The following is a 72089-nucleotide window of genomic DNA, read 5'->3' as shown; positions in this document are numbered from 1 at the left end:
ACCAAGGCCATGTGTCTACAGGGGAAATGTGGGATAACAGGTTGTTCTGTTCCTAGTGGCCATTCAATGGGCTTAGATTTCATGTTTCCAATGGCCCAGAAGACTGAGGGAAGAAAGCATAAGGCTTGCAGGTATCACTGGTATAGTGGTCATGCTAATTTGGATTTCAAATTTCATCCTCTCTCCATACTGGTATTGGGGTGATCCTTATCGAGTACTATGTTCAAATCACCACCACCAGCAATTCACCTAAATTACCACAGCTCACTGTAATTGCCACATTGAGTGCTTCCCAGATTCCACAGCCCCCAACTTCAAGCTGTCTATTCCAATTACATTAAAACACAGAAAGTATTCATTGTAGGTCCACTGCTTCATGACTCTGTGCCCATTTATGCTGTCTCCTGTCTTACAGCATCCTCTACTTGCTACCTCCCTGCTTTTTCCTGTTACTCATTTGCCCAGAATTAACTCCCCAGGCATCATCTCTATCAAGCTGAGCTCCAAACACCCTGTTGAACTTCGTTTGTCTATCAAGAGAGTCCATTTGATTATCTTTATCCCCTGTCAAATAACACTCTACCTCCTTATGCAGGCCAGGCTCTAACCATCCTTATATTTCCAAAGCCTAGCAGAGTGATTGGTACGTGGGATATGTCTAATACAGCTTCACTGCACTCCTCATGTTTCAGCCAAAGGTCATGACCTCCAAGAAGTGATCTTATTCCTCAAGGCTTGGTGGCCACGCCTCCTATTTGCTCTTGTGGTACACTACTTAATCCCATTGATATTTTGTAAGATTTCCCCCACTTACTTGTCTATTTTCCCTCTGATTAGGAGCTTCTCAAGGGCAGGAAGCACATCTTCTCTGTCCACTAGTTCCTGCCCAGAGCCATGCACAGCATTGAAAACTGGTGCTTAGTAAAAACATGCCAAATAAATGAATAAGCAAAGCCTGCAGATAAAGAGTGCCATTTACTAAGAATCTAACAGGTCCTTTTTTTAAATTTAATTTTATTTTATTATGTTATGTAGTCACCATACAGTACATCATTAGTTTTTGATGTAATGTTCTATGATTCATTGTTTGCATATAATACCCCAGTGCTCCATGCAGTACGTGCCCTCCTTAATACCCATCACCGGGCTAACCCATCCCCCCACCCCCTCCCCTCTAAAACCCTCAGTTTGATTCCTGGAGTCCATAGTCTTTCATGGTTCATCCCCCCTTCCGATTCCCACCCCCCTTCATTTTTCCCTTCCTTCTCCTAGTGTCCTCCATGCTATTCCTTATGTTCTACAAATAAGTGAAACCATATGATAACTGATTTTCTCTGCTTGACTTATTTCACTTAGCATAATCTCCTCCAGTCCCATCCATGTGGATGTAAAAGTTGGGTATTCATCCTTTCTGATGGCTGAGTAATATTCCATTGTATATATGGACCACATCTTCTTTATCCATTCATCTGTTGAAGGGCATCTCGGCTCTTTCCACAGTTTGGCTATTGTGGACATTGCTGCTATGAACACTGGGGTGCATATTTTTACTACATCTGTGTCTTTGGGGTAAATACCCAGGTCTTTAGAGTGAGCTCTGGTGACTCCCACTAGATCTTTAAAAACAATGATCCCATAAGCACTGCTTCCAAGATAGGAACAGATGGGAGAGAAGTCCTTCCCAGTAGGAGTATCATACTCATGCCCTGAACCTTCTGAAAAGCCCAGAACACCATACTGTCATAACATGATGACAGATGAAAACTGCAAAATTAAATTCAAGCTCATCTTGCAATTCTGTGTTTCACCTTCTGTTGCCAACCTAGGAGGTGCTTATAAAACAGTTTGAGTATTTACCACTAATACCTTTCCTAAGACAACATTGTCTTTTGGCGGTCAGGGATCCACCAAATTGCTGTTTTGGTTTTGGGTGTGAGAGGGGGATAGGCAAAGGGTAGAGAAAAGCAATGGGATTAACCTTTCAGCTGTCAGTTCATTTCAGCTGGGTAGGTACAATGGGTTTTGAGTTTTGTGATGGCTCCAAATGAAATGGATGGAAACATCTCTAGCCCCAAACTGTATTACTATGGCCTTGGTTTGGGGTTTGTTTTCATATAGGCTTCATTCGCTCCTCTATACTCGACTATGTTCATTCCACTAGCTTGAAAAGAAAGCAGATTCCATTATCTTTCCCTCCATCCTCTGGAAATCCCAGTTTTACATTGGACTTCAGGGAATAAAACTATCTTACAGAAGTCAATGTTAGAGTGAATTGTAGATGACTTTGACAATTCTCAAATTTGCTGCAAGTTTCTATCTAAACCATTATCCTAAGGAACTATTTAATGGAGGGGTTGTCTGTGTCAATGGAGTAGAAATCAAGCTGAACTGTTTAAGGGTAGAAGCGAGCTTTGTTTTAATGTGGCTGGAGAAGAAATGAATGCTACATGATAACAGACAGACCTCTAGAATCAGTTTTATCTAAATCTATGATTTATACTTTTGCAAGATATCTTTTTCCAAGTAGACTTTATATTAAAAGCATAATACATGCAGAGCAATATGCAAAAGTATAATTGTTCAGATAGATGAATTTTCACAAACTGAACAGACTCATGTTACTAGCATCCAGATAAACGAACATTACAAGAAAAACAGAAGTTCCATGCATGCACTCTCTTCATGACTACCAAACTTCAAGGTCATCATTATCCTGACTCCTATCACCATAGATTAATTTTGCTTGCTTTTGAGTAATATGGCATGGAATCATATGTATGAATTCTTTTATATCTGACTTCTTTCATTCAATGTGATATTTGTGAGATTCATCCATGTTTTCATGTAGTTATCATTTACTGGTTCCCAGTCCTGTGTAATATTCCATTGTGTTTATGTACCACAACCAACGTATCCTACTGTTGGTGGATAGCAGGTTGTTTCCAACTTGGGGCTATCAGGAAGAGTGTTTGTGCAAACATTCTACGAACATGTCTTTTGGTGAAAATATGTGTGTTTTCTGGAAAAGTACTTAAAAGTAGAACTGCTGGGTCACAGAGTATTTTATGTTCAGCTTTAGCTTGACCTAAATTTAAATTCAACTTTCTAATTTGTGGTTGAGTGACCTTAAGTAAGTCACTTAATACTTCTGAGTCTGTTTCTCCATCAGAGAATGGGGAAAATTTACATCGCTAAGTTGTTTTAAAGATAAAAACAAGCAGTGTAAAGTATCTGGCATTGTTCTGACATTTAAGTGATGTTTTCCTCAAAATTGTTTAGTGCACAGTAAATATTCCATGTGCTCCCCCATCTTTCCAACTTTGTTGTGGGTTGGTTGGAACTACTTGATTTAAGTTCTGGCCAATAGGGTGTGAGTGGAAATGAGGTGTGCTGCTTCTGGGCCCCTGCACCACCGTCCAGCACTCTCTCTCCTGATTGCAGAACCCTGGAAAGAATGTATTTGAGTGGTGGCATCACAAGAGGAGATAGTTCCCTAGGGTCTCTGAGAGACAGCATGGTGCATAAACTCCACTGACTGATGATGGACACTTAGAATGAGCAAGAAAGAAAATTTTGCAGTGTTAAGTCATTGATATTTCTAGGGTACGTTGTCATTGCAGCATGTCATAAATAATCAGATAAATACAGAACTCAAATGATGGGATATGGTTCCACCCCAATGAAACCATCAGAATTACCCTTCGAAGAGTCATGACTCAGGCTCAACAGAGATATTACATATTTCTTCGCTTTTGAATGGCAAGGAAATCTTTTCTTGCTGTGACTAAAGAGAGAAAATTGAAAGTGATCTTTTCCTGGAATATGTTAATTGAAGAATCTCTCTTCTTTATTGAGAACCAGATTGTAATTCCAAAATTGTGTCTGATGTACCCCAAACACAGCATTGCCTTCACAAAGAGAAGGCCCTTGGTGATTATTAGTTTAAAAAAATAAAATCCTCTCCCACCAGGTTCAAAGCCAACCTCATTCTTTTGTTCCTATAAAGACTCTCTTTATTCGTGTTCCCTGGTGTCTACACGGCCTATGAGCTTTCTCCTAATGATTAAACTCCTAAAAATACTACAAAGAATGCTTAATAAGGCTTTTGTGTTTTACTGGTTGCTATAGAGACTGTTTAGTGTAGGATTTTAAGTACGTGTAAATATGTATTTTGGACAGTGTTTAAAAACACGTATAATTTATCCAGCCATAACAGCTACTTCAGAGCACTGCAGTTCAGTGCGATAAGGCATATGTAAAGCATTTTATAGTGTGTTATTTATAGTTATTTACTTAATACCCTATAACGGTTCCTTCTATTGTGTAAAGGAAATAGGCATTTACCCTGTTTTAACAATGAATATCATTTACTCCATTGTAGCAATTGATAGTCTTGAGGCCCGTGCAGGCTAGTGAATATGCAATTGGTATAATGTTGATGCCAGAGCGGAAACCATGTTGACAGAGAGTTAGTAGGAAAACAAAAGGTCCGGCTGATGGAGTCTTGAGCTCATTAGGGAAGTTGTTGACTGAGCTACTCTGGCACGATAGGAAACCCCTGGAAAGAGGCCACTATCTGCTTTGAAGTTACCCCCAGGGATGTACTCAAGGGCAAAATAACACGGATAATAATAGCAACAACAGCTAATAGTTATTGAGCAAACTTGACGTGGCCACAGGCGTGGTACTAAGTGTTTCACATTCATGATCTCACTTAATCTTCACAATGCAATGACCCTACAAGACGGGTATGGTTACTTGTTTGTCAGATAAGGACACTGAGGAAAAGGGGATATACAACTTGACCAAAATTATCACATAGCAGGTAGATGGCGGATCCAGGAGTTGAATCCCGGTCTGTCTCACTCCAAAGCTTGTGCTCTGAAGTGTCGTTCTATATCACTTGGGGTCTGCCAGGGAGTTGTAGAGCCATACAGAGGTTAGTTCTTTCTCAGCAATATATCCCTGCCCTGTAGTACATGGATGTGCATGTGCATGCACATACACACACACACACACACACACACACACACACACACACACACACACTTTCCAAGCACACAGAGTTTTTGGCAATGGTCAGTTCCATTAGCCAAAGAAAAAGATATGATAAGAGCCACTGAGTTTCTCCACTTTCAGGTCCTTTACACGTCCTCTTTCAAGCCTCACCTCAATGCCACGTGTTAAATTTCGTTCACCACTTTGTGCAGATGAAGAAGCTGCCTCTCAGGCCAGGCCTGTCCGATGGCACATAGATTGTATGCAGCAGAACCAATATTCAATACCAGATCAGGTATAACTCAAAAAGACCCTGTCATTATTTAAAAGCACAAATACATGTATACAGTGTTTCTTAACTGGGGGACAATTTTTCTCCTAAGGGACATTTGGTAATTGCTTTAAGACACTGGGATGTGCTACTGGCATCTAGTAGGTAGAAGCCAGGGATGCTGCTAAATAGCCTACGATGTACAGGACGGCCGCTCACAACAAAGAATCATCTGACCCCAAATGTCAATAGTGCCAAGGTTGAGAAAACCTGACTTAATGTAATTAAAGACAGACCAAGATGGACTGGGCAAAATTATGTCAGTTGAATTTAAACTGAAATAATGGTGGTTGCTCATTTATCAGCCTAGTTTAAAAAAATGGATTTCAAGATTTAGGATTTAATCTACTCAGTTGTTTTAGAAAGGCACCTAAAAAGTTCTCATACTCCAAAATATGTTCAAGGAAACATGTGATCAGGATGGACCTTCCAGCATCTGAGATAATATGATAAGAGGCTCTGAGTTCATTCAGACACAGGGAGAACCAGGAAAGAATGTTTAGTTGAATAGTGAGCTTGATGAAGGCAGGAATTAGTGTGTCTTGTTTACTGTAATATTTGTCTTTCCAATTTTAACAGCTAGCACATGGTCAAAGTTCAAAGCCGCTCTCATTCTTTTGTTGACTATGAAACATATGCTCTTGGTCATCCCATAATTTAGTGAGGGAGTTGCTCCCAGAAAGAAATGGAATGGGTCCTGGTAAATCCACCAGAATCCATCTCTTCTCTCCCATCTTCTTTTTTTTAGAACCTCATAATTATAGATTCATTGATTCAGCCAGGAGACAAGTCTCTCCGATGTATGCACATTCATTAATTCAGCCAGGAGACAAGTATCTCCTAGGTATGCACTCCTTCTGGGACCTCTACTAGAATCTGTGCCAGGCTGGGACTCATCCTAGTCACCATCTTGTTTCCTCACTAAGTAAAAAATCTATACCACTTTTGCAAAAGACATTTAACCTCCATAAGGACAGGACCTTTCTCTGGCTTGTTCAGCACTGTATACCTGGATATGCCCTATCCTAGGATAGTGTCCCATAGATAGAAGATGCTTGTTAAATATCTGCTGCCTAACTGAATAAACTAAATTACCATATTCTATGATGTTGAAAAATCTTAGAAGAAAAATAAAACTCAAGGTAATCCAGACTGCATAGAAACTATAAACATCAGAATGAAGGTGATTCTGGACAAGTATTGGGTGGCATGCCTAGGTACAAGCCATACTCACAGCAAGGAGACTGGAAAGGCAGTAGAGAAGAGGAAGGAGTCTAGGGGAGCGCTAGGAGTGGAGGCACCTGAGAGCTACTCCGCTGGCTAGATGATGCCCTACTTACTTTCACCACGAGGGCTCTGTGTGGGGTGCCAGCCTTGTGTTTTCACTAACTTAGCTATTTATACCTTGTCCCTGACTGGATCCAAACTTCTTTCTTCCACGATGAGCTCTTAAAAGGAAGGAGCAAAGATTCACTGGAACCTTCCTCTTAGGGAAGGTTCCTGGACTTTAGGATTCACCCTTTAGGAGTAAAGATAAAAAGAACTATCCTTTATAGAGCACTTGCCATGTGCAAGATCTTGAGCTAAGCAATTTATCATATCGCAACTTAATCTTAATTAAAACCCCACAGGAGGGTGCAGCTATTCCCATTTTGCAGTTGAGGAAGCTGAGGGTTAGCTAGTTTGCATAATGGTTAATTGCTTTTGGCTTTTTAAAAATGCACCCTGTGGAGAGGGTGCCAAGTTTCTGGGTGGGAACTCAAGCTAAGAGCCTGGTGATCATCTTTTATTTCAATGTTAGTCCTTCACGTCATCACTGGCTTAGCGCCAGCTCCAACCATGCAGCTTTGCTGGGATTTCCAAGTAAGGAAGCAGGAAGGTGCTAAAAGATTTGGGGAAAAATAACCAAGCCAGAAGAGCTGTAATAGGAAGAAGTGAACAGTGTCAATCGGCGAGTCTAAGAGGATGTAAGGAACTCTAGTGAAATATTTTGCTAGTATCAATATCTAACTGGTCTGGTCCGTGGGCATGATACAGGGAGGGAGCAGTAAGATAGTCAACGGAAGGAGTGCCTCAGATCAGACATGTGCTCAAGCAGCAGGAGGAGCTTTATCCAAATCTAGGAGAGAGCTGCAGGTCACATGGCCCAGCCTTGAGCCACCAGGCTGTCTTGAACTAAGTGAGGGATCAAGACAGCAGCCCACAGGTTGGACGCAGATCCAGTCTGCACTCACAGCATCAAATGAAAGCAGCAGGTAAACCTCCACACATACATACCCATGGAAAAGGGGGGGACCAGGAGGCATTCATTTGACAAGTATTTACTGAGATTTTTCTATGTGCCTGGCACTGGATACAGAGTTGCAGACAAGGAGAAGGTGCTATCTCCACTGAGTTTACAGTCTAGAAAGACAGACAGATAAAGTATAGGTAAGCCTCTGTTTAGCCCTGCTATAATATTCACTGGTGCAGAAAGTACTGCTGATCTTTTTACAGTCTTCCTACTCAAAATGTGGTCCGCAGACCAGAAGCAACAGCAGCAGCAGCAGCTGGGAACTTGTTAGAAAAACAAAATCTCCAGCCTCAACCCAGAACTCCTGATCAGAATCTGCATTTTGACAAGATTCCCAGGGGATACATATGTTCATTAAATTTTGAGAAGCAGTAGTCTGCAACCCTTCCTTGCAAATCAGGGTCTTTGGTGTATTCCACCAGGTACAAGGGGGCTGTCACTTCCTGCCACAGACATCGTCACAGATATGAAGGTTATACCCGAATCAGCAGAGATCAGGCAAAGGGTAAGCAAAGTGTATTCTCAGGAGCTCCTGGAAATAATTACCATTCTCTTAATAATAAATGAATAGGCTGCAGTCCCAGAACACACTGAGAACAAAGCAAAACATGTCAATATAAAATCCAGCAAATAAAACAATCAATTTAAAATAGATTTCTCTAAATGGTTTGCCTGCTTGGGCTAAGTGCCCTGCCTCTGGACTCCCATTGCATGCTGTGCTTATTCCTGCCTCAGTCCTTATTCTTTGATCTTGAAATTTTCTGTTTCTGTGTTTGCCTCTCATTCTAGACTATAAGTTCTTTGAGGACCCTCTTTTCTGAAAAGACAAAAAAAAAAAAGGGCCTTGGCATGAAAAGGATTAGAGGCAGTTGCAAAACACTGGGGGGGAAAAAAACAGTTCTCTGTGTGAAATACTTTTAACCAAAGAACAGCAGTACATACAGTTCTAAATTCTTTCCTGAGGATGGACTGAAAGTTCCCCTCCCCCCACCCACCCCTATGTAAAGTTCTGGATTCTCGGTGTCTCATGTCAGCAATTATCAGCTGCTAGGCCAGTGAGGAGAGGATTCTCTTCTAAGACTTTCTGGATATTCACTAAAGACAACAGAAGATACTCAAGTACCTATGCCCTTCAGTGACATCTACCCACACTGACTCTGGGCTTGGCCACCTAACTTATTACTTCAGCAGATGGGACAGAAGAAAACTCAATATAAGCAGAAGCCTCAAGAGTCCTTTCCATTTACTCTCTCTCATTTCTGTGTCTTCAGCATGGGAACGAGTCTGGACTTGCCTGCTGGGAGGTAAGAAAACACATGGAAGCAGAGTCCAGAACATGTAGGAAAACCCCGTCAAGTTCAGCAAAGCTGCCTAACCAACCCACACCTGACCTCGCAGAAATGGGTGAGCTCTACCAAGCCCAGCTCAAACCAGGAGAATCATATAACCAACTGCAAAGTCAGAGCTAAATAAACGTTCATCACATATAATCAGTCAGCTTGGGGTTGTCTGTTATGCAGCAATAGCTAACTGCTACAAACCACCAAGTAGAAGAACTTCCATTCAGAGAGTATCTAATTCCTTTCATACAGGAACCCTCTTTGCATTTCAATCCCTTGCTCATGCTGAGTGTACTTTAGGTTTGGTTCAGACAAAGAAAAAAAAAAATCTATAGAAACAGACCTTGCCTTCAAGAATGCTCACATTTTGGTGACAATGGGATAGTTACTTGGAAGCTGCTTTGAGTCAAGAAATGATCCCCAGAGGCTACTAACAGCAGGAACATTTTTAGGAGCAGTCTTGCTTCTCATTGTTAATGGAGAATAACTGTGTAAATTAAAGCTTGTGCAGGTAGGAGAAGTAGAAAACTAACGTACCTACAATTGAGAGGGAGAATTAATTAAAGACACATTTATCAGAACCCTCTAGTTGTCAAGGGCAGAAACCAAATTCAAATCAACATAAACCAAACACAAGGCTCATGTTGGCTCCCTTGACAGAGATGGCATTCACAGATGTTGAGACACATTGGAGCTGGGGCTCTAATGTTGTCTGTTATTCCCAGTTTCGCCATTAGCACGTGTCCCCTTCAAGCATCTGGGGGGGAGGTTCACAAGCAGCAATGCTTCATCTCTTCCCCATATAACCTGGAGGCCCTAAGAAAGAACAGTTTTCCCAGCAAGGCCAGGGGAGGCCTCTGATCAGCCCAATTTGGCCCCACCACTGGCTGAACCAATCATGATGGGCAGAAGGGTGCTGCAAACCTGGTCATGGGCCAAGGGGCAAGGTCAGGCCTTCCTGAATGACACGGAGTGGGAGAGGAGTGGTTTCCCAAGAAGGGGTTCTGGGTGAATTAAACAGCATGATGACTGAAGCAAGTGGCGGAATCTCATAGGATTCAAAGGGTAGGTAGACAAGCAGGCCGTAAGAATGGTGGACACCACAGCAGACCTGAGGCCAGCAGCCCCAGAGGGATGCTGTGGGCACACCTCAGCTCCCAGAGCCCAGGCTCTGGGTCTCTGGCTTCAAATTTTTAAATATTACTTGAGAGGAAACCTGGTGATCCTACTGCAGGTCAGGTATGCACCCCAGATCCCACCTTATGTCATATGGTGGGGATTGGGGAACATTGTGCAGATGCCCGAAAAGCTACTGCCAAAGGTCTCTGCCTTCTTTCTTCTCTTCCTTCCTGTCTCACTTCTGTCTCCTCCCCGACTGTTCCCAAGGGTCCATTCCCTCTACCCAGGAGGGAGGTGGAAATGTTTGCAAACTAAAGATTTATTGTTGTTGTTGTTGTTTTTTTTAAGTCATGGTACCTCTGAAATTTTGTTTTCCTCTTATGTCTGTTTCGCCTTCAAATAAATACACTTTTGGAATGAGCGGGAAGACGGGGTAGAATGGAAATACCCAGCGATGGATAGTGAGTAAACCCTGGACTTCTGTTCCCAACCAGCGAGGTGAGTTTCTAAAAGTGATGTGACTTCTCAAGAGCATTGGTTTTCTCAGCTATTAAACCATCAGCAGAGATTACAAAGTCTACCTCAGATAGTTGTGTGAGGAATCTGCACAGCTCTCTGTAAAAGCACATTCTAGTTCCACCACAACAATGATTACTACCCCTATTGTTACTACAAAAAATAGGAACAATAGACCACGGGCCTCGGCTCTCGAAGCTCACTGTGGTCGGCAATCAAACCAACTATGAAAGCCAAGTGTCTTTCAATGAATTTGAACCCGGGTCAGCGGTCTGAAGTCTGAGAAGCTGGCTGTGCCCTCCCACTTTCTGTCTTAGTGCCTCTTTGAGTGCATGGGCACACCTCTGATTTCTGACTTTCTCTCTGCCTCTTTCTCTGTGTGTCTATCTTTGTTGTGTTGTCTGTCTTTTATTGTCTCTTGGTTTCCCATTCTATCCCCTTTCCCTGGGTCTCCTGCTCTGCTCCCATTCCCCTCCCTCTGCCACTCCCTTTCCCTAGTGGCCGTGGCACTCCCCAAATAGGCCCCTCCTTGCTTCTACCACACAAGCTGGCCTGTCCTGTGCTTCCGTTGCCCTGTCACAAACAGCTGTTTCCTGTCTTGACAGCTTAAACAAACAAACACATTTTAAAAGGTGACTCGTGCCAACCTCTGGATACTCGAGCCAAGGTAGCTGGCTGATCCCCGGCAAGAGTGAGGGGTCACCCAGCTTGCCAAACCTGAGGCCCCTGTGTGGGCACAAAGGCACCAAGGGGCCACCTGGCTGCTGTCAGGCAGCCAAGGGTCTCATCCACCCCAACCCCCACCCCTCGGGAAACATGGGGAGCAGCAGGGCCAAAGTAGGCACCCCACTAGCTGTTCGCAGTGGGCCATCAGGGAGTTTCCAAGCTTGGCTTTGATGAAACTGAAAAGGTTGAATCATTAAATGTTTGGAGAATGTGAAGCTGGCACCCGGCCCTGTGTTTTCTGTAATATCAATTATTCCCGGAGACCGCTGCTGCTCACTGGGCTCAGAGGTGCTCGGAAGGAGGGCATTATCACCAGCTCACCTCTAAGCTGCGGGAGTAACACCCTGGGCAAGGGACTGTGTGGGGGGTCGGAAGACAGATTCAAGGGGCACTGAAGGGGTCACCCAGCTGGGAGGGGGCAAAGTGGGAAGAAGAGAGAGGGAGAGAGAGCAGGTAACCCCCATAATTGCTGCTGGCTGCTCCTCTGCAACTGGTTGCACAGACATCCAACAAGCACCCATTATGCGGACGGTGCTTGTAAATAAATGACGGGGCTTGGCTCAGTCTCTGGGAGGAGGGCATAATTACTACTTCTGTCCCAGGAAATCACGACCCTCAATTACTATCTGCATACACGGCTCCCAGCTACGGTCAGACTACTCCGAATTCCAGAATTCTGTCTGACCACGTTCTTGCTGTCTCCTCTGTGATGTATCAAAGAGACCCGGACTCAGTGTGTGTGAGGTTACACCCAAGTTCTCCCTGCCACGCACCTGGTCCCCGGCCTCTCTCAGGAACTGGCCCACCTGCCTGTTGCACAAACCAGTTCCTGGACAGAATCCTTACCCCCTCGGTTTCCCTCACCTCCACACTCAATCCCTCCTGGGATAGATCGCCTCTTAACAATGTCGCCAATATATCCTATGACTTCTCTGTCTCAGCCATCCTCTACTCTGATGCAACAGTCTCTGCCTGGGCTCTCATCTGGGCAAAGGCAGCAGCTCCTCCTGGATCTCTCTCCAGCCAGCCTGCCACGGGCCCAGAGTGATCCTTCTGAGACGCAGGTGTGGTCAAGAGACCCCCTGCCTACTCAGAACCCTTCTGAGGATAACGAGCCAGAAAAATTCAGAAAGCCCCAGAAGCCATGCTCCGGCCCCTCTCTCCCGTCTGCTCTGGCCACTCTCCCTCTCTCAGTTCCCCGAAAATGCCAGGCTCCTGTTGGCCTGTGTCACCCCTTCCATCTGGAATACCTTTCTCCACACTCCTGCCACAATTTTTGCATAGGTAATACATTTGATTTATAAAGCAAAGACTAAAAGTTTATACAGAATAACTTCTCCACCCCACTCTGTCCCTGTCTACTCAGTTCCTCCCCATACTCAATCCCCACCTCCATAGGCTTTAAGAGATTTCTAAAGGATATCCGAGCACACACACACATCCATTATCTTCTTTCCAGTTTTACACAGAGGGGAGCACAATTTATGCGCAGATCTGTTTGGCTTCCTCTTTTTACTAAATAATTTACCTTATAGATAATTCCATCTCAGTGCATAAACTGAAGCCTCATTTTTATAGCTGCATAGTATTCTACTCTGTGGCTGTTCCATAATTTATGCAAACCATGCCCCCATTCACCAAGCCATATGTCATTTCTTTTTTTTTCTTTTTTTCTACTTTAAACAATATTGCAGCAGCAAATAATAATGTGCATATAGCACTAGGAGGAAAGTTTACCTAAAAATTAAAATCCTAGAAAAGGAATAACTGCGTCTAAAAGATTGTGCATTCACAATTGATATAAATGTTGCTAAACTGCCCTCCATGAAGTCTTTTTTTTAAAAGATTTTATTTATTTGACACAGAGAGACACAGCGAGAGAGGAAACACAAGCACGGGGAGTGGGAGAGGGAGAAGCAGGCTTCCCGCTGAGCAGGGAGCCCGATGCAGGGCTCGATCCCAGGAGCCCGAGATCATGACCTGAGCCGAAGGCAGATGCTTGACGACTGAGCCACCCAGGTGCGTCCCCTCCATGAAGTTTTAAATGACATTCTGACTCATAAGACCCTGTTTTCCACAACCTTGCTAGAAGACTGCTTTTTTTTTTTTTTTTGTCACTCTGGTAGGCAAAAAATGGACTCTACTAGTTTGTTTGTTTGTTTAATGCCATAAAGACTGAACAATTAACCAGTGTGACCTTTTCATGTGTGGTTTCTGAGCAGGACACCAGGGTATATAAATGAAGCTGCTCATAGCCTGAGGCAACTGGACTCAGTAGAGCTGGACCCAGATACCTGGTAGCCTAGGGCATCAATTTTTCAGCAATCTGTATGTAATACCAGTTAGGAAACTATGGTATTAAAAAAAAAATGTTATTGGTCCACTTTTATCAGTAAAGGACCTATTATCATTAATTGGGTCTTTCATCCAATTAACACAAAGGCATATTTGGGGGCAGATGAATTAGCTGGAGGGACCAAGGAAATAAGGAGGGAAAAGAGGAAGCTGGGAAGGACACATAGCTCAGGCTCATAAAATAAATAAATAAATAAATAAAACCTTTCCCATCCTGTGTGTGCTCAGGTTTACCCTAATACTCGCGTGCTTAATAAAATACCAGCATGGGGACCTGACCAGAGAGGCTCGGGTGAGGGTCTGGAAGATCACGGTGAATAAGAGCACAGACTAGGTACCCAGAGTCCTGACACAAACCCCACCTCCAGAGCTGGTCGTGCCCGTCAGTGTGAGCTCCATGGGCCTGGGGTCAGACGGGACTGGAGCGCTGGATCTGGCTTCACTAGTTCCATATCAGGGGTAATTTCAATTCTCAGTTTCCTCCCCTATCAAATGGGGGTGATAAGAGAAAACCCACAGGGCTTTTATCAGGATGTCAGGAGAGAATATAAATTGAGTACTGAGCACCTAAGAGACCGCTTAGAAGGCAGAAGCATCCTCTGAAACCTCAGCATCCAGCAGAGAGCCAGGCACAAAGGAAGTGCTAGGAGATGTTTGTCCGGTTTTGTGTGTTCAAATGTTTCTTTGCTATGAGAAGTCGATCTGCTTTCCTCTGCAGCTTGAACACAAGTGCACACCCACCACCCAAACAGCAAGACCTGCAGCTTCATCCCTTCTGGCAGGTTGATGCTCTGGGCCAGATGGCTGTGGGTCCCCAGCCCTTCCCATCCAGCTCCAGAAGTCAAGGCTCTAATTCACTCTGAAAGGGCTTCAGCACCACCCTTATGAGGTCCTTAAATGTTTTATGAGCTCCCTGAAATGCTCAGATAATTAAAAACACTTTCTTAATTTAATAGCTTGGCTTAATGAAACCAGGACTTTATGTTTTATTTGGAAAGGGGTGAACATCCCAGTCACACTTATTAATATTTTTAAGAGTATGCCCAATTGTGTCCAGGGATTGAGGGAAATCATTGCTTCAAGGGGGGAAATGGGCTTTCCTGAGTCTGTGACAAGTCTTCGGCTTATTAGAGCTCATTACATCCAGGAAGCCTGAAAACCTAAATTAGCAATCATCATATATGACGTGGCAGGCTATTATTAAGGAGGCCACTTATTATAGAAACATGGAATTATCAATTAAAAAGTAGTCCACCCAGACCCCAAAGTTCCAATAGGATTACCTGTGCCATCTAGGCAGTAATTTCAAAGGCTAACATGGAGAAAAGAATCCTCTGAGAGCAACTTTTCTGTCAAGTCAAATAAGCATGATCCTCTCAGGAGGAAAATGCCATCATTCAAACAGGTCAACTGTAAACCCAACTGGTTTTGGGAGACAGAGGTAACAGAAAGAGCCAGTGATCACAGAGTGTGGTCTGGGACAGTGGGGACTCTTCAGATAGGTCTGTTTGCTTCTTCCCAGGAGTTGCCACGTGATACAGTGGGCTGGGCTTGGACCTCAAGATCAGATGCAGTGGTTCACCGGAACTAGCACAGCTTGCGGGAACAGACTATATGCATCTCTTTCCAACTCCAAGGTCACTGACATCATGTTGGTCACTTAAAATCAGCCAGAGTGGGAGTATTTACACCACGGAAATAGGCGAACACTGCAACCCAGCACGTTATCTTTTCTTCGGAGAGCCAGTTGTTAGATATTAACAGCACCACACTGGATGTAGGTTCAAATTCTGGCTGGTCCGTTGTGAATATGATCATGGGCAATTTATTTAACTTTCCTGAGTCTCTGTTTCCCTATTAAAAATGGTGACCAAACACTTTCCATGTTATGTGGCTTCCTTTTGTTTTCTGACATTTATCACTACCTGACGTCATAAATGTTGTTGTTGTTATTGTGTGGTTGTTGTTATATCTTTCTTCATAAAGCTCCTTGCTTCAGCCACAATGTTTATCAAGCACCTGCTATGTCCCAAGCACTATCCTAGGCACTGGGATGCAGCAGAGAGCCAGAACAGACAAAAGTCTCTACCCTTGTGGAATATATGAACAAGAAACAATGTGTAAAGGGTATGTGCCTGAGATGGTGATAAACGCTAAGGGGAAAATAAGGTGGTGCATAGCGCAAGGTAAGATTAGAGGTGGGCATTGCAATGTTAACCAAGGCAGCCACAAGGGCATCACTGAGAAGGTAACATATGAGAAGAGAATTGGAAGAGGCAAGGGAATGAGCCAGGTAGCCACGGGGGTGGGGGGGGGGAGGGTGGCACGCCAGAAAGAGGAAGGAGCCGGAAGGTAGGTAGGACTGGGTCTAGAGTGTGGGAGCACCACATGGAGGGCACTGGGGTTGGAGCAGAGGGATTGAGGGCAAGAGCAGTAGAAGATACCAGAAGAATAGCAACCGACGCCAGATTTCATAGGGCGTTACATGACCAGCAATACTTTCTGCAAGGATGGAAATGTTCTCTAGCAGCGCTGGCCACTACAGTAGCCCCTAGCCACAGGCGACTGTGGAGCACTGGAAATGTGGCTCATGCAATGTGCACTATCGGTTTTTAGTTTTATTTAATTTTAAATCATTTTAATTTAAAAAGCCACATGTGGCCAGTGGCTGGAGTTCAGACAGCTCAGTTACAGATCACTGTACAGGATTTTGGCTATTTCTCTGCATGAGGTGAAAAGCCATTGGGGAACTGAATGAAGCAGTGCTGTGATCTGCCTGAGCTTGTAACAGTTCACTCTGGCTGTTCTGCAGAGAATAAACTGTAGGAAAGGCCAGGGAGGAAACAACTGCCATCATCCAGCAAGACGTGCAGATGGCTCCATGATGGTATTTTGCTCTCTCCTCTACTTCCAGCACCTAGAACATTTACTAGAACCTAGTAGGTGCTTAATGATTAGGGGGCTGGGAGGAGGCGAGATCAAACTGAATTAAGAAAATAAGTTCATTATTGACTCACTCAATGCAGTTCCTTCTGCTTTGCCTAAACTGTATGGCTTGGTAATGACATGTAGACGAGCTTCTCTGTGGGGTATATAAATAAGAACGTTGCTGAGAATAAATATTCTTCAACATAATCAATATATCCTAAAGTTTGTTCCATAGGCATGGGTTTCAGGGAACATTAATGGGTGCTAAATATTAGAAGACAGACAAAAAGTTCTAGCAGAACAGTTTTGGGAAATGCCAGCTTAAGCAAAATAGAAATGTCTTTAGTGCAGTATCAATGTCTTTTATATACTCATATAAATTGTGTAGCTCCAACAGGGAATAAATACGTAGGATGTATTTTCCAACTGTTTTTGACAATAGGCCCCGTGGTTTTCCCACAGTTGAGCCTCTGGCCCAGTGGCTATTCAAGAGAGCACTCCTTAGAAAAGATTGTATCTGACTGCTGAGTAATGGGAGGAGAGGCTAACTGCAGGCTGCCACCCCCAGTCATTCTGCAACACAAGTGCTGTGCAGGATTTAACACTCTCTTGAACTACCACCCTCATTCACCTGTTGACTTACTGCATTGTAACTTGGGCTAGGATGAAGCCCAGGGGGACTTGGGGGGCCTTGGCATCTCTGTTCACAGATGCACTTCAATGCCCAGCACAGTGGAAGGTGCCAACAGAAAAGCATTAACTGAAAGACTGCCCCAGAATCTATGATGACCGAGGCCCTAAGATAGTGTGGGACAACCCTTATCCATGCTCTGAGAAGAGAGGAGAATCTGGCACAATCCCTGCCTCCAAGCTCCTCACCATGAGTCTGAGATCATAGGTAGACACTTAAGAAGCAAACTGGTGAGAAAAGACAGAATTTGACAATTAGTTATCCCATATAAGTGCTGTAGGAATTCAGTCCATTGGATGCCCGGGCTGGGTGGGTCAGGGGACTCTTGGGAGCAGGTGCAGCTTGGGTCAACCCTGGCAACAAAATCAAAATGCCACAGAGAGGTTAGGGAAAACATGCCAAGTACAACAAATGGCACTTGTCCCGTGCAGAACAGGGGCCATACAAGTGAATAGGGAGCAGTCAGTCTCCTTGGGGTGGAGAACTATGTACTCCAAGGTTCACCAGCCTGTGCTCGGCTCTCTGCACACAACAGATAGTCAAAGGGAGTCCGGGGAGCTGCATGGCCAGCAATATAAATAGCTAGTGCTAGTTGAGGGCATGTATTAAGCATTTTACCAAGATCATCTATCTCATTTAGCTTCCCCAGCAACCTAAGAGATACAGCTTCTATCGATGTAAAAGCTGAGTCTGGATCAGGAATCAGATGGTCTTCCATACCACCATGTGGTACTGCCTCCTCAAATAATTAGATGTCCTGAGTGGAAATCCATGCCTTAATACACTACTGTAGAGCAGGGGACAGATGCCAAAAACATCCTGAAGTTGGGAATCTCAGAGGTAGAAGGACCTATCTGTGTTTTGCAGGGCATGACAGGGTTCAGGGAAGTCTTCGCGGGGAAGGTGAAGTTTGAGTGACATTTTGAAGAAAGGATGTCTCCACCTGGCAAATGGCATGGGAAGGAGGGCAGCACTGGCAAAAAGCAGGAAAGCATGAGACAGGGTCTATGTTCAGCATCACAGGCAAAGGCCAATCTCTCTCAATTCATGTTTGAGTGAATGTTTGAATATGCAAATCAATGTTTAAAAAAGCAATGACTGCCAGACCTCTTAGGGGTCATAAAAAATTATTTCTTTAGAATGTCCTGGTAACAAAAAGTCAACTAAATCCCAGGAGTTGGTGACTTAGCATACAAAAACCAAATCCTTCTGAGGCCACATCTCCTCTCCTCTGGTTCTTGCTCCTCACTGATTGTATTTAATTGGAAGAAGTGGCCATGAGTGAGACTGTGAGAGCAAGTATATCACTTAAAATGAGCCCCATAATAATAATTGCTCCACCTTGGATAGTAAGTTATACAATTTACCGCTCCAGCTTCACCTCCTAGGCCTCATATCAAGACATCTCACGGGCAGTGGTAGTAGAGGAATAGTGTCAAGTAGTGAGCATAGACTTATTTAACACTCTATCCCTTATATTCTATCTCTCTGCAGTATATTAGCTACAGTCTGGAGCCTGAGCGGCCCCTAGTCAGGATAAAAGACGGCTTAGGATTGAGAAGAAAGAGTCTTGGTGTCAGGCTGACCACTCTTTAAATATTGGTTCTTCCACTTATGAATACTCCCTGACTCTGCTTTCCCATCTCTAAAATGTGAGTACTAACTTTCAGCGTTGCTGAATAAATATTAATAATGTATGTAAAGAACCTGAACCAAAACCTAGCATACAGTAAGTATTCAATATATGCTTGTTTCCTTTATGCTTTTCTACATTTATGTCATTGTGCATGGGGTGGGATCACCGCTGGTCCCTGCTGTGGGCTTATTCCATGGTCTGCTCTGGGATGGAGATGACGGAGGACAGAGAAGATGGAGAAAATGTGCCTGTGGCTACAAGGGTTTGTGGTCTCGTTGAAGGCACAGATTATATAGACATGACAGAATCAGAGAGAGGACAGTTCCCATTCAAAGCCAGCCTCTGTGTGCTAAAGGGATTCACAGGATGCATGATGGAAGGCTTCCAGAAGGAGGTGCAACTTAGAGAATCCTTGGGATTTGGGTTGGTGGCCAGCAGGGAAGGAAAACACCATGAGGTCCCAGGTTGGTCTTCAGACAACTAAGAAAACTTAACTATTAAATCTGTTAATATTCAAGCATGAGTCTTCAAGTTGGTAATAGGGTGGGCTCTAGAAAATTCTAAGAAGGCACAGGATTTGAAAATGGAAACAGGATCCCTCAGACATCAAAGTGGTATTGTGTTAGTGGTTGACACTCTCTTGATTGTAGATGTATGTGCCTGACTCTCTGAGATTGTGCAACTAACCTCTCCATCTCCATATAAACATTAGTTATTTTAATGAAGTAAAACCTAAAGATACTCCCTGGCTTCATTTCAGTGATGCTCTAGTCCACACTAGGGAAAAGCAATGTTTCCCCCAAGCTACTTATCATTTCGATGTTTTTTGAACAGGTCCCCCCAAGACCTGTCCATATTTAGAAAAATTATGTCTAGGATTTTATATCAAAGTACATGTAAAAGTTGCTCATAAGTTTATCTTCTATCATGGCTTCACATGACTTCAAGAAGAATGCATGTTCCCAGAGAGAAGCCATCAAGCACACTTCTGTGGTTTGAGCCTTGTAGGATGCAATGCTTAGTAAGAAACCACTCTGAGAAGATGAGATTGAAGAGACCAATTTGTATGGGACATAGGTAGTAAAATATCATTAAGTCACAGTTTCTGTAGAACGGCTGACAAGTCAAAACAAGAACCATCACCTGTTGTTCTACCAGAGCTCTCAGTGTAGACCCACACTGGTGAAATTCAAATCTTTTTCTCTTGTTCTTGAGAGTTTCTTTTAATAAGACATTACACCATAACTCACTCTTGTGCCCTGCCCTTTGCAACCAAACAAACTATAGCCCCAACATAAATATTTGTTTTGTTGGGGCCAACTGGTGACCACATCAATGCTTATCGCCACTGCTTACCCACAGCCCCCTCCCCACCATCATTTCCTACAAATGTAATCAGGTCTGTGGCGTCACTGTCCTTTAAGGCTTGAGTATCAATACATTTCAGAAAATTCTAATGCTCTTCACTGTACCGCATGTTCTGGATGTCCTTACACCCAACCAAGAGTCAAAAAAAAAAAAAAAAAATTATCGAGCAGCTACTCTAGCTATCCAAGTCAGTCCTTCAGGGATGCAAAGATACAAAGGCAAGGTTTGTGACTTCATTAAGCTCAGATTATTAAATTGCATATATCCTCCATTGGCTCAACTGGAGAATAACTGTCTTATTAAATGATTTGAAAACAGAGTTGAATTCACTGAATACCCATATCCACTGTAATGTCTCAGGATGATGAGTGGCTTCCCCTCCTTTCTCCTTTCCCACCTGTCCAATTCCCAGTCACCTTTCAAGAAGGAGCTCACATGTTTCACTCAGCTTGGGTAGGTCAGGAAAGTCTTACTTAACTCCCTCTTTTATGTCACTGCCTTGCTGAATATGTGTTTCTCTAATGGCCTTAATCACTCCATACTAAATTGTTTTATTGATGCTTCAGCCTTCTTTATGAGACTTAGGCTCTACAAGTGATAGTCCTTGACTTTTTCATTTCTACACTTGGCATCTAGTTTGGTGCCTGACCTAGCACATGCGTGCCACCTGAGTATGATGAACAGGTGAGATTGTTACTGTACTATGTTTATGCTCCTCTGCATGGAAACGCATAGTCAATTTGTTTTCTGACTCAATTCCCACTCTTTATTCAAGTCCAGCTTAAAACTCACTGTTTAGATGATACCTTGACCTAACCCACTCATTTTGGTATCTTCCCAGAATTCCTGGGAGATACAAAGGAAGCTCATGTAGGCCAAAGCATCCCATTTAGGTTTACAAGTTTGCATGTGTCTGGAGTTTGCACATAGATCTTCCCTGTCTCTACAAAACAGTGTTCTCACTACAAGACCAAATATTCCCATGGTTATTGTCATTCTTCTGTCCAATGAACCCATATTCTAAACTTCCTTTTGTTTGTTTGGCTTGTTTGAATCACAAACTGCATTAATAAGACTTCCTTTACCTTGCTAGAACTCTAACTAGCATGGATAACCAGAACTGCTGCTCTCGGTTAATAAAATTCCAGCCCAAACAAAGAAAATTAACATGTTTTGTCATACTGTGCCACCATTTCATTGGGAAATGCACGAATTATTTCTGTGTTTGAAGTATTAAAAATGGTTTTAGGAAATAATAATATTTTCATGGGCTTCCAGAAGTATACACCATGGATACCCAACCACAGCATCGGTCAAGATTAGTAATCATGAGGAACCTGATTATCTGTCAACAACATGCCAGACACTCCTTGCTTCAGCCCTGCCAGTTACTATGGAACCTTAGAAAAGTCACATGATCTCTCCATGTCTGTTTCTCATATATATATATACAAAACAGGGAAAGTCTGCGCTCTTTCGAGGGGGGATTATAGAAATTTGTAGGATTTAACAAGATAATGAATACACCCCTTACTAAAGTGTCCAATGCATTTTTTCAGAACATGGTACTGCCCATTAAGTGGTAGGAAGCTATTACTCTTTTTCAGACTTCCTTTAGCCATTCTTTCTTCCAACTTTTTTGCACACAACAACCCATGCCATTTCAGAGTAGGGAGCACTAGATTTTAAGGAAGAAATTTAATAGGATCACATGGGCAGGAGAAGGAAGAATTAAGGCAAGTGAGCTCGTGGGTTTCCATAAATCATGCAGAATTTAATTGGAAGTGGTGGTGTTTTCTATGGCTGGAAGACAAGAGAATGGAGGTCGTTCATTACATTGTTATGTCAGTCCCGATCAGGAGAGATTGAGAACTGGAGAGAAGGCCAGCGGAGACTGATCATTCATTACTTCAACTTAAGCAAATCAATTAGTTGTTGATGAAGGCTCATGAGGAATCTACACTGTGCTATGTTCACAAGCAGGATTATTTGTTGAGTTAGAGCTGCTAAGATTAGTTTGGAGTGACTTTCCCTGTGAAATGTGATATTACAGCTTCCTCTTGGGCTCACACTGAGAAAGCAAAGAAGAAATTTAAAAAGCCAACAAATTGATACTCCACCAATCCAGGTTTATGGAATCCTTTGGGAGAAGAAGCTGCTGTCTACTTGGCTGGCTTATTCCAAAGCTCCTGGTTCCATCATAAACGGAGTTTATAGTTAGTTCTAAGAGGTGATGAAACCTCATTCCTTCTGATTTTTCACGTTCACAATATTGTAGTAGCTTCTAACTAGCCTTCTCCAGCCTTCTGCCTTACTCCCTCCAGGAGCTAGGCAGGCACAGGTCACTGTTTTAGCACTCCATATTGGATTGTTTTCAATCATCTCATGGCCTATGAAATGCCCGGGTGAGAAGCTGCAGGCAACACTGGTGAACAGCTTCTGTAAGGAGCAAAGACATGAGAAAACCCTTTCCTCATGCACTATTTGTTGGAACTTTAGACCATGAACTTTGCACGATTCAAAAATGAGACTGTGATATAATGACACGTCAATATGCACATGCACTCATTATCACCAACTATGAATCTCCTGGGGTGATCCATTCCATTGAGAATAAAGATTTCTGTCCCCAGCTTGGTTTGTCATTAGATTTCCAAGCTGCATAAATTCAAAATTTTGAGTTGGCTTTAATTTCATTTTGTGAGAATATAGTCAGAACCTCTAGTACATTAAATATCTTGTTAGTTTATTAAAATCGTTAGTAATGTTTTAACATGTAGCTAATTGCACCCACATCTGAGTCCTTAGGAGTCACTGCTTACAAGTTATCCCACCGGTCTGAAAACACAGAAGGCTTTTTTTTAAACCATACATCTTCAGGGCAGACATGTATTATACTTACATAACGAAACGGTTGTCTGACTAGCTACATAACAACTCAGGTGTTTTTAAATAAGTAGAAAAAATGTAGCATGGAAACTTAATTCTGCTCTTGGAGTAGGTTGATAAATCTAGCCAAACATCTTTATTTTTTTATAGTACATTAAGGGAACATTTTTATTTAGTAGAATCATACATCTTCACATTATTGGGAAGTGTGTTCTTATATTGCGTTTTTGTCTTCAGAATTGCCTTAGGAAGACATCCTTTCACTGGGAGTCCTATTGATGTTATTCTGGGGGAGGAAACTCTGCTCAAACTTGATTTGAATTAATTGGGCACTACAGAATGGTGTCTTTATGCCCCTCACCACCAAAGGCTTTGTCTGCAGAAGAGTTTTGCTTTTAAAAGGATGGACAAGATTTTTGAAACTGGATGATGAATACATGGTTTGCCAAACTATTCTCTCAACTTTTGTGTACTTTCAAAATTTCCATAATAAGTAGTTCTTTAAAAGGAACTGGCAATAAAAGGGGAAAAGGATATCTATGGGAAAACTATTAAAATTCGTTTCCCATAGAGACATTAACACTCACTGTGTCCTAGACTCTGAGCTGAGGGATAGCATGAAAACAAGACACTGTCCTCAAGAAACTCATTCCCTGTTGAAGTGATAGATACTTGTTATAGACTGAATGTGTCTCCTCAAAGTTCCTATGTTGAAATCTAAACCCCAATGTGACAGTTTTGGAAGTGGAGCCTTTGGGAGGTAATTAGGTCAGGAGGGTGGAGCCCTTATGAATGGGATTAGTGTCCTTAAAAAAAAAAAAAAGACATGAGTGAGATGACCTTTCTCTTTCTCCTTATCGGGTGAAGATGCACTGAAAAACTGGCCATCTGCAAACCAGGAAGAGAGCTCTCATCAGACATCAAATCTGCTGGCATTCTGACCTTGGACTTCCTAGGCTCCAGAACTGTGTGGAGGAACATTTATTACTTAAGCTCCTCAGTCAATGGTATTGTGACAGGAGCCTGACCTGACCGAGACACTACTGTTAAGTATAGCTCTGGAAACCACACAAGTTGTGATGGGCTAAAAGGTGCCACAGTCAAACGTCCCTGGAAGCAAAGTTGAAGGGAAATTTATTTTAAATGTGGGACTCTAGGAAAATTTCCTAGAGAAGGTGATAATAGAAAAGGTGATCATGACTTTAAAAATCCAAGGAAGGTGTACATAAAATAGCATAAATGCAGATTAAGAAGGATGGAGACAGAGGCAGTGTTCCATGTTCCCTATCCCCGAAAAGGGGTCAAGGGGGATGTCAGAGTTGGTGGTTAGTAGGATTCAGAGGGAAATGAGGCTAGAAAGCTGAGTTAAAGCATGTTATATTCAGAGCATTAAATCTCAGGATGAAGCATATGAAATTTAACTGGGAGAATTAGAAACTCATTCAAGGGATGGGATAAAGGAGTATGCTCCCAATTTGGTTTTAAAAAAATAATGTTGGTAGCAATGTGAAGGATTTCAGAGTTTAAACTGAATTTTAGCCAGAAGTTAGCTCATTAGCCAGAGTGCCTTCAGCGATTTCAGAGCAATGTAGTGAGCCTGCATGAGGTTGGGTGGCGGCGGATGAGAGAGGGTGAGCTGCATGCAGGACACAGAGAAAGGTTTAGATAAAACTCAGCACACTGACTGGTGGGGATGATGCAAAGAATGTTGCTACATCACTAGTTGCCAGACTCCCAAACTGTACCTACCCACCTATGATTTAGAAGGGTTTTCTTGCTCTATTCAATCCCAGCTGGAAACTGGCACCCAGCTCAACTGGGGGATCAAAGAAGGGGCAGAAAAAGTCAGAAAGAAAGAGAGAGAGAAACAGAGAGAGAAAATGAATGGGCCATGTGAGATGAGATGAGGAGAATTCCAGGAAAAAGGAACCACTGATGGTCAAAACAAGGACAGCCCATTCAAGACCTTCATCAGGGAATATGCACAGCTGAAGGGACCAAGGATAGATCTTGTTGCCATAGCAACATAGCCTCTTTCCAGCTGATTCTCTCATTTAGGTACCATGGCTCCTGCAAGCTGAGAGTCACCCAGGGTCCAGAACTTCTTCCTGAGCCTCACCTGGACCTGTTTCACCAGCTATTAACTAATGATCAAGGAAGCAGTCAAGGCTAGGACATGAGTGAAAGAGAGTCACTAACATCAAAATAGTGCCTCTAAGTGAAGTAGAAACTTTCAGAATCATTGGTTATTTATTCTTATCAACATCCCCAAGATTTTTCTCACATTTACAAATGATTAAATTGGGTACCAAGAGGTTAAGTTTTGTGTTTTGTTCTGTTTTGTATCTTTGTCTCTCCCCAAGGGCTACATTGAGCTGGAATTTGAACCAAGCTTGACTCAGATGTGCAGTCTTCTATGCAGTACTTACGTGGTACTGTGACACTGTCCCACAGGCATAGGCCTTGAATTCCAAGCCCCAGTGTCTTTCATTCATTCACTCGGTAATCATATGTTGAGTGTCAACTAAATGTCAGGCACTGTGCTAGGCACTGGGGGAAATGGCATATACATATAGAGGCAATTTCTGCTCTCAAAGAAATTACAGTTTGGTGAGACAGAGATGCCCTTCTCAAATAATAAATAATACCAAAGAAAGAAAACTAAGACCAGCACTCCAGGGAGAGAAACACTGTCCCATTACAGTTTACAATGACCTAGGGATATTTATTAAGCACCTATTCTATGCCAAACCCTCTTCTAAACCCTGAAGATACAGAGAGAATGCAGTATCAGGAACTCACTGCCTGGAATGAGAAAGAGCAGGTAAACACAGCAAAGCAGTGTGATGGGTGCCAACAACATGAGGCGCGGTAGAGCAATTAGCTGTTTGGAGACACAGACCTAGGACCAGAGAAAGGTTCTCAGAGGCTTTTACCTCTGAAATGGCTGACAGTCTATGGCCATACCACCCTGAACGTGCCCAATCTTGTCTGAAATGGCTGACAAAGGAGTAGAGGTTCCGTAGGCCCATGTAGAAAAAGGCCTTCAATATGGTGCAGAGTGTCAGAGTGTGATAATGGCAGATCTTGAAAATAAAGAGGGTTTCTGAGTTTACAGCCCTATTGCAGCATGTTGGTGGAAACTTTGGGTTATTTTTTTTTTTTTATTGTGGCTTAGGGCTAATTTTCATTGCCACAGACCAGCTGTGTATTTCTAAACTAATGTGTATCAATATCTCATTAAAAAAAAAAGTAAATGCTGTGATTAAAAGAAAAAAGTCTCAATTCTGAGCAGGAAAGAGTATTCAAATTTGAAAAATGAATCTTTGTCTTGATGCATTAGGGGAGAAACCCAGCACCATGTCCCTTATTGTCTCCTGGTGGCCAACAGGAAGCACTAAGTCTGACTATAGATGACAGAGGACCTCAGATTTGCAGGCAGGACACCCAGTCACGTTGTGTGGCGAGGACCAAGTTCAAGAACTCCTCCATGGCTGGAAAGAGTTTGTTTTAACCAAAGAAGCTAGGGGTCGACGGCCTCTCAAATGAAACAGATAAGGCAAACAGAGGGTTCTTGTCAGAAACAAATGTTATGTCTCTCCCTCCCGAAAAGCTTACAGATATTATCAGTAGGAGTCTAGTTGGGCCTAAAACAAGTCCCTGAGAAGTAATATTAACCAGACGCTTGGCAGATCGTTTATTTGTCTCCACCTAAATTCAATAAAGAGACCCATATATAAATAAGGGAAAATAATGCGACTGTTAGTAATTTATCACTGGATAGAAGGACATTGTTGCCCTTATCTCTTCAATGATGTTCTATTTCCACTGGTAATGAATTACAGGGTTGCCACATCTTTCCCCTGTGACAGTGGAGACACACTAGGTGCTACAGCTCAGACGCTGTGTTCCAGAGACCTAGTAGCAGCCATCTTGGGTCCATGTCCTCTGCCCTTGGGTTTCTGTGCGGGCAGCCCAAGGTCAAGAACTGGAATGTTCCAACAGTCTGCTTAGGAAAAAAAAGATATTATTTCTAAAAAACATTCTTCTCTTTCAGGGTGCCTCTGAGGAAGGCATGATTAAGGGTTCATTAATGAGGCAGCATTTTATTCATTATATCCAGAGTTCCCAGCTTCCTTTTGGCCATACTAAAAGAATATTTTCCATCTGGATTCAGAGAAATGACTGAGATAGCAAAATTTGGAATTTTTTTAAAGATTTTATTTATTTATTTATTTATTTATTTATTTATTTATTTATTTATTTGAGAGAGAGAATGAGATAGAGAGAGAGAGAGCATGAAAGGGGGGAGGGTCAGAGGGAGAAGCAGATTCCCTGCTGAGCAGGGAGCCCGATGCGGGATGCAATCCCAGGACTCCAGGATCGTGACCTGAGCCGAAGGCAGTCGCTTAACCAACTGAGCCACTCAGGTGCCCCCCAAATTTGGAATTTTGAGAGCTGGAGGTCTAGGAATCAAAATGGTGGCTTATTTGTTTGACCAAGGTATTAATTTTATTGGTGATGCTAATGATGATGATCATAGGTAGTATTTACTGCATCCTTATCATATTCCAGGCATCATTTAAAGCACTTTATGTGGGCTATTTCATTTCATTCTTCCCACAAACTTATGTGTGGGTATTATATTTAATTATTATTTTACAAAGGAGGAAACTAAGTACTTTGTCCTCTCTCACAGAGCCAGTTAGCTATGAGGGAGGACTTGAATCCAGGGGTCTGATTCTACTGCCCTTCCTGTTAGCTGAGTTGAACAAACCTAGGATATACCTTCTGGCTGATGTGCATGATGAAGAAGTGAAGCCAAAACCACTGGTTGGTATTTTGAAGAGTAGAGCAAAGCATATGGACTTCTTAGGGCTACAAGAGCTGTTAACATTTTCAAGAGTGAAGGTGACATGCCAGGCTGGAATTTTAGCAATCCTAATCTCTGAAAGCACTGCAGGAAATGGACAGGAGTGAAAACAGGGAGTCTGTGAGGTAGGGAGGCTAAATAGTTAGGTCACTGAGTAGTTGAGGTAGAAGAGGATGAGGACTTCAAAGAAGGTAATGGCCATGAGGATGGACAGAAGGGCATATTCCAAGGGACTAACTGATGGGATAGTCTGACCCTATGCATGAATCGTCCATGTCACAAGGCCACCTCCAGGCCCCCTATCTTAGTAGCATCTTTCATTAGTCTCTTAAGAAAGTGTATCCTGAATGCTTTGTTTGGATATTTGTATCCTTTCTCAATCCTTTCTGACATTCCTAGGGAAGGGATGGAACATCTTGAGGCATTAGTTTTGCAGAAGGAATAGCCACCAATTGGGCTGTTGTGTAGAATCTCTGCTGGGAGTTGTCCTACCCCATACACTATCCATTTGGCAACAGGAGTGGGTCCCTGGCTAAGATTAACTAAAACACATAGGGCATCTGACCCAGATGGGCTAAAGTCTCTTTCCTGGGAGCACAGAATAGATACCAAGAAGCCCTCGCTTCGGTCAGCCTGGTCTCCAGAGTGAACATGTGGGTGGTTATTTCCAGTCATGCGAACTATACAAGAAAGACTACAGCAAGAAAGAGGGGAGGACTAGATACACAGAGAGAAGCCGAGACAAGACATGGAAGAATCCTGATGACATGTCTGGATTCAAACCCAAGCCCAGTGGTGGTTCCTTCCCTGCCCTTGAAGATCATGTTCTACCCCAAAGTCTTGTAATACAAGCTTCTCCCTCCTGAGTTCTTCTAGGTAAAGCTGATCTCAGTTGCTTGAAACCAAAGGACTCCTAACTGAGAAGGCCCCTGTGTCTAACTTGTTCTACAATGCCATCGAGATGTTCATGATTTCCTTTTGCCCCAGCTTCTTCCCCAGGGCCTCACCATTTAATAATCTTCTTGGAAAGGGAATGAGAGAAATAATAGAAAATGCCCTCTGGGGCAGTATTATGTCCTGTGGGCAAAGTTCAAGGGGCTGCTCAATTACTGAGCACCTCCTACACTTAGGTATGGTACTACATACAAATATGAGGTCTGAGTTACATGCCTAACGGGCTTTAAGAAGGATAATGAGAAAGCGTAAGTGAGTTATTTGTGCTTTTGTGGACTCATATATGAATGTGCATACCTCTCAATAAAAGTATGACTACATTAAGTCTAGACCATCAAAGAAAAAGTCCTCTCGCCCTCTCTCTGGGCCATGCCATTGCAGTTGCACAAACTGGATACTGTGGGCTGAACTGATGACCCTCCTCACACCAGACGAGTAGAATCCAGCATGTCTCAGCAACCCTGAGGCTGCCAGGATACAACACACCCCACCTTTAATGGCATTTTCTTTGTTCCCCTGCCCAGAATGCTAAAAATGTAACTTACTCATCACTGAGCTACAAACCCTCTTCTTTAGACCACTCTGACTGGCGGGAGCTGTAACTCAGTTTTGCTTTGGTTTTTGCATATCCATTGAGTCTTTTTCTTTGTACAGAGGCCTACTCAGAGACAAAGTACCTGCTCATAATTCCACCTTCAGAGCCAGCAAACTTGTCATTACACAGATATAAATAAGGAATACTCTACAAATAGCTTTCCCCCCAGCATGGGCGAGGAAGCTGACTGAGAAGACTCAGCTTCTGGTTTGATACTGGGCTTTCCCCAGATGTTACTTGTCTTCATGTTTCAACACCACATGATTTCGAGAGACCGTGTCACAGACCCCATGAAAATAATAAGGAAGAATAGAGTGTGATTTATCCTGACCCAGAGTTGAGTACATGAGAAATGTTCATAATTCAGCTGTCACTTGGGCTAAGTAGAATGACCTTGGTGTTGTTCTGGGTTCCAAGAAGCATGTGCTTCAGCATCTAATTGACATTGGGAACACAAAGAGTATGGCCTTGAAGAGTTGCAGTATCTCTGTGACTCAGACAGCCCTCTGAAGCCCTAAGCACTACTTCCTCTATCCCATAGTAGGATGCTACTTAACATCTGAAGATGGTCCCTCTTCGGAAAGAGTATTGTAGCTAACATCTCTTGAGTATTTACTATACACTCTGCCACTGTGCTAAGCATGTTACGTAGATTATGCTGCAACAACCTTATGGGTTAATTCAGTATTTTGCATGTGAAGGAACTTAAGCACTGAGAGATTAAATAAAATGTGTCCGGAGTTACTTCAATCCAAATGGCCTAACTCCACAACCTATGCCCTAACCACTACTTCCTAATGTTTTGTACACCAGCCTGGAGATGGCAACATTTGTGCCTGGATAAAGGAGATGAGGAAAGGGACTAGGTATCTGAGTACCTGTGATGTGACAGACACCATACTATGTGCTAGCCACTTTATGTTATTATTTTGCTCAACTGATAAAATAATCCTGTGAAGCTCTAAGGTTGAATGACTTGCTCAGGCTACTAAAACAGAAGATCATCCTTAAACCCATGTCTGCCTGGCTCCAAAGTAGGGGTTCTTCGTGCTACTCAGGACCGTTTCCCTATTATTTTCAAACAATTCACTATTACATGCCTCCTTTAAGGGAAGAGAAAATAGATAAAAAAAAAAAAAGAAAGAAAGAAAGAAAGAAAAGGAAAGGAAAGGAAAGGAAAGAAAGGAAAAAAGTGACAAATCCCCTGAAAAGTTAGTTAAGGGTGCCTGGGTGGCTCAGTCGGTTAAGCACCTGCCTTCGACTCAGGTCATGATCCCAGGATCCTGGGATGGAGCCCAGTGTCAGGTTCCCTGCTCAGTGGGGAGTCTGCCTCTCCCTCTGTTTCTGTCTGCCTCTCTCTCTACCCTGCCCCCCATCAAATAAATAAATAAAATCTTTTAAAAAAAACCCTGAAAGGTTAGTTAAGAAATTTAACACAACTAATGAATTGTTGAATACTACATCAAAAACTAATGATATACTATGTGCTGGCTAACTGAACATAATAAAAAAAAAAGAAATTTAAAATAACTTGGCACACATATATTTACCTCTGGGTACTCCTCATACCTGTGCTCCCACCCCCACTGAAAAAAGTCTTTGCCTACCTCAAAGTCATGAAGATACTCTCCTCTGTCTCATTCTCAAAAAGTTTAGATTTTGCGCTTAAGTCTAAGACTCATCTCAAATTAATTTTTAACTATGGAGTGAGGTAGGGGTCAAGAGTTATTTTTTCTATATGCTTATTTTGATGTTCTACAAAAACGAGCTGACTGAATATATGTGAATCTATTTCTGCACATTATTTTGTTCCATCAAGCCAGTTGTCTATTCAGTATCACAAAGTCTAGAGGAAAATAAAGACCCAGCATCTTATCGTAAAAGGATTGCCTACCCTTCAGAGCGACTACTGCCAATGTTTTGGTCTATTTTCTTTTGTACACACACACACACACACACACACACACACACACACACACACACACAATTTTAACATAATTCTTATGATACTGTATACATAAATGTTTATCTTGCTCTCTTTTTTTAACTTAACGTTACAAGACACAAATTTTCCATGTCATTAAATATCCTTTGAAAACATTATTTTTTTATGGCTGCATATGTCCCATCATTTCTATTTAACATAATTTATTTAACCATTTTGGCATGCATTCCATTCCCACATTTTTGCTATTTATAAATAATGTTGCAATGAACCTACTTGTGTATAAATATTCATATGCATTTCTGACTTTTCCCCAAGAAGAAAAATGACTGTGTCAAAGGGCATGACCTTTGCTTAGGCTCTCTCTACATCCTGCCAAATTACTTTCCATATCAATTGTATAACTTAAACTCCCTCCAGCACTTTATATGAATGCTTATTTTTCTGCATTCTTGCCAAACTTGAATATTACCATTTTTAAATCTTTGCTAATGTTATAGCTAACATGGCTCTTTATCCATATCCTAATTTGCTTTAACTTACTTTCCAGTGAAACTGAGTATTTTTCCATTTTTTAGCTATTTACATTTCTTTTTCTATGTTTTGTCTTGCTTGTACCTCTAGCCCAAGGTACTGCTATTAAGGGTTTAGTGATTTTTTTTCTTAATGACTCCTATGTGCAAGACCTCTTATAAGTGAATTTTTAAAAACCCCTTGTCAGATGAAGAGTTCTGGTATTTCTTCAATAAGTTTTATATATACATCTATAATACTCTTCTCAGGGAGCTCACAGTGAAGCAGGACACCAGACATTGCCTGCAAATAACTACAGTACCCACAAAAAATAAATGAGGGACTGCAGATGAACTGTTGTGGATATTCAGATAAGGGAGAGGACATGGCCAACTAAGAGAAGCAGAAGGGATGCTGCTTTGTAGCTGTGACTCAATGTACGAATTGCAACAGAAGATCTCAAATTTGAAGGCCCATCAGAATCACACGAACAGCTTGTCAACACCGAGACTGCTAGTCGGAGAGGGCGCTTGTGAATATGCATTTTTAACCTGCCCCCAACTCACTCAGTGCTCTGGCCTACACTTTGAAAACTACTGAACTAAGAAAAGTTGGGAAGAAAGTATAAGGAACCAAAGAGGAAAAAATCCCAAATGAGAGAACAGGCTCAAAAGTCTGAATCTCTTCACTTAGGAGTCCAGTCTCACTGAGTCTTGAGATAACCAAAAAAAAAAAAAGGCAATTTGAGATTATTTCCCCCTTCCCACATTTTATGAATTCACAGAGAGAGCTGTGGATTCCTCAAACTCTAAAACTTGCACCAAGTATTATATTTTATCCCAGGTTTATATACTTTTAACTACAGTGAAAGGGAAGAACCAAGTCGCATCCTTAGTCATTTTGGTCCACACTCAAATTCACTCTATACTAACATGTTTTAATCTATCCACGCTTTCATTTTTACTTAAATTTCTTTTAAAATTAACTTTATTTTTATTTATTTTATTTATTTGACAGAGAGAGAGAGACAGCGAGAGAGGGAACATAAGCAGGGGGAGTGGGAGAGGGAGAAGCAGGCTTTCTGCCGAGCAGGGAGCCCGATGCGGGGCTCGATCCCAGGACCCTGGGATCATGACCTAAGCCGAAGGCAGATGCTTAACGACTGAGCCACCCAGGCGCCCCATAAAAGTAACTTTATTTTTAAATGATCTTCTGTAAATACATAACTGGAGTTATTTCTCCTAAGTTAAAAGGAACACGTAAAAATAAATATTGTGAAAATAAAATCTTATTAAATTTTAATTAGACATCATTGCCAGGCATAGTTTTCATGCCTGAAGTCTGCTAATCTTTGTTAAAAAGGGGCTATTAGCATAAATCAGAAAGAGCTGAAATTACCTGACAAGATACAGGATATCCTGTATCATAAGATTATGCTCCGTTTTACATCAGATGTTGTTAGGTCTGAGTGGTGGTGCCTAAGTAGATACTAAGATTTTCTCTTAGATTTGCGAGTGTTATCCCCCACAAAATGGGACTGAAGGAAAGCATGACACCAACTACACTGGGTGGCGGCCATGGGGAACACAAGGTCTCTTCTGAGTCTCTAGGTCCTCAGAATGTTGACTCTTCCTAGAGGCAATAATCCAAGTTTGAACATCTTTATCTCCTCTCCTGGAATATCCCACCATTCAACCTCCCCAATAGATCTGGGAAGTCTGAGTGGGACTTAGGATCAGGAACCAAATGGGGCAGTCACGGACACAGACTCAGCAACTACTTTTAGTTGAAGGCTGAGGGTCATTTTAATGGGGCAGAACAGCCCCTGATCCAAGCCTGAAACTGGAGTAACCTAATAGGTTACATTACTATGGGTCAACAACAACAACAAAAGAAAGAAATGAAGAAAATGGTTGTTGGCAACAGCAATGTAGCATGCCAGGTGGCTTACATAAACCAGCGTGTGTGGACACGCCATCATTCCCACTTCACAGGTGGTAAAACTGAGGCAAGGAAAACGCCAAGTGACTTCCTAGGTCTACTTTCTCCAAATCCTGCAACACCAGAAGCAGGAAAGACAGGGAAGAACATGTCTTCGATGCCCAGACCTCCTGGCTACCCACTCATCAGGACAGAAATGGAAGGCTAAGCTATAGGCACCGGATGCTTCGATTGCTCATTAGCTTTGTTCTCCTGGTGCACTCACCAAGCAATCTTCTGATTGCAATTTGGCTTCCCCTTTAACTACTCAAAGGCTAGAAATTGGGCCAGTTGTGCCAACATGAACCTTTCCATTTGCAAAGCGTTGCCAATTCTGGGATTGCAAAAAGGAGGACAGACCCTGAATCATAATGATTTTACCAAAGGATTGCCAATGGGTGGCTGGTGGGCCAGTGTTTCCTCCCTGCTGCTGGCCTTGCAAACATGTGGGAGCTCTTAATTTCCTCTCTCTCTCACTCTCCTTTCTCTTCCTCTCTCTGTGCAGATCAGGAAGACCAGGGAGTAGATCTATGAGTGGGACAGAGCGCTCCTCTGTGCCAGGACACCTAAGTCCACTTTTGTCTTCACTGTTGTTCATTCCCCAGAAGGCAAGCAATTTGGAACAGGAGTATAAATGCTCCTCACAGCTTCCTTTCAGACTCTGGAATATGGCATTCGTGTGGGTACCACTAGGCGGGGGGCGGGGCACAGGCCCGAAATATTCTGTGTCTTCCTGAAAACTTTATTCAGAAGAGGTCAGGAACAGCTCTTTCCTTTTCAAAATTTAAAGCAAGTGCCCCAAATGTTCATCCATGTGAATTTTTGAAGGAACCAAATCTAGATGGTTTAACCACTTAGCATTTCAGAGTTTTTCATTTATTCCATTACTTTATAAGAGAACTGGAGGTGAATTAAGAATATCAAGCTATATCTCATGTTTATGGAAGGTAGGATTTGTAGTTTAGGGTTTTTTTTTTATTTTAGCTTATTCATATTTTCTGAACTGTCTTCAATCACCAAGTATTGCACTTATAATATTCTGAAGTATTTTAAAACATAAATAAGAATAAAAAGAAGCCCCAGGCAGCTTCTTGCACTACATCTGGACAACTGCTGACATTCTAGGATCAAAAATTGAAACCAGTATGTCTACTTAGTCCAGCGGGAGACAAGGCAGCCTTCATTCTGACAGGAAAGGGGAGTTTGCTCTTGGTCTGAACGGACCACTCTGAGATCAAATTGATCCCCAGCTGGCTCCACGTTGAGACTACTGCCATGTGAGGGCAAGGGAGTCAACCTTAAGGTCACACTAGGTGGTGACAAACAAGTGAGTTCCTCTGGGGAGGAAAATGCCAATACTTGTCCCTCCCCACAGCCCAGGGGCCCTGGCCAGACTTTTGCTGGGGTCCAGACAGCCTCTTCTGGAGAGCCAGGGCCCTCCGACCTTGGGTCTCTCTCCCCTTCTCCCCACCTCCTCCTCCTCCTCCTCCTTTTCTCTCCCCCCCCATCTCTCTCTGTCCCCCTCCCTCACCCTTCCATCCCCTCTCTCTATCTCTCTCTCTCCCTCAGGTTAAAGTTTGTGGGATGCCAGCCAGGAAGAAATCCCTGATTGGGTTTAGGGCTTATCACAGGACTAACCTTGGGGACAGGCAGGCTCCAGGCTTTGAGGGATTTTCCTGTAAATCACCATGATAACAAACTCACAAAAACATCCAGCTTTGGGCTGAAATAATAATAACAACACATTTTTTTCCCCTGCTTTGTCAGGAATTTTGCTAGAAGGGCTGTGCATGCTAGCTTATTAAATGTCTGTGATTATGTCTTGAGCTAATATTATAATGGCCATTTTACAGGTGGGCAAAGTCTTAGGCTGAAGGGCTTGCCAGGGTCACAGAGCTAGAACTTGACAGAGTGGGGAGTTGCTTCAGACGGGACCCCACAAGGTCCCTTCTGCTCTCAAGCTGTGATCCTGAAGATTCATCCCACATGGGTGTGAGCAGCCGCAGTTCTACATACAGAATGGTCACATCCCTATGTGTTGACTTCTGTTTCAGTTCTTTATCTCCTTCTAGCACTTTCCTTCATTCCCTGTGTGGTCTGTGTGATCGTGGGCAAATCTCTAAACTTGTTTGAGTTTTACTTCCCACAATCAGTGTCTGTGTCACAGGACTTTAAGAAGGGAATGCCTATGCCCCGTCATGAGAGGCAGTTTCACTTGTGTTGTTCAGAGTTCGGCCCCTGGGGGCAGACTGGCCACACTGGAATCCTAGCTCCGTGACTCTGGGCAAGTGCCTTAATTCTGCTCCTCAGTGGAGAATAAGAACACATACCTCATAGACGTGTTCTATGTTTTTAATCAGTGAATGTAACAAAGGGTTTTGAAACAGTACCTCAAATGCTCCTCCTGTGTCGAGTTGCTATGATTATGTTCTAAATAAAATCACCTTAGCACAATATACAACACATGTTAAATGCTTAATAATGGGGGGGAGCATCCCTAAGACTTTTATTTGCAAGAAAATTAGACCACCGGTTTCATAGGCTGGTATGTTGATCTGAATTCCATACCAAACATACCATAGCCTGACTTTGAGAAGCCAACACAGCAGCAACTCGGAACTGATATTTCAGTGTCTTGCAGTAATCCCTCCCATCCTTCCTGAGCTTCCAAGGGAAGCTTAGGGGTCCTGCAGGCAGAGGCAGCCTTGACCCGAAGCAGTAGGAAATGCCTGTGTAACCCAGGGGAGGTACAGAAAGGGATTCCATGAGTCAGCCTGAGCTTCTCAAGAAGCCACTTTCTCCCTCCCCCCGCAACCAGGGGCAAACGCAAGGAAACTTTACACAAAAAAAAGCAATTTACTTAGCCAGTCATTCTTCTAGATTTGCTCAGCAATTATTTCAGCTATTTGTGTTTAAATGAGTGTTTTCTCTGTCCCTGCCCAGTATCTTTCTGCTTCATCAGATAGAGAAGCCTTGGCAGCATTTTCCCTCCCCATAGCTGAGCCTTCATAGGCACAGAGGCTGGGGGATGAGACGGGTGGAGCAGGGAGAGTGACTTAGAGAAAGCAAAAGTTGCAGGTCCAGAAAGTTTCTGAGGCTCTCATGCAGTGATTTCAAAATGTAGACCAAGCAGCAGAATCACCAGGATGGCATGAACCCTGGTTGGGGTTTATAAGCATGGATATCTGGGTCCTTTTAGAATTTTTGCCTCAGCAGGTTTGGGGTAGGGGCAGTTGGTGTGCTGGTAATTTTGCAACCAGCTTTGCTGAAGAAAAAGAAAAAGAAGGAAGAGAAGAAGGGGGAAGGGGAGAAAGCCCCCTGCTTTGTGGCATTTGCTGAAGTATTCTCACTGTGGCAAATTTCAGCTACCCATGTGAATTCACTGAACAGAGTTGGGAAGAGATGTGCCCACTAAGGTCTTGTGAGCTGGTAAGAGCCAGTTCCAGGACACCATGGGGACAGGGCCAGCCAGGAATCTGCATGTTTATTAGGTTCTCCTGGATGATTCTGACACAGTGGACACCGTACTAGGCTTTTCAGGCAGAGCAGAAAAGATAGAAAAGCACTATCATTCTGAGCCTGGAGTCAAGATTAATTTGGTTTTTTGGAAGTAACACTCTAATCTACAAATATTCATGTACCACCATCATCATGTTTGCCATATCCATTTACACTGTGTACTATGTTATGTTACTTTTTAATCTACTACTTTATCTCTTCCCTTAATCATATTATAGAAGAAGCTTTAGTCACCATTTTAAGTATAAAACTACTATTTGCTATCTATAAAAAGGAAACACAAAGAAACAAAAATAAAAGTCATGTTGTTAAATTCTAGTTATACAGCATCCCCTATCTAGAGTTATGAGCCTAAGGCCTGCTTTCTTTTTGTTAATAAGTATTAGAGAGGTATTAAAGCCCTATTAACACCCAATGGTGATATTCTCCTTCAGATAATTAGGATTGAAAAAGTGAAGTGACTTCCTCTCTATGGGAAATAATATATAAAGCTGTGTATCAGCAGAACTTAAAAATATTTTCTATACCATATAAGATCAAGTCCCACCTCACTGAGCCTTCTAGAAAATGACATAATCAAAGCGTCTAGTGGTGATGATGGTGATGGTGGTGATGACAGTGATGACCGTGAAGATGAGCTATCCATTACTGATCTCTTCCTACATAACAGACTTTAGGTCAAGGGCTCCACTTGCATCACCCCTAATGAGGGGAGGAAAGAGAAGCTTGGAAGACTAGTATACTTAGCCTCAAGGACATACTGATCATGGAGCCATAATCTGACCCTAAATCATGCTGATTCCAGAGCCCTTATTAAGAACATACATGTCAAGTGTTGCAGTTGGTTTCTTTTTTTTCCTTGTAGCTTTGTGGAAGGATTAAGTCATATATTACATGTGCAAAGCACCTGACCCATGGCCAGCCCTCGGTAGGCTCATGCAAGATGTTGGCTTCCATATTTCATACGATGATGAGCTTGTGACATGTTCAAGCCCTCCATATTTCCCTGGACAGAGCCCCATAAGTGATTCTTCTCTTCACATTATTCCCAAAGCAGAGACCTCTTTAGTTGCAAAACAAAATAAGGCTCCTCTGTGACATGCCACGTGCTGTATACTAAGGCTTTATCATTACTCACGTACCCCTTAATCCTCTGATTCCCCCATCTACAGCTAAAATAAATGGAGAAATATTAACTCGGCTCCCAGCTGATAAGATGTTGTTTGCCTTCTCATTGACCTCCTCAAGATCACAGTTTTGAACTTTGATAAGGCATTTCTTCACAGCCAGCCCCAGGAAGTTCTACAATAAGAGTTAACAAGAAGTCAGTGGAATCAAATTCTGAAATTAGAAAAGGAGCCAGAGAATACCTAAAGACACTTTGGGTTTTCTGCACAGCTCATTTTACCATGTGAAAGCAAGTCAGAAAGAGCATGCCAAACCCCACAGACCCTTGGCTTCCAACTAAAAGTATTGCCTAACAATGTCTATCTCCCTCACATTCCTGATCATAAGACTGGCATAGACCTCCCAGAGCTGAGGCTGGATGGGGAGACAACCCTCTACCAGTGCCAGAGGTCATGAAGGCTGTTCCTAGTGATGCGATACTCAGCCTCGGGGGGGTCTACAATGGGAAAGAGAGACATACTCTCTACTTGTCAAGTAGAGATGATGGTACTAATAACAACTTTTATATTAATAGTAACCACACAAATTTTTAAATTAAATGAACTACATCTGAAAAATGTCTTTATAATCTCTAAATAATTCTACAAATGTTGGTGATTAATATCACCCAACCCAGAGGGGGCTGTTACAGAGAGACTGAAACCAGGAGTGGCTGAAATGAGGAGTGGCTCTCCACTCATAGCCAGTACACACAAAGTGCCTGCTGTACGCACATTTCAAACCATCTCATCCCCCAACACACTGCCAGCTAAGTGTAATTCTTTTTAACTCTCATTCTGCAAATAAGGAAACTGAGGCTTAGGAATGTTATACATCTTAAAGTCATGTGACCAGGAGGTAAAAAAGCAAGCACTCAAACTCAAGTGATATAGACTAAATTGTGCCCCCACACTCCAAATTCGTATGTTAAAGACCTAACCCAAGTACCTCCGAATGTGACTGTATTTGGAGAGGGTGTCTGTGGAAGGTGACTAAGGTAAAGTGAGGTCATTAGGGGGGCCCTAAATCAATATGACTGGTGCCCTTATAAGAAGAGATTAGGACACAGAGACAATCTCAGACCAAAGGGGGGCCATGTGCAATCCAAGGAGAGAAGACTCAGAAGATACCAACATTGCCAACACCTTGATCTTGGACTTCCAGCCTCCAGGACTGTGAGAAAATAAATATCTGTTGTTTAAACCACCCAGTCTGTGGTATGTTGTCATGGCTGCCCTAGCACACCAAGTCTCTCATTTTGTGTCTAGTGTGTATTTCACTATGCCACCCTATCACGATGTATGTGTGTGTGGTTAGAGTCTAGTATAAATCCATTTCAGGTATCACACTTCATAGTTTCTCTGAATCCAAAGAGTACACACACCCCCAATCTCACTGATTCAGACTGTGGATAAATCATATATTCCCTGGGTTTGCTCCCAAGATTCACACCTATAATTTACTGAAAGTTTTTCAGGTGCTTTCCTGAGTTGATGGTCCTTTCTGAGTTCAGTAGCTCCATGAGCCATGTACAGTTTGCATCAGAACAAGTGGTGATTGGTAGAGGCCCAGGCTCCGGCCATAGGGAACTCAAAGTGTAGCACTAACCACTCCTAGCTACATCAAACATCACAAATCGCTAGTAATATGCTCTTTCCCGCTGAGCCCAGTGCTGGCCTCAGAAATCTTCTCAACTCTGGACTGCAGGAACCTGCTACAGGATGACTGTACTTGATGATGCACAACACTGAACCTACACCCCCCTTTAGTACAGGGTGGAACTCTCATGGCCAGGCCTGCCTCATTCATCTCTCTGACCTCATGATCACATAGATTTGTCCAGTAAAACCCAGCAAAGATGCAACTCTAAAGTCGAACCACTCCAAGCCTCAAAAATCTCTGCTTCTGCATTTTCAAATGCCACTTTGAAGCTAACAAAAACACGCAGGTGGAATACCAAATTGGGAAATTAGTTAACCCCCCTGTCTGGACTGTAAGAAATGAGGAGGTAGGTGAAGAAAGGTGGCACAGAACTTGTAAACAGGCAGCACAGGGCCCTCCACTCCTTTTCCCTTCTGATTCGGCGCACTGACCCTACCAACCCTTCTCCGTACCTGATATTCCCAAGAACTCAGATCTCTGTCCATTGAGTGATCTAGTCACCTATTGCTATGTACCAAACTGCCTCGACACTTTAAATAAAAGACTATTTGCCTTTGTTCACAATTTTGTGGGTGAAAAATTCAGGACAGATTTAACTGGGTGACTCATCTCTTATCTGGAGTGATACCTGCGGGGGGCTGGAGGGTCTGATCCAAGGATGTCCCTTTACTCACAACATGGAGCCTGGGCTGGGAAGGCCGGCTGCTGATGCTGGCTGCTGACGTGGGGGCTGTTAAACAGACCACCTGCATGTGCTCTCTCCTTAGGGCTTAGCCCCTGGATTCCTAGAGGACAAATGTATCCCTAGAGCAAGTATTCGAAGAGGTCTGGGCTACCAAGCTGCAAGGCTTTTTTATGACCTGGCCTTTGGTATCCCTGAATATCATTTCTTTTGTGTTCTATTGGTTAAGCAAGTCATAAGGCCACTCACATTCAAGGGGAGGGGAATAAGATTCCAGCTCTTCCTGGGAAGAATAGCAAAACAAATGTAGTCATCTTTAATCTACACACCACACACCCAAGTGTGCATAGGAAAAGACTGCCAAATCAAAGGAGTAAAGGACATGACCCCAAAGTCCGTGAACCAGATCCAATGTGAGTTTTAAATTTTCTAATCAGCATATAAACACTTGGTCAGTTGCTTTAGCAACTGCCTAGAGCCATGACTGGAAGGTTTATTCAGAAAGTTTCCGGAGGATTAAATCCAAGAGATAGGAAGGCCCCAGACATCCTGGGTTATTTGAATTCAGAATTTCACCCCAAACAACCATAGGATTGTTTTTTTTGTTTTGTTTTTGGGGGTTTTTTGCCCCGATTCCTTGGTTGGAGGGAAAGGGATGGTTCTGATGGTAACCTGTCCAGCATCCACTCACCAAACAGAGGCACCGAAGATTGGGCTTTGTAGGAACCATCAGTAGGCAGCAAACTAGAAGATTCTGGGCACTACGTGGGCCTTGAACACAGAGCATATTTTCATGCTGGTCTGAAATCCTTAAGAAGAATTCAGGATTAAGAGCACATGGTAAGAAACACCAGAAGACCTCGACATGTGGCTAAGCATTACAAAGCTCTGAGAGACTCTCTAAAATGCTGTCTGAGGAAATAAGACATAAGGGCAATATGCTCAAATCCCCTACCAGTACTGAGCATGGCAAATCGAACCTGCAGCATCAGTACATAAGAGGCCCAGGCACCATGCTCAGCAACTTTCTGTTGATTGTCCTCAAATCCGAAAAGAATTTACTGTTGAGTAAACACACACCGCTGACAGGTACCACACCCAGGCCCTTGCCTCCTTCTGGCAGTGCAGGAAGGGGGAGCACCCTGGGATTGTCCAGCAGCCCCTGTTCATGGACTCGGCACAGGCCCTCTCTGACATGAGTGGAGGCCTCAGGGCCCAGGAGCTCTGCCCTCACCCCGCCACCCTGGCAGGGAAAGGAATGAATTCTGGGTCAGCATATAAGCAGAAGAGAAGGGGGAGGGGGCTAATAAGTCATGCCCTGGAAACATAAAGGCAGATTCGAGGTGACATGTGGGCCACAGGGAAAGCTCCAGGCCTTGGCAGAAGCAGTGGCACCAAGCTGACAGGTTGAAAAACTGAACAATGTTGACACTTGGCGAGTCTCCTCCTCCCCCTTGACCTACACACCCTGCCCTCCTTCCCTGCAACCGTATCCCTCTCCAGGCCTACTGCTCAGACTTCCAGAGGTTTGAAGTAAAATTAACATCAACCACATACTCGCCAGCAGTTTGCAGCCCCACCTCAGTATCCTATGGCATCAAATGACAGGACAAAAAGTGATTTTTCTTCTCTTTTTTCATTACCCTGAATCCTACTTCTCCCCAGTGTTTTCTACCACTAATCATTGAAGGAAAAGGTAAATCCAATAATTCAATGATCAGCTCTGGAAAGTTAAGTCTTTTTCTTTCTTTCTCTTTCTTTCTCCCCCCCACCCCCTTTCTAAGAAAGTTCTCATGACGATCTTCTGGTCTGTGCACACTGATTTATTAATAGCCCTTCTCAGCCATTAACCCATCCCTGGTCCTAAGGAAAAGCCGCTTTCAGGCAGCAGCAGCAGCACCCTGATGCTAGAGCAAACCCTGGAGCTGAGCCAGCTGGGGATCTACCTGCCATTGCCACTCCTGGAGCCAAGGCTCAGCTGGGGATGTGGAGAAGAGAGGATTTCTCAGGAAAGGCAAAACCCTAACAAAAGACACAAAGGGGGGGGGGACAAAGAAACCCAACACCCAGAAAGCCCATGATTCCAAGAAGGGAGTGTCTCTTTATGTAACTTTGGGGAGGTTTAGCTTGGCTTAACAAATATGACAGAAAAGCGGAGGTTCCAGAGTCATGTGGTACTGTGTTCAAATCCTGTATTTGTCACTTAAAAGCATGAAGCAAAGCCAGTTACTTAACCTCTAAGATGGAGATCGTAATAATTACACTATGAGGTTGATGAGGGATTAAATGAACCAGCACGCGGACAAGCCCCTACTGTAGTGCTTGACATAGAGTTGAGTCTCAAGAAACAGTGGTTTCCATGACCAGCAATTTATGCCCAAAAAGGTACCATTTCCTAATCTATAACCATCGACCTCTCCAAAAATAGTACAGGCAGGCAGCAAGTGCCCAGTTCCTGCTGTCCCTGCAACTTCATTTATTCAATCATCCTACCTTGCCTTCATTCCTTCCTTCCTTCATTTGTCAGCACTTAACTGAAGGCACACCCCACACCAAGTCTACTGGGAGAGGCCAATAGAGATCTCAATGAGAACAAATGCTTGTTTTGTTCTCCAGGAATCTGGATCTTCTAAAACAACGAGTAGCTGAAACGTGAGTGAGTTTTCCTATGACCTCATTCTTCCTTTATTATAATTGGCAGCATTTGCTATGTTTTAATCATTACCTAACGAAGTTCTATAGTGTTTCACAGCCCATAATCTACTTTCACATTTTATAAAAGCACAGTGAGCCAGAGATTAAAGGGCCAACAAAGGGTGTATCACAAGCTCATCTTGCTTTGTTTCTGACCAGTGACCTGCACCAGGGGCAGCACAATAGGGGTACCAGGGGGAGTGGGTAGAGGCATTCTCTTTGCTGAAAGCAGGGTGGAGCTTGGTGTGTTTTCTGAAAAGTGCATCTGGGAATATTTTGAAAAGCAGGTTTCAGACTCTGCAGCCTTTCCCAGCCAGGCCCATTGATTCAGCCATGCAGGTTACATGCTGCACCACTCCGGGGGGCTCCATTACATAGATGATGATGTTAATGGTGATCTGTGCATGTTGTATATTGCACAACCTACACAGCTGTACATGGCAGTTGTACCACCCCTATTCTCAGTGGACATGAACACAGTTTGTTTGACTTTACACCTAAAATGAACTGCTGGGCCATACTGCCTCTCGCTGAACAAAATCAGTGTCAGACACCGGTTGGTCTGGTTTTTCTTGCAGCAGTTAAGCAATATATGACTCAAATTCCTCAATAGCTAAATAAGTCCTGAGGGCTTCTGGAGGAATTCTGAGGAATTACTGAATGCCTGCAAGGAGCTCTACAAGGTGCATAGGATACAGTGGGCATGCACTACCTGCTGTCTGAAAGTCTCAGTTGAGCAGAGGCACATCAAGAAAAAGAAAGAATCCACTTTTAGGACTGAAACCCGGCTCTACCCCTTTTGAGCTGGGTAACCTGTGTATCCTTGGTTTTCTCCTCTGTAAAATGTCTCCAATTACACTTCCTCAAAGGGCTTTTGTGAGGCCTCAGTATGCACATATTTAGGACACAGAACCCTGTAGTAAATCCATTTCTTCTTATTTTTCCCCTCCCCAACAGCAGAAATTAGGGCTTAGCGCAGGTGCTTAAATCACATTCAAAGCTCATGTCAGGGTAAACAATATTCACTGAGGCTCTGCCATATATTCATTTTTATAACGGACTCTGGATAGAAAAGTTCTATCCATTAAAACCTGTACTTTTTCAAAGCATCTGATGAAAAACCCAATTTTCTTTTTTTCCTTTCCCTCCAATTCATTGTACTTCCAATTAATAAAAATCAATTACTAGGAAATGATATAACTAAAACAGTGAAATACAAGCTATAATGCCAAATTTGTATGGCTGTTACTATTAGATTTCACAGATGTAAGCTGACAGTGTCAAATTGCTATCAATGTAATCAAATGCCTGTTCTCAATTTCTGCGCTTTCCTTACCATGGATGGTAAGTAGCCGGCAGTTTGCAGACTGGCAAACCAGAAAACGGACCACACTTTGAGTAAAGTGTCATCCAAAGCAAGCAGTTGGCAAGTGTGTCTGTTGTGTATGCCCATGTGAAGAAGTGGACCTCGTTACGTCTCTCTGAGCCCGCTGCATACTTTAATGTTTCCATCACTTCTTCTCTCCCAGGTTCTAGGTCTCTTCACAGAGACTGTCTATACCATCCCTGGTCTAGGATAAGCTCTAAGTAGCTGCCAGTAAACACTGCGAATGTCTGGGTATAATGTGGGCATTTAAGAAAGTAACTCCTCCCCAAGCCCTGGCCCTCTACCCTCTCACACTGCAGGGTTAACTCCCTGTGGATGATAGGTGTTGACGCCCTCAAAATGACCAAATGCCCACCTCCACTTCTATATACTCCCAACCCCACATACACATTCACAGCAGAGTGTAACTCTGCTACTCCTAAAGTTCAAGTTCACCATATGGGAGCAGCTGGACATTAGGGAGTTCACAGCAAAGGCTGTCTCATGAAAACCAATCCCAACGGTCACAGACCCTCCACCCCAGTTAGGAGTGTTTCTTTTAAAAAGAAATAATTGCACTCTTCTAAGATGATAAAAAAAAAATCTACCTCTTTCTGAAAGGAAGCCAGTCACTGCTTTTAATAAACTCTTTGGCTACAAAGATGAAACAGGCAGACAACAACAACAAAGAAGATATTATTAACGTAATTTTATGTAATTGGATAGAGGGGTAATATTTATTTTAATATTACAGAGGAAACATCCCACAATGCAGACCTTGGATTAATTCTTTATATCTTTGGACTGTACTTATCAAATAAAATTGTACTTATGGAAAAAGCAAACACATAAATCTTGCCCCATTGTCAGCTGGCAACTCCCAGCAAGGGCTAATTGTATTATATATCTTCTGCAGCCATGCCTAGTGGTTGTCAGGCCCAAATGCGTTATTATTTATTACATGAACAAATGCAATTTCCTTCTTGGAATCTGAGTTTGGAATTCCATGAAGGCCTAAAATGTGCCCCTCTTCTGTTCAGGCGGGAAAAGTAAGACCCCAGTGAGTGTAATCTGTTGTAGAATTCTCCAGTGAAGATAAAATCTGTTTCCCTTGAGAGACGTCAAATCAAATCTACAAGGAGTGGCCTCTGAAGGGCCATTAGGATGGAGGTGAACTTCTAATCCTCCTCTTTGATGCCTCTCTCTCCCAAGAGGAAGATTTGCTATGGGTTTGCCAGAACTGGAACCAGTGTTTGACTCAGCCCTGTTGGTTTGTAGCCAGGGTCACTGTGCACTCAAGTGCCACATTATAGGTCTGGTTCCCTCTCCTTATTCTGACTCTCCCTCATCCTCTCTTCCTCTGTCCTTCCTGGGGGACCAAGCTAGTCCCCACACTGGAGGCTGCCTGGTGGCCACCTTGCCCTTCTGATTCACTTGGTCAACCAGAACCAGGGCTACTCCTCAGGGGCAGGCTGGAACAGGTCGATTCTTTCTTGTTCTCTGTTTCCCTTCTCCCAGGACTAGTGGGTGTGTTACACTGGCCTGGAACATGTCAGTAAGGTAGATTTCTGCATGCTCTACCTCACCATATTTGCCTGCTTTGAGGTTTGGGCACAAATACCAGTTATTGTAATTTTGGGTTTGTCACAGTCTTTTATGTATACATATGTGTGTATATATATGTATGCATATGTGTATGCATGTATATGTATATGTATGTATATGTGTATGTGTGTATATGCACGTATATGCATATGTATATGCATATGTATGTATATGAGTATGTGTATGTATGTATGTGTACACACACATACATGCACACACACACACACATATAAATCACAGAAAATATAGGTAAGCAAATGATGGAGCAGATTTTGAACAACCCTTGTTTCCTGCCAAAGGGACATTTAATAACAATAAAAACACTAATACAGAGCTACTCCTCTGCTCTGGTTCGACTGAATACAATATGAGCACCTCTTACACACAAGACACTAGGTTAGGAAATTTCCACACACCATATTCTGGAACCATCACAGCCACTATGATACATAAACTTCACCCCACCCCTTCTTAAATGTGGGGAAGATGAGACAAGAAGTTTGACAACGACTCACACAGCTGGGATTTGAAATCTGACTTCCTAGTTTCCTTCTCAAGACTCCTTCCCCAGTCTGACCCTTCCAATTCCTGGAAAGAGAGACCCTGGCTGGGTAGGACAGACAGTGAGTACAGGCTAGCATGGTATTTTTATAAAAAATTAATTTTTACATTCATTCCTCCACCAATCAAGAACTGGGAAAAAGAAACCAAGACATAAACCCAATCCTGCCCAGAATTCTACACACTAAGTAAGAATTCTACAGTGGGGCATTCTGCTAGAGGGAGATCGCTTCTCTTTCCTTCATGAAATCCAATTAAAATCTCAGCACACACAAAAGGGAGTCAAAGACAGAGTCACAGGGAGAGAAATCTTGGGTTATGCCTCCAGGACAAAAAGCCAGCTGGTCAATTCTTTCCTCCAACCTGTCTGCCCGTTCTTAAATGTAACCCATTGTCCAGAACACCGCACGGGCCACACTTCTCACAGAAAGTGTAACTTAGCTTCTCCAATTCTAGCAAAATGTCCTCCCCAGCACCTGGAGTTAGGGACTTCTCTAGAAAAGCAATAACAGAGTACCATGTGTCTTGAACAGCTGGTTGAGAAGGGGTTTGTTGTTTGTTTCCAGTAGGCAGTGGAGATCCAACTAAAGGCCTGAGACAAAGATTCAGGAAAAGTGAAAGAAGAACATGTTTCTGTTGGCTCACTATAGTCTAGTTCCTGAACACAGCGCATCGCATGAGAAGCAATGGTACATTCTTTGGTTGAAATCCACAGGTTATTTCTGCAAAGTTTTACGGGACTCTGCAGAAGTCCTGGGAGAAAGAACAACCAAATAACAACTACTGGTTGCATAAGGAAAGTAGGACATAGGACTCCGTATCAAACCTGAAGTGATGTAACTTTCAAGGATCGAAGGGCCACAAAATTCATACAGCTTCCCAGATAAGCCATGACTGATTTCCACAGTACTGATAAGTACCTTGGACATTGTTCCCTTCCATTCATAAAAACACTGCTATCAGTGAACGAGCTCACCGCCCAATATAATTGTAAATTCCTTGGCAGTTAAACTAAATCACTGTTGAACTCAATTCTCCCCTTTGAACCCTGGGGAATATTAACGTGTTCTTCCAGGCCCAGGGAGGTACATAGATGTCCCTGACCCTCCTGAGATGAGGAGGATGGGAACTCCGATTTATTGGTCAACAACATTTACCAGGTTGATGATATACAAAGAGGAATGGTCAGAATCCTGCACAGACAATCAGGACTGGCTTCATTATTGTAGGACCCAGTGAAAAAATCAAAACGTGAGACCCCTTGTTCAAAGATTATTAAGAATTTTTAAGATGGCAACAGGAGAGCATTAAACCAAGTACAGGGCCCTTCGGAGCATGGGGACCAGGTCACAGGCCCACAGAGCTTGTCCTACCAGAAATAACCCATTGTCACAGGTTCCTGAGAAAGATCTAACAAGAGGACATATAGGGAAAATATATATTCTTTATGATCAGCTGGCTTTTGGGGGTCCTTCCTAGTGTGGAAGAGGCACTAGGATGGCCTTTATCCCTTTGACCTAATGAGCAAACTAAAGCAGATCTCCATAGACCCCACATGTTGGCCCTGGGGGTCTTTCTTTTCTGAGGTTATAAGGAGGAAAGGACTGATGAGTAGCCGAGATGCCATTCCACAGACGAATGGATAAAGAAGATGCGGTCCATATATACAATGGAATATTACTCAGCCATCAGAAAGGATGAATACCCAACTTTTACATCAACATGGATGGGACTGGAGGAGATCATGCTAAGTGAAATCAGTCAAACAGAGAAAGTCAATTATCATATGGTTTCACTTATTTGTGGAAGATAAGTAATAGCATGGAGGACATTAGGAGAAGGAAGGGAAAAATAAAGCGGGGGAAATCGGAGGGGGATACGAACCATGAGAGACTATGGACTCCAAAAAACAAACAGGGTTTTAAAGGGGAGAGGGGTGGGGGGAGGGGTTAGCCCAGTGATGGGTATTAAGGAGGGCACGTACTGCATGGAGCACTGGGTGTTATACGAAAACAATGAATCATAGAACACTACATCAAAAACTAATGATGTATGTGGTATGGTGACTAACATAACATAATAAAATTAAATTAAATTAAAAAAATAAAGCAACTGATAGAACAAAAGCAAAAGGGAATATATCACTGAGGCTTGGAAGGAATTGGCCTAAACCCACCCCCACCCCATGCAGCAGGGTGAGGTGCCAGTGAGTAGGACAGACAAAACATTAACCACTGCATTCTATCATGGAGATATGAGAGAAGAGCTATACAAAGAGAATGATTTTTTAAAAGAGGACAAGACATGGAATTAAAAATATCTAGGACATCCACAAGTCACACTAAGCACGGAAGCAGTGCAATTTAACCAGCACAAGGCTGTAGCAGGGATCAAACTCTTAAGAAAAAAATAAAAAGTATAAGAGAAATCCTAATACCGAGACCCTTAAATCTATTTTTTCCCTGTGAATTTGGAAAAGACAACCATTGCTCTAGTTTAGTAGCAGATATATACCAGGCTGAAGAATCAAGAGCTTTAGCCTATTTATATTTTTATGGAGTTTATTTTTACTACATATATTGTACATAATGCATTTTAGACTTTATTTAATAAAAATACTCATTATAAAAAGGATCCAGTAACTATCTCTGAACCTATAGCACCCAAACAAACAGAATCAGAATATATACATATGGACACATCAAAGATCTAAAAAAAAAAAAAAAAACCCAGAACACACAAGACACAAATATAAGGGAGGAAATATTAAAATATTAGGGGAACAAAAAGATGGGGGATCAAAACAATGAGCCAATAGTTGAGTCAAAGCCCTTTCTTCTTTAGGGGCCAGGTGGTAAAGGCAATATTTTTTCAGTGGGTTTTCTCAACTATCCCTTAGCTTTGGCTCTAAACTCAGATGTGCTGACATATTACTGTCTCTTCTCCCAAGAGGGACATTTAACTAAGGTATTGTCCATTCGATTTCAAGTAGACACTGAATATGATCGCCTCTGCATTTGTTTGAGAATAACATCTCACCCCTCGATATTTAAAAGGTTTGGGGGTGGAAGTTGTATTGCAGGAACTTCCCCCCCCCCAAAAAATGTATACTTTGACATTTAACCAAATTAACAAACACTAATTGCACATAAAAGCCACTTCGCTGAATTGCAATGAGCCATTTAACCCTATGGACCAATCCACCCGAGAGTTTAGGAGGAGAAGCAGAGTTGGCAATTCTCAAACATTAAGATACTCAGCTGCCTACATCCTCGCTCCTTCGAGGTCAGAGAAAGCTATGTTGCAGAAAAAGAACGTAAGCCCAAATTAGCAATTTGGCAGCATTCTTCAAAAAGAAAAATGTAACCTCAGGACTTTCCCGGTGCTCTCGGTTGAGTCTGCCAGGACATGTGGATGGATTGTAGTCTCATTTGTACCCAAAGCAAAGGAAGTCACTCCCCACAGAGTCCCCTTTCCTTATCATATATATAAAAATAAAGGAACTTTTTTTTTCCATCTTCAATTTTTTTTGGAGGGGGGCAAGTCTCTCCCCAGCTAATTGCTGATTTTCTCTTAGCCCAAGGCTATGACACTTTCTGTCACATCACTTTCCTCCCCAGCGGTTCATCACAAAACTCACTTCTCCAATACTGTTCTTCTCCAGAATGTGAGGGAAGTAGCCATCCAAGTCTCCTTCCTCTCCCCACCAACGGTGTGATTCAGAAAACAGGTGACCTACAACCACAGCGTTACTTGCTTTATCTTCCACAGGAACAAGCTTCCCAGGCCATGAGGGAGTGGCTGGGCCACGTCTACTTTAAGCACCTTTCTGTTTTCAGGGCTCATCTCCCTCACAAAGCCACAGGAGCTACTCAGTCAAAGTTGACTGAAAGAATATGAGTGGTACGATGGCATGACTTATTTTTTTTTTCCCAAAACACAGTGGATTCCAAAGAAATCACCTATGGCTACCAGACTCCGCTTGCACACAGACATTACCAGTATGTTATGTGTTTGTCCTGATAGGAACTGTCATTTTGGTGGTGTGCACCCCAAAGCGCAGAAGCCGAATGCTGCTTTATGGAATCCAGGGCATGGGAACCCAGAGTTCAGAAGAGTAGTCTTTGGGGTCCCCCTAACAGCTTCTTCCAAAAGAAGGTGGTGGCAAAGGAGCAGTCCATCTTGTAAAACCTGGAAATGACTCTTGAGTTTTGTCCTGCTTCCTCTATTAGAAAGTTTCCTCTATGTACCTGTATGTAACATGCGCATGCACACGTGCGCGCACACACACACACACACACAGACTGTGGGTAAAGGTTAGCAGAAGGTACCTCTGCTGCACCTCCAGGATGGAAGGCAGGTATACAGCAGGCAATCACAAAGGAGTGGGAAAGAGGGGGTGAAATTTAATGTCAGGTAGACAAAGTAGAACTAAAAATAAAATGCATTAAAGAGTACCAGCAAAAGTCTCGGTCTGTATAGACAAAGAAATTATCTAAATTTAATATAATAGTCATGCATCCCTGTGGACAAAATAATAGACTCAAAATATAAAATCAAAATTATTACAAACAGAAGTAGAAATTGACAAAAAAATATGGGAGATATTAACCTACCACCAATGGTATTGTCTGAAGCTATAAATCCCTCCTGGAAGGAGACCAAAGACACTAACCAACTTAGGATCTAACTAATGCTTCACTGACAGTCAGCTAACTGAAACAAGACAGAGCAACACTCTCTGAAAGTTCAGAGGGATGAAAATTTAAGTAGGATTGTCTATATAATAATTTTACACCTTACTTATCCAGAATACTTTTTTATTTTCCCCAAATGTCCCTGGCATAGCTACACAAATTGATCATCTAAATAAAATTCCAAAACCACAAGCCCTCCAAGCACCATGGACTAATCAGAAAGTTATAAGATTAGAAATGTGGAGGGCGCCTGGGTGGCTCAGTCGTTAAGCATCTGCCTTCGGCTCAGGTCATGGTCCCGGGGTCCTGGGATCGAGCCCCGCATCGGGCTCCCTGCTCCGCGGGAGGCCTGCTTCTGCCTCTCCCATTCCTTCTGCTTGTGTTCCCTCTCTCACTGTCTCTCTCTCTGTCAAATAAATAAATAAAATCTTAAAAAAAAAAAAAAGGAAATGTGGAGCAAAAAATTAATGGAGGACTTGGAATTATTTTGAGTAATAAGCACACCTTTAAATAACTCATGGGTCAGAAAAAAAGATCAAAATTAAAATTTGCACCTATAGTTATAAGTAAATAAAGATTACATAGTATATAAAATGCCAATATATGACAAATAAATCCATATATGTTAAATGCAACAGTCAGAAGCAGATTCAGAGAATAAATGTTTATATATTTATGCATATATATGAGACAAGTTTAAATATTAGGTATGTGAAAAATATTTTAAACTCTAAATGTTATATATGTATATTACATGTTAGTTAGGTCATATGTGTATATACACACATGTATGTTCTTTTTTCACTTAAGCTGAAAAATAAAGGGAAATATGTAAGTAATGGTAACTTAGTAAAGTAAAAAACAGAAAAAGCTCACAGCTAACCAAAATGTCTAAAAGTTGATATGTTGGTGTGGCAGGGCAGAAAATAAAATGTACTCCAGAAGTCAAGTAATGGGGGCCGGGGGAAGAGGAAACAGAAAAGTACAATGTTTCAACAAGAAGCAAGGCAGGGTATCACATGCAACTTATTTGTCACTAAATTCTATCTCTGGAACTAATAATAATAAAAAAAAAAGCAAGGAAAAGTGTTTGAAACAGAGCACGGTATGACATTCTACTAATTAGAAAAAAATCACAAATGTTAAAACATTTTCTAGGAGGCTAACAAAATCGATCCATTTGTTTAGATCAATATTTATTTGAATACAATTAAAGAAAGTTTCCTACTATCACTTATTTAAAATAGCCCTGGGTCCAGAACTAACAGACAAAACACCTCAACGATGAACTGATTTTTCCAATATGTAATCTTATCCAGGGCAAACAAAAAAAGACAGATTCCCAACTTTTTTAAGTGAGAATGACTCTGTAACTAAATTGAAATATTCCAAAGGGTAGACTATAAATTCGCTCCCATTTAGGAATATAGATGTAAAAATTCTAAATAATATATTTTCAAACTATCAATGAATTTAAATACTACTACCTACCACATGCATTTAAGCAGTACCTAGCTCTCTGCTAAAGAGAGTGCAGTATACCATCATTAAAGTATCAATTAATAAGGAGTCTTATTAATAGATTGATCCACTTCAATCTATCAAAGAGGAAAGATTTATTTCAAAGAAAGCCAAAAATATATTTCATAAAATTAAGCGCCAAATGCTGATAGCATTTTATATCGAAATACTTTCTAAATACCATAAACAATATCCATCTGTAATGAGTTGAATAGTATCTCCCAAAAAGTTCATGTACACCCAGAACATCATAATGTGACCTTATCTGGAGATAGGGTGTTTGTAGATGTTACTGAGGTCAGGATCAAGATGCGATCTTGCTGGATTAGGGTAGGCCCTAAATCAAAGGAGAGTGTCCTCAAAGACAGAGATGTGGACACGCAGAGGCTGTAGTGATACAGCTACAGGACAAGGAACCCCAAGATCTGGTGGGAGCCACCAAGCTGGAGGAGGGAATGGGACAGTATCTCTCTCAGAGACCCCAAATCAACCCTGCCAACACCTTGATTTCAGACTTCTGGCCTCCAGAATTAGGAGAGAATGAATTTCTGTTGTTTTAAGCCCCTCAGTTTGTGATAATTTGTTACAGCAGCCACAGGAAACAAGACACACCATCTTGAACCACCAGCCAACATCACACTTAACGGTGAAACATCAAAAGCAATCTAATTCAATTGAGCAACAAGACAGGAAGGATACTAGCAACTGAAAGTGGGGCCTGCTGAGGAGAAGGGCCCTCTCCCTCTTGCTCAGGGCAGCCTTGGTTCCATCTAGCCAGCACATGCAGGGCCTGAGCTGACGCTCCGCAAACCAGGAGAGAAGGAGCAGGGCTCGTGAGGCGGCCGAAGGCTATCACTGTTTGCTCCTATAATGGCTCCTGCAGGTGACAAACATAAGCTGGAGTTCCTGAACCCTCAAGAAGAACCCTGATGCTTCTTGAATCATCCTGCAGGAGGCGCTTGGTTTCTGTGAGCTACCTTTCCCTAAGCTGTATGGCAAAGACAATAATATTGCTACAGGAAAGATGAAGATGAAAGGAACTTGGATCAAAAAGGCACTTAGCTCAATTATCTGGCACACAGTAGGTGCTCAATAAATGTGGGTTTCTTTCCTTTCTGAAGTATTGACATAGCATGGGTGAGCCTCAGAGATGAGAATTGTATTTGGTCAATTATGCTATTCATATTCTCCCAAATGTGGTAAAATTATAGATTTAAGAATCTCTCTGTAGATCAATTTCTCTGAGTCTACTGAATCACAGAGAGGCAAATCACATACTGAAGCAAGAGGAAAGAACAAATGTGGTGGGTGGGAGTTTTTTTAACTGGCCCACGAGGAAAAAGCATTGAGATATAGGTAATGTTTCATCACCACTTTCTCTCCGTTCATAAAGACAGTGGTGGCCAAATGGTCTAAACCCATACACACCAATTGGGGAAATTGAGCTTTATGTACCAAGAGCGGTTGATTTCACAGGTTGTTTAATGCACAGAGAGTTTTTAATTTAATATTTTCCCAGAGGCCTTTAAAAGTATTGGGTGCATTTAGAAAAGTCCAATAAATATTTGTCATTTTATATAGGGCCATCATTTTTGGTTTGTTTGTGGTTTTTTCCCCCCTCTCAAACACAAATCAAGTGAAATATTTAAGGTCTGAGCCAAGCACTGAGGAGCTTATTAAAAATGAACCCAAATGAATTTGTTGGCAAATGCTGGGAGTATGGAAATGAGGAAACATTTAAGAATCCCTGAGTGGGCTGGAGAAGGAATGCTATGCACGATGCCCTTTGGGGTAAGCCAGGACTAGAAACCTGAGTAGCTGAGAATTAGCCCAGAGAGAGGTGCAGGGTAGGGAAGGGCCAGGAGAGAGACACCTCAAAGGTCAAAGAGCAGGGAGCATGTAAGAGCTAGAGTATGGAAACCATGAGGGAGGGACTCCTGCATCCCAAGCCCACCCCCCCACACACACATGCACACATGCACACTCACATGAGCTCCAAGTCAGTTATCTGATAGCCAAAGGATGTCCAGTTAAAACTCACCTCAGACCAGGTTACCCCATGCTGCCTGACCAGCTGCAGCACATTTATTTGTACACGTCCCAACCACCCAGCTCCACCAATCCTAATTTTTTTTAACATCACAAGAACTACTTCTGTCACTTATTCAGCAGATATAGAATCAATGAATGCCCGCCAACCCTTTGTAGGGCCTGGGGTAAAATGTTGAGCAGAAATTAATATGGTCATTCCCTCATTCACCATGGTGTTTGATAGGGAGCTCTGCCTCTCCACCTGGGTTTTCGCTGCCTTAACTCAGAACATGAGTGTTCCTCTCGTGAACCATTTCCACCTGCCCACCTTCACTGTGCCTTCTTTTCCTTTACCTTCCACACTCCAGCCTCGGGAGATGGTAAACCTGATCACATCACCCAACTTAGAAATCCACTATGGCTCCCTGATGCCCACAGAACAAGGCCCCAACTCCTAGGAGGATGTAGAAGAGTCTGGCACAGATTTTCATTTTTCCCTCCAGCCTCATCTTGTGGTTCTGCTCCTCCTTGAATTTTATGTTCCAGCAACTCCAACAGATTGTTACTGCCCTGAGATACAATGTTGGAGCACACCCCCTGGCCTTGGCATTTCTACCCAACCTTTTAAATTAGGCTGGATTTTGCAATCTCCCCAAATTTCTACCTGTTTCATGGGCCCTCTGTCTGCTTGGTCTTAAATATTGGACAATCAACGAATGATCTTTTAATGTATTGCCCCACCTTGGAAATATTTAAAATGCAATCTACACATTACAAAGTGTATCCTTCAGTTCAGATGAATACTTAGTGAAACCTAAGCTGGGCCAGGCTCTGCTCAATTTAGGGGCTAGAGAGGTGATTAAGATACGACCCTTTACCCCAAGGATCTCACCATCTAGTTCATGGGATATAAATAATAAAATAAGGGCATTGCAGCATGATGTATTCAATAACACAATATTATATGACAAAACTAAAATCAGGTGTTTCGTAGGAATGAGTACTTGTTCCCAGCTGCTTTTGACTCGAGTAAAAGAAGGCTTCATAGAATAGATGATTCCTGGATAAGGCTTCAACAGATTGTGGTAACCTACTTCCTAGAACCTGTGAATATGTTTACCCTGCTTGGCAAAAGATATTTTGCCAATGCAGTTAAGAGTTTTGAGATGGGGAGAGTATTCTGAATTATCCAGATGGCCGCAACATAATCACAAGGGTCCGTATGAGAGGGAAGCAGGATGGTCAGAGTCAGAGAGATAGATTTGAAGATGCTATACTGCTGGCTCTGAAGATGAAGGAAAGGGCCACAAGCCAAGGAATACAGGTAGCTTCTAGAAAGTGGAAAAGATAAGGAAACAGATTCTTCCCTAAAAACTCCAGGAGGAATGTCACTGTGCCAACCGCTTGACTTTGACCCAGTGAAACTCATTTTGGGCTCTTGAACTCCAGCATTGTAAGAGCATAAATCTGTGTTGTTTTAAGCCACTAAGTTTGTGGCCATTTCTTTTAGCAACAATAGGAGACTAATACACAGAAGTAATTACTGTAGAATGTCTCTCCCAGTGCAAATCCTGTTCCGTGAGAAGCGTTCTCAACAGATGAGAGAGAGCAGATGGAAAAAGATGGACATACAGGAGTTCAGTGGGAATTCATTAGGAAAACCTGTGTAAAGCAAGAATCCTAGACCACTTTGCAGTCTAAGAAAAGTTCTGCAGGACCATCGGGAGTCTTCAAGCCAAAGTTACCAGTCAAAGGAGTCCTATATCTTTGGACTGGGCCGCCATGCTCAGACATTGGCTGGAAGCAGTCCACAGGGAGAGAGCCCCTTAGCACAAACATAGTAGGACTCAGAGCACAGCAGGTGGGGCTTGGTACATTTCCCTCCCTGGAGTTGGGGGCTGCAGGACAGAGTCTCATGGCCACCACAGTGATTGTCTGTGCTGCTGCCACTGCAGCTGATAGAAACTGTACTTCCCTGCCACCTCCCACCCGCTCAAGGTGGACCAGCCCTCCATGGCTGTCCTCAGGGCTGGGATGAGACAGGCTCCACCTTCCTTCTTCGTCAGTACACCTGGGAGCGGGAGAATGGTGCCCTTATTCTCCAGAGGAGTAGAAACACTCCTTTCCCTCCCTATCTTGCTTTGGCTCTATTCATACCTGGCAGGTGCATCTGTGCTCCCTATGTTAAGTCACCCATTCAGTTTGAGGAAAAGAATCACCTTTTAGTTCTCTCTAAAGGTCTAGGAAATTAGTCTTTAATTAGATTAAAATGTTCTACTTTGTGGTTCCTCTCTGTCTTCCCTAGTTCTCTGAAGCTGGAGCTCCTGATGCTACGTCCCCTCCTTCCTGCCATTGGTGCAGAGATTAACCAATATTGGGGAACTCGGGGCTCAATCCCTGAAGTGACAGCTGTTGCTTCTGGCTGCTCCACATCCAATCTCTTCACTTCTGGTAACTAAACACTTCTTTCTTGCAGGAAACCCATTCTATGGGGTCTAAGTGAATGGGATTGAAACATGACCCCCCACAAAAGATAGAATTAAGCAAGCAACCCAGCCTGCCAATCATTTTACTCCATTCTCCTAGCAGAAGGGACAGGCTTAGGGTGGTCCAGAAATAGAACCCAGATCTATCTGATGTTCCAGTCATACATTAAACTAAAATAAGATATATTTAAAAACATGGCACAAAGTAACTGCTCTCCAGGTGTAATTTCCCTCTTGTCTCTTTATCTTCTTTACGATGTAGTCAAATCTCCTGATATAGACGCCCATCCAACCAAACAAGGATTTACCTATTGCCCTCCAGATTCAGTTCCTGGGCCAGACTCACTCTAAATTTCTTTTATCATATAAGCAGAACATTACAGTCTGCTTGGCTGAAATTTCTCAGGCCAAATGCAAGGGCATCCAATCCCTTCCCAACATCGACCCTGTCCCAGCCTCCTTCTTCTCCACCCCGGGACTCCCAAAAGGTCCTCACAAGCCTACTGCAATCACCCACAATGAGACTGTTTGTACCACAGAATACTAAATGCAGAATCCGCTCTGCACTCTGAGCATCGTTTAGCAAAGGCAGCCCTGAGGCAGAATCTGTCATTCAAACTGTGTTAAGGAAATTCTACTTTGTGGCCTCCCTGCAAGGAGCACATGACCAGCCCGCTCCCCAAATGGTGAGCAAAACCCGAAGGCCTTCGGAGACAAGGGTATTCTGTGTGGAAAAGTAAAAATTGTTGAAATTAGTCATAAAAGAGCCAAATATCTCCTGTTGTTGAATCTGAGGCATGTATATGTGCAGTGGGAATAAAGTTATTAAAAACATTTTTTCACTATTTATATATGTCCTATCGTATTGCTTGGCTCTTAGAGAAGTAGAAAGAGAAGCCAATTAGGTCCTTATGGGAGGGAAGCAGACAAAGAAGATGGCCATGAGTTAAACATCTGCTGGTGACCCTAACAAGCCCTGGGCTGGAGGCTTCAAGTCACGTCTGATGTGCCCATGGGTTATGTCTGTCTTTACCAGTAAGAGGTCAGTCAGTAAGTTTCCTTGAAAGTAACTTAGTGACAGCATGGAAATAACAACCTCTAAGTGATCTGTTTATCAAGAAGTTATTTTTTTTCCCTAATGAAATTGCATCGTCCCATCAATTTCTGTTAGATGGGATATTGAGAGTGCAGGACTTGTTCATCAGACCTGGATTTGAGTCTCGATTCTGTCACTTACTAGCTATATGATCTTGGGCAATTTTCCTAACCTCTCTGAGTCCTGGAATCCTCAACTTTAAAGTGAAAACCCTAAGTGTGTGGGGGGGCTGAAAGGATTACATGAGATATTGCATGTAAAACGCTCATGCTCAACATGACACTGGATCATGGTGAAGATTCTGTGAATGTCTGCAATGATGGTGACAGAGGTGAAGAAGGTGGTGACCATTCTTCACTCTAGTTACACAGGAAGAGTTCAATAAAAGTGTCCCTGGTTAGGTCTTTTGGATAAAGGCCACCTAGACCCAAGAGGAGGCATCAGAAAGGCTCTTCAATGTCAGAGCAGATCATGAGAAAAAATCAATTTCCCAGGCAATGGTGACAAATAGTAACATGTGACCCTCCTAAGAGTCAATGGCTCTCTTTAGTTCGATAAGCAGGCAAAAGTTCAAGCACTGACAGCAAGTGCTGCAAATGTTCCTCTCTCTCGGGATTGCAGACTCGGACTGGAAATCTCTGGAGATAAGGCTCTCAGGAGACCTCAGGTTCTTCTTATTTTGGGTGAGGCCAGAAATACCCCAGGCAGGGCTGACTTCTAACAGGACGTCCCCACACGTGGTGACATGTGGTGATTAGGAAGGGAAAGCAGAAGAAAGTAAGACCAATGGGGAGAAGTTGGGTGAACTCCTTTAAAGTTCAGACATTTAAATTTGTCCCAATTTTGTTCAAGGCTAAGGGGTAAAGTCATTTCTTATTTTACCCAAATGAGCTCAGCAGCCTCTAGAGAGAAGATAAGGTTGCTGCTACAGTGTTTCCAAAGCCCTCAACTGAATGTCTTTACCTCAAATGCCACTGGAAGAGAAAAACTTACATGGCTGAAAAGAAGAGTATTAGCCTATGATTGGCAATAAACACATGGGCTGGGAGATTTCATATTGTGTAATGCACACGTCAGTTAGTCTCTTTTTAGTTGTTCTATGGGAAGATTAGGTTTGATTTATTGCATGAGTTTCCATGTGACCCAGGGACTCACACCAAGAGCCATTTTGACAGAAAGGTTCCAGCTCAAAAGACTGCTTCAAGGTTGTGTGCGCATCACCTGAGTCTCTATCCTGCTCAAGAGTTCTTACAGGTAATCATAGTCAAAATTTCTCTGTGGGTGCTCTCTTGTATCTCATGAAACAATGGAAAACACTGGATAGGCCTCTTGAGCTCTCAGAAGGCTTTTCATCTGGGACAAAAGTCCAGTGGAAACTTCTGAGAAAGGGACAGTTGAGTGGTGATGCGAAGGATGAGTGGGCATTAATGAGGCAGAGGAGTGAAGAGTGTATCTGGGAACCCAGGAGAAGTACTGGTAGGGGGCTGGTGCCAAAGTGTACCCGTTCGCCAGAGCCAATTATATGTAACTCTGAACTTCGTGTTCAGTAACATCAGATTTGTAGCTTGAAATTGGCTGTGGTGGGAGTATTTACACCAGGGACATGGGTAGATGCTACATATCAGGACTTTCCCCACCCCACCTTAGGATAAGGACCTCATCTTCTTTCCTATATTCTTGTTGCTAGCAGTCTGCATGCAGATTAGAGATGCTCATTAAAGACGAATTTTCTGGAAAGCAAGTTGGAGATAGTTACAGAATTCAGTCACTGACTTTCCCAACTGTCTAACCTACAGAATGGTTGAGAATCATCATGGAGGAATGGAGCAAAAACCGGGCTGACAGCCCAAAAATCCCCTGGCTGGTCTCAGAGAGAAGGTTCCCATCCACCTTGAGAAGTAACTCTTCCTCTCACTGAGAACATGGACAACCAAACATCTGAGTCTCACTTTTTTTTCACAGCTTTGACAGTTGTTCTCACTTATAACTTTCTATTTAAATTACTGGGATGGTTTGTGCTGGTTTTTTCTTGTCCTGATGCTATCCAGGGACTCAGTAAGTCACTGCTTAGCCATCTGCATTAGAGGAAAAGTCCAGCCTTTTCTACAAAAGTGATAATATACATGGATACATATTATTAACAAGGGCTTAATTTTAAAAGTGGGAGTTCTGGAGACAGTGATATTTAGATTCAAATCTTTACTCACTAGTTGTTGTAACAAGGACAGTTTATTTATCTTCTCTGTGCATAGGTGTCCTTATCTATAAGGATTTGATAGCACTTACCTCCTAAAGTTGTGATGAAGATTTAATGAGATAATGCAAGTATAATCCTTGGCATAGAGCCTACTATGTAATAAGTTCCCCATAAACAGCAGTCAAGGGTTTTGAAAAACTAAAATTATAGACATGCAGAAGATCTAGAGATTACTTAGTCAAACATCCCTCATTGTAGAGCTACCACTTACTGGGAACTACTATGTGCCAACTTGCTTTCTGGGTGCTTATAATTTATTTTTAGTTCTTAAAGAGCCCTACTTGCCACATATCATTATCTTCATTTTCCTAATGAAGGACCTGAGGGTAAGTGAGGTTAAGTGACTTCCTTAAGGCCACAGTTAACACCTGGCTGAACCAGAATTTTAATCAAGATTCGCCTGTCTTCAAAACCTATGCTATTTTTCCATACTACACTGTCTCACTCAACAGGTAAGAAAGTACAAAGAGAAGACTTTTTTAAATTTTAATTTGCCCAAGATAAAAAAATAATACTAATAACCCAACCACAATCCAAGTCTTTGAATCCTGTGCTGGTATAGTTTGCTTCAACCCTCAGTGTTTCACCCAGAACTACACAAATAGATTTAGAGCAACTCTATTCAGAACATTTGCACGTCCAAATAAACTACATGTTATGCGTTATGCATTGGCCAATAATGGAATCTGAAGACTCCTGTTTGTAAGTGGAAACAGAGGACACTAAGTACCTTTTGATTACCCAAGAGTATGAATTACAACTTTGTTTTCTCCCCCAATGTTAAAAAAGAGACAAGAAGCCAAAAATGGAGTCATCTGTCCCCAAGACAGCAAACCAAGAGCGAATTACAGTTTCAACCTCTCCCAGGAATGTGACCTTTTGACTAACAGTCCATCTGAACTTTCCTATCAGCACTGGGGAGGTAATCCACATGATCAAAATCTGTTAGTCCCTTCCCACAAAAAGATGTCCTGACCTGAAGCAATCCTTTCTTTTATTTTGCTAATCAATTCCTTGCCCCACCCTTCTTCCTATACAAACCTTCCATTTTGTCCAAACCTCAGGGCATCTCTCTACTTGCTAGAAGGGATGCTGCCCAATTCATGAATTGCTTAATAAAGCAAATTAGATCTTCAAATTTACTCAGTTGAATTTCGTTTTTTAACCACTGACCCCATATTTCTAAGCCTCTAGGTATCCACATTTGGAAAGAGGAAACCTAACACTTCACAATGTCATCGTGAGAATTAAGTGACCTGAAAGCACAGGTCTAATTCTGTATAGTCAATGGGTGCCCATCCACATGTAGTTTCCTTCCCTCCCTGAGAAACACAGCTCTCTCACATAGCTGTTTCCTAACCTCAGCACTGGGGAGGACATGATATTCTATAGGATATGCCCTGAACTGTGCATAACCCCAGCCTCTGTTTACACCAAAAGAGATTCTTCTATCAGGACTCTCCTTCAATGATGGGTGGTGGTGACAAGGAATCAAAGTGCAGTCTTGGGACATTCAGCAAACATTAACCACTTCATTAGTGATGATTTCACACTGAGCTCTATTGTATGCCAATTAATCACTGGCACAAGATCATGAATACAGACAAGCTAGTCACAAGTAATGAATGATCACCCCACTCAGGTGCTTGCAGAAATAAGTCACATGGAGGAGGCAGGAGAACCAGGTCTGGAATCACCAGCCTGTGATGAATCTGTGTTCGTATCACTGCTCTTGAGAAAATGGATTTGGGGCATCAGGATCACATGCAAGCCTTGCTCTGCTGGTAACAGTTGTGGACCCCTGAGTGAGTTGCTACACAAGCCATATTTATAAAGAAAGAGAGTGGACATGGTCAGAAAGAGCTGGCTTTGGATTCCAGGAGCTATACTTCCTAGCTGTGTGGCCTTGACCTCATGGCTGGCTTCACAATCCATTGCCACTCTGAATGTTTATAGTCCACAGGACAGCTATACTTATTTGAATGTTTATGATGATGTTTTGGGGTTGTTTTGTTTGCCATGAACAATTTTTGATCTGACCATCTGTATTAGTTTCCTAATAGCTGCTATAACAAATTACCACAAATTTAGTAGCTTAAAACAACTCATTTAGTGAATTAAAACCTAATGCCTTACAGTTCTTGAGGTCAGAAGCCCAAAATGGGTCTAACTGGACTAAAAGCACAGTGTCATCAGAACTGGGTTCCTTCTGGAAGTTCTAGGGGAGAATTCATTTCCTTGCCTTTCCAGTTTCTACAGGCTGCTTGCAACCCTTGGCTCTGACCTCTTATTCCACCTTTAAAATATACCACTCTGGCCTTTGCTTTGTCATTATTTCTCCTTCTCTGCCTTTTGGATTACACTGGACCTTCCTGATTACACTGGGCCCATCCACATAATCTAGGATAATCTTCCCTTCTCAAGGGTCTTACCTTAATCATATATGCAAAGTCCCTTTTACCATGTCAGGTAACACATTCACAGGTCCTGAAATTAGAATATGGACATCTTTGGGGAAAGCAGGGTTGTATTCTGTCTACTACACCACCACAATGTCAGTCAGATTAAAATTACATGACAGTCATCTAGGAGAAAGACTTAAACCTCCATTGGCCAACCACTTTGATAATAACAAGGAAATGGAAGGGCAAAAGAAGTTGCAACAAAAGAAATTATCATTTAGTTGGGCTAACTTGAGCAAAATGCGCCAATCTGTGCTCAATTTCCATCTGTGAAGGAAGGATTATAATACTACCAAACACAAAGACCTGTTTTTAGCGGGGTAATATTGACAAAGCATTTGGTACAGTGTCCAGCACACTGTGGAAATACTAAAAGATCTAACCTTGGTGTCTTACCTTCTTTGCAACTACTACCTCGTTCCTGCAAGAAGAGCTGGTTGTTGAGCGCTCAAGGAGAAGTGGCATCGTAACTCTCTGACACAGCGACATCTCCAATTAACTCTCTCAGAGAAGAACTTGCAGACTTCTGTCGGACTTAACTATACTCTTGTAGATTTTAAAAGTAGTAAGTAACATGGAAGGCATTTTAGAGTCTATAGGACATTTTCTCCCTTCATATTCACCACAACTCTCTTCCCAGAGGTGTTAATTCTCTCCACACAGAGGAAGAGAATAAGGGTCAGAACGGTTAAGGCCAAACCCACATCACAGGGAAATGGGAAGCCAGGCTCTAGTTCCACTTTTCCAACTTCACACCCCATGCTGTCTGTGTGTTTTCTCATGTTTGTGTCACACTCATGCATTACAGCTGGGAAAACAAGGATAAAAGACTCCAACAGAAATTAACAGGTGAGTCAACTTCAAAACAGCTGGGAAGCATATGAATGAGATGACTGATCATTATTTTTATTGCAACATTTTCCTTTGAGTATGTTCCTGGGGCTCAAAACACTGGTGGTGGGGTGACCTGGCCTTGAATCCGGGTTCTGCGATATTCTGCAAGTTACTTAGCCACTCTGCGTCTCAGGGCCAGCTTCTACTCCAGTAAAGCCCAGCTACTGCCACCGGACATAAATGTATGAGCAAGTGTAATTGTTGTGTGACAGATTAGTGGGGTCAGACTGCACTTACAGAGCTGTTCCCGGGAAGGTCTGATTAGAACCCTCATAATTAAGTAAAAGTAATGGTAGAGGCTAACTGACGGGCCTGGCCCAGGGAAGCCAGCTACCCCTCCATCGGTCTTGTCCATATTTTCTAGGGGCATTTATTTGGGGACATAAATATTCAGGTTTCAAGAAATCATGCTCAGTTCTCTCTGGAGCCTTCTCGCTTCAGCTGGATATGAAGAGAGCTACAGTTTGGAAGGTGCATCATAAATCCAGTGACAGCTACTCTGGAACTGATTGGAGACACTTTCAAACCTAATTAAAGTGGTTTCCCTTCTTGAATTTGCTCCAAGTATGCATTTATTGCCTGGGCTAGAAACTAATTTGTAGCCGGGTTTGGGATCCAGGCCCTTATACTGGGAGGTTTGTTATATGTGATTAAGCTAAACTATTTAGTTTAAATACCAGAGAAGTAATTTGAAATAAAAGAAACTGCATTGCATATTCAAGAAATAAAATACCCTTCTAAGTATAAACAGAATTAAATTGCATAAAAATATTTTGTCTGAAACTAAGTACCTGTTTCAGGTGCTTTCTGAATGTGGCCTTAGAAATAGCTGCCTCACAGAATCATTTCTTCAACCACAAGCCCAGTTCCCTCATACAGAAACTCAGTGCCTTTTTTCCCCATTGCCTTCTTTATATTCTCCCTCTTTCTAATCTCATGCTGACCCCCTTCTATTGCAGTGTCCTCATGAGGAATGAATAAGATGTGGTAAATTATTTAGCACAGTACTTGGCACACAGAAGGCACTCAGCAAATCCTAGCCTACTTCAACATCATCTTCACCATTATCTGTCTATAGAGACCTCTCCTTCAGAGTGTGAGGGAGGGTGGAAGATTACAAGTGGAAACCAGAGAATCACTAATAGAGGGAACTCATCTGTGACTGACAGTGGCTTCCACTGAGTCCCCAAACCACTCGGACTAACTCCATATTACACAGGAAGAGAGGAACAAATATGTTCACACTAGTGCTCATAATCAAATATCCACATAATTCTCATTTAGCTTGCACCTCTCAGCCCTATCACTGCGTCTTCAGGGAAACTATCTCTAAACCCCTGGACAAAGTCAGGTCTCACTGGTATGCAAACTCATAGAAACATGCACTGCTCCCCCCTTGTAATTCTCCACATAATTGCATGTTTGCTTTATTTATACTATCCTACAATTACTATTTGTCTCTATGGAAATGAGAAGCTTATGACTAAGCTTCTTGTGTGATTTTTCTCACTATTATACCCTAGTCTCAAGCACACATATGTACCTAGTAACTAAGTGCTGAGTGAATAAATGAAAGAATAAATGGATGCATCAAAAAGACCAACAATAACAAGTCTTGGTGAAGATCTGGAGAAACTGGAACCCTTATATATTGTTGGTAGAATTGTAAAATGGTCCAGCTACTTTGGAAAACAGCTTGGTGGTTCCTCAAAATGCTAAACACACAGTCACATGATCCACCAATTCCACTCTTAGGCATATTTCCAAGAGAATTTCCAAGAGAAATATGTGTCCATACAGAAACGTTTACATGCATGTTCACAGTATCATTACTCATAATAGCCAAAAAATGGAAGACAACCCAAATGTCTACCAACCAATGAATGAATGAACAAAACGTGTGATACCACCACGGAATATTACGTGACAATCATAAAGAATGAAGAACTGACACATGCTACAACATGATGAGTCTTGAAAACTTTATACTAAGTGAAAGAAGCCAGTCATATAAAGCCACATATTACATGATTCCATTTACATGACATGTCCAAATAGGAAAACCCAAAGAGACAGAAAGATTAGCAATTGCCAGGGGCTCGTGGAGGAGGGGATGGAGAGTGGCTGCTGAGGGCTAAGGAGTTTCTCTTTAGAGGCCATGAAAATATTCTGGAATTAGACGGTGGTGATGGCTGCACAAGCATGTTCTACATACTAAAAAACACTGAATTGTCACTTTAAAATGTGAATTTGAGCACAGAGATTTTTTAGAGTGGTGACACTCCTCTGTATGATACAATTATGGTAGACATATATCATTATCCATTTGTCCAAGCCCATAGAATGTACATCAAGAGTGAACCCTAATGTGGACTATTATTGGCTTTGGGTGATAATGATGTGTCAGTGCAGGTTCATGGATAGTAGCTAATGTACCCACTCTGGTGTGTGATGCTGCTAATGCGGGAGTCTCTGCATGTGTGGGAGCCGGTATATGGGAAATCTTTGTACCTTCCACTCAGTTTTACTGTGTACCTAAAACTGCTCTCAAATATAACATCTAGTTTAAAAATGGTAAATTTTTATGGTATGTAATACCTCAATAAAGCTTTTATTTAAGAGAAGAAATGCATAATGTGCTGGATCTTCCTTATCTGACTCCAACACCAGCCTCCCTCCCCCCATGAGGCTGCCTCTATTGGGCAGTGGGGCTTTCTTGGGGCCCATCAGCCCTTTGCTGCTCACCTAAGTCTCCTCTCTGGGAGCTGGGAAGTTGATGAGGGACCAAATACACTCCACCAACTCCTGCCGCAAATTCATCAGGAAGGTTTCATCACAGGAAGTTCACTCTGAATGCCTCAGTAATGAATCAGTATGGGCTCTAGCCCCAGAAATAATGAGAACTCACTTTCAGCCAAGCCTGTTTTGCAACTTGAGTTATTCCACTCTATGGCTGCTATAGTATATACTTTTTAAAATAATAGGCTCGACCTTGGTCCAAGCTCATCTTTGTCTAGACCAAAATGCACAAAGTTTGTTTTCCCATTATAAAAATGCATCACAAACTTTATCCAGTGCCACCTCCTTCCCCCATCATTCCCAGTCAGATTTGTCAAAATGTCAGCACACTTAGACTATCTCTCAGTTATAAGAGAGGGACACGTGGATTCTACACAGGACACCTGCACAGGATCCTATCAGAGAAGGAAAAACCAGTGTTTCTTGAGAACTTAAGGGGAGTTTTTATGGCCACGTTTTTATGTAATCTATAAATATGTGGGTTCCCAATGGCTCTTTCTGTAGAATTTGCCACTGGAAAGAGACACAAATCTGACTTGAAAGCTTGTATAAAAAAACAAGCAATCACCGAGATTTTTTTTTTAAGTGGAAGACAGATTTTTTTTTTTTCACGAAAACTTCCTTTTAAAAAATCATGTTTAGATTTTTCTACTACTCCTCCCCAAACTTTCATAGCAGCCAAAATATTCTCGGGCCCATCTCTCCACAATCACATGCCTGCTCAAGTCCCCCGCTCCACCCAAACTCAACCCCTGGAGACTTGGTAGGCTCTTTCCTGAGCCTCCTCAGGGCTCAGACCTTACTCTGTATATTCCTTATTTCATCTTTACAAAAGCTTTCTAATGAGCATATTACTACATTTGGATTTTACAGACTAAGGAACTAGGCTCAAGGTAGTAAAGTGATTTGCTGAAGGTTAACAGGCAGTAAGTTAGAGGTGAAGGGGCTGTAACTGATGTTGTTTAATGGATCTCTAATGTGTCTTTGGGCAACTCTAAGTTTCCTTTTCACCAATTTCCTTTGACTTGAGTTCCTTGTTTTACAGTTTGGGCTAATGGACCTTGTTCAGATTGCCCAGGCTGGAAACCACAGTGTAGCCCTTATCAGTGACATCATCCTGCTACCTCCATGGAGGTGGGATGGATCCAAATCAATAAACACCTTCCCGGTACCTAATAATAAACCAGAGACCTGGCAACCTTACTTCTATTGGGTGGGGAAAAAAAGGACCCCAAAAGTGTCTGTTAAAATGACTGGAAAACACAAAATGATCTTTAGTCAAATATTAAAAGTTTTCAGAGGGAAACCATATGAAATAGGGTACCCAGAAAACACTTTCTGGAGAAGGACTGCTAATCTGAGTCCTGGATGATGCACGATACTTGGAACAGTATGTTACCAAGGGGTAAACCAAACATTATAGCACTGAACTCCACCATGTGTGTTTTCTTCCTTATGGGAAATGTGGTGGAAAGAGGTTGAATTTCTGCTTTTCTTCACACAGGAAATTAGAAAGAGGAGTTGTCCATGGGAGCAGTGTGGAGCAAGAACCTCGGACCCTGGGCCCATTCCTTTCCCAAGCTCTTCCCCACCAGAAGATGACTTTCTAAGCTGGTTGTCCAGAGGTAGGGGATATTCACTGGTCTACATGTGACCAATTCCTGTGTCTCAAATGCAGAAGCCAGGCCACTTTTACAGTGACCCCAGGGCAGTGATTCTCAGCTTAAGGGATGGGAGACATATATTTGGCAATGTCTGCAGGCATTTTTTGTTGTTGTGGCTTGGGGCAAGGAGGGTCCTACTAGTATCTACTGGGTAAAGGTGAGGGTTGCTCCTAAATATCTTACAACATACAAGATAGCCCCACCACAGCAAAGAATTACCCAGCCCAAAATGTCAATAGTGTTGAGACTGAGAAACACTGCCCAGAAGGACATATTCTTAGTCCTTCCAGTCCCAGTCTAGGCCAAGTACTCTTCCCCATGTGGGAGGGGAATAAGCCTTCTCATCTCCATTTTACCTTCTCCCTTCTCTAATTATTGACCAAGTAACTTGGACCATCAAGGATTGGGCTGCCCATGCCAGTAACTTGCTAGTACCTGAAGCCACCTGTGTCTAGTTACCTATTTGGTACAGGTGATTTGGCTTTTTCTTGAATTATAGTCATAATATCCTCTTGTTTGCAGGTAAAACAAGCAGAGATTCAGGAAAGATAAGCAAACAGTTTTCCTGAATTCCCTGGCCTAATCTCTGCTTATCATAGGAATCCCACATTTCTTGGTGCATGAGTTTCTGTCCAAGCCCTTTATTGTTTCCCATTTAGTTTTTTCCCTTGTTCACACAGCTCCTGAGAGTCAGGAAAATAGAGAACAAGAAGGTCAATGGCAGAATTTAGACACTACAATCAGATACAGAACTCCAAAGTGCTAGCGTCACATTTAAGTTTGTCTTCCCAGCAAACCCATCACCCGTGAAGTGGGAACTGGTTGTCAGAGGAAATGGGGCAGAGATGTTTCACTTGAAGTGGAAATTCTAGACCATCCCAAAACCAATGGTGAGACACATTTTCAAGAGGAACAGATGGGTGCCTATGAGCCTGTGGGCTTCAGACGTTCTGAAAAAGAAGATGTTTTAGCCAAACCTCCTGGGGGAGTCCATCTGGTCCAGGCCAAGACAACTTACCCCATGAGGAGACTAGATGAGGCCTGAAAATGCCTGCAGCTCTGCAGAGGTAGGCTTTGGAAGGGCCTACGTTCTCATTGGCTACTGGTCCGTTTGGGTCTTGATGGCAACTAATGGGTCATCTCTGAGAAAGAAGATGATGCAGCACTGAGAAAGCAACCCCAAGAATCCCATCCACCGTGACAAATGCCCTTTCAAGGAATAACCTACACATGGCCCAGCCTGGTTCCCGCTCAATGGAGAGTTCTAGTTATAAGTCTACGGGTTCAGGGTGAAAGATTGACACATCCAAGGACAACTCTCAGTGCGCATTCGATTCCCACCAGCTGTTTGGTATTATTTTTCAAAGCATGCCTTTCCATGCTGCAGGTCATTAAGCCTCCAAACTCCCAAACTCCTTAGCCTTGTGAAACTGCAGCTGATAATGTAATGTGATCACTCTCTGAAATGCAACGATCTCTGGGGTTGTGCATATTTACAGGTTAAAAACAAGAGGAGCACATTACTCTGAGCACACAGAAGATCAAAGAAGTGACAATGGTGAAGGTCTAAGATGGCAGTACTCAAACTCTTGGTCCCAGGGACCCATTTACACAGTGACAATCTATTAAGGTCCCCAAAGAGTTTTTGTTTATATGAGTTGTGTCTATCGATATTCAAACTGATGACATCTTTAAATATTCATTTAAAATAACAATACTAAATCCATTACATGTCAACATAAATAACAATTTATGTTTAAATAACCATAGTTTTCAGGACAAAAAAAAAAAAAAACAATTTAGGGAGAAGAGTGGCATTGTTAAACATTTTTTGCAAATCCCTTCAATGTCTAGCTTAATAAAAGACAGCTAGATTCTTACATTTACTTATGCATCCAATCTGTTAAACTTATTTTTTGGTTGAAGAATATGAAGCAAATCCAGACTCACATAGATACGTAGTTAGAAAAGAGAAGAAGCTTTTAATAGTCTTTTCAGATAATTGTGGGTAGTCTTATTTGATACTACACCAAAACTCAACGAGGGGTATTTCTTAAAGGTTAGTTTCAATGTAGAATCTGAAACAGTACCAATGTTTTTTTGTAATCTGTCCAATTAAAATTCATCAATTCATCTTGCACTTTGAATGGTTGATCATGCATGATGATTCATTTAGAAAATATGGATGCCCTGAGGTATGCAGATCTTTCCCAAATATCTTCACATTTCATTTATATGATACTAAAAATGAAACAAAACAAAACAAAAAAAAAAAACCCCACATTTGTTAATACCCCCAATCATCCAGAATTCTTTAAGTACTGGGAAGCTGTCAAGCTCACGGTTTTCCAAAATTCTAATTTTCACGTGAAAGCCTGAATTTTAGCATTGGCAACAAATACTGTCAGTTGTTTTCCTTGAAGGGACAGGCTCACCTCATCCTGTTGTCAAGAAAATGTCTGCCAAATAGCCAACTTTGAATAATTATAATGTCTGCCAGTTATTCTTCCAAGTAATGGTGTTGCATGAAAAAAAAGGGGCTAGTTGAGCTTACAACTCAAGCAATCACACGAGTGCTATTCCTTGGGCAGCCACCGTACTTTGCCAGGCTGCAGAAGTGCTTTCCGCATACTCCCACTTCATCACACAAAGTATTTGAAAGATGTGTAGCCAAGGCTTGAGATTTCATGAAATTAATCTGTACTGCTTTATCAAGGACATTCTTAAGAAAAATTGCCTTTATTTATTTCCTTGTTGTTATTGTGTTTTGTTCTTCTTTTTTTAATGTGAGAGCATGGTAGAGAAGAAGACCATGCCGGCTTGTATAAGTGGAACTGTATAACCTCCATTTTGACTCCTGCAAGGCACCAGCATTT

Source organism: Zalophus californianus, chromosome 17 (assembly GCF_009762305.2).
Source record: "Zalophus californianus isolate mZalCal1 chromosome 17, mZalCal1.pri.v2, whole genome shotgun sequence".
NCBI lineage: Eukaryota > Metazoa > Chordata > Mammalia > Carnivora > Otariidae > Zalophus > Zalophus californianus.
This window is presented reverse-complemented; position numbering follows the sequence as displayed.